The 65,670-nt window shown below is 35.5% G+C and overlaps 8 protein-coding genes, 1 non-coding gene and 3 pseudogenes across 11 annotated transcripts; 4 read left to right on the top strand and 8 right to left on the bottom strand.

Annotated features, from left to right (window-relative positions):
- Positions 1 to 10,651: 10,651 nt before the first annotated feature.
- Positions 10,652 to 14,021, bottom strand: LOC132167740 (delta-latroinsectotoxin-Lt1a protein). Its single transcript, XM_059578765.2, has 3 exons — positions 13,445 to 14,021; positions 11,509 to 11,694; positions 10,652 to 11,023 (listed from the first exon to the last, which is right to left on the bottom strand). Exons 1-3 carry the CDS (start codon positions 14,003 to 14,005, stop codon positions 10,736 to 10,738), a joined length of 1,035 nt encoding a protein of 344 aa, XP_059434748.2. The 5' UTR covers positions 14,006 to 14,021; the 3' UTR covers positions 10,652 to 10,735.
- Positions 14,022 to 16,719: 2,698 nt separating this feature from the next.
- Positions 16,720 to 16,801, top strand: TRNAS-GCU (transfer RNA serine (anticodon GCU)). The gene has a single exon. It is a non-coding gene; the product is annotated as a tRNA-Ser (tRNA).
- Positions 16,802 to 18,288: 1,487 nt separating this feature from the next.
- MYB83 (myb domain protein 83) lies at positions 18,289 to 21,237 on the bottom strand. The gene is made up of 2 exons (XM_059571802.2): positions 20,954 to 21,237; positions 18,289 to 19,637 (listed from the first exon to the last, which is right to left on the bottom strand). Exons 1-2 carry the CDS (start codon positions 21,235 to 21,237, stop codon positions 18,947 to 18,949), a joined length of 975 nt encoding a protein of 324 aa, XP_059427785.2. The 3' UTR covers positions 18,289 to 18,946.
- A 3,773-nt stretch (positions 21,238 to 25,010) lies between these two features.
- On the bottom strand, positions 25,011 to 29,331 carry ATP5 (delta subunit of Mt ATP synthase). The gene is made up of 6 exons (XM_059571811.2): positions 29,108 to 29,331; positions 27,707 to 27,757; positions 26,668 to 26,911; positions 26,414 to 26,526; positions 25,472 to 25,558; positions 25,011 to 25,374 (listed from the first exon to the last, which is right to left on the bottom strand). Exons 1-6 carry the CDS (start codon positions 29,213 to 29,215, stop codon positions 25,246 to 25,248), a joined length of 732 nt encoding a protein of 243 aa, XP_059427794.2. The 5' UTR covers positions 29,216 to 29,331; the 3' UTR covers positions 25,011 to 25,245.
- Positions 29,332 to 30,787: 1,456 nt separating this feature from the next.
- Positions 30,788 to 33,210, bottom strand: LOC148587223 (subtilisin-like protease SBT3 pseudogene; annotated as a pseudogene).
- A 1,834-nt stretch (positions 33,211 to 35,044) lies between these two features.
- LOC148587222 (subtilisin-like protease SBT3 pseudogene) lies at positions 35,045 to 36,403 on the bottom strand (annotated as a pseudogene).
- Positions 36,404 to 38,840: 2,437 nt separating this feature from the next.
- On the bottom strand, positions 38,841 to 47,661 carry LOC132178050 (zinc finger (CCCH-type/C3HC4-type RING finger) family protein). Of its 3 annotated transcripts, XM_059590523.2 has the most exons (8): positions 47,451 to 47,660; positions 45,780 to 45,867; positions 44,892 to 45,685; positions 44,416 to 44,485; positions 40,441 to 40,529; positions 40,280 to 40,340; positions 39,649 to 39,736; positions 38,841 to 39,342 (listed from the first exon to the last, which is right to left on the bottom strand). In XM_059590523.2, the coding sequence occupies exons 1-6, from the start codon at positions 47,459 to 47,461 to the stop codon at positions 40,304 to 40,306; spliced, it is 1,089 nt and encodes a 362-aa protein (XP_059446506.1). In that variant the 5' UTR covers positions 47,462 to 47,660; the 3' UTR covers positions 38,841 to 39,342; positions 39,649 to 39,736; positions 40,280 to 40,303. The 3 variants fall into 3 exon arrangements, with proteins under 3 accessions (XP_059446506.1, XP_059446502.1, XP_059446499.1); XM_059590519.2 differs by having other exon boundaries at positions 40,280 to 40,529; positions 47,451 to 47,661; XM_059590516.2 differs by lacking the exons at positions 38,841 to 39,342; positions 39,649 to 39,736; positions 40,280 to 40,340; positions 40,441 to 40,529 and adding an exon at positions 41,193 to 41,666.
- A 1,865-nt stretch (positions 47,662 to 49,526) lies between these two features.
- On the top strand, positions 49,527 to 50,573 carry LOC132178063 (thylakoid lumenal protein (Mog1/PsbP/DUF1795-like photosystem II reaction center PsbP family protein)). The gene is made up of 2 exons (XM_059590526.2): positions 49,527 to 50,012; positions 50,096 to 50,573. The coding sequence occupies exons 1-2, from the start codon at positions 49,606 to 49,608 to the stop codon at positions 50,427 to 50,429; spliced, it is 741 nt and encodes a 246-aa protein (XP_059446509.1). The 5' UTR covers positions 49,527 to 49,605; the 3' UTR covers positions 50,430 to 50,573.
- A 1,519-nt stretch (positions 50,574 to 52,092) lies between these two features.
- On the bottom strand, positions 52,093 to 53,644 carry LOC132167291 (uncharacterized). Its single transcript, XM_059578211.2, has 2 exons — positions 53,380 to 53,644; positions 52,093 to 52,694 (listed from the first exon to the last, which is right to left on the bottom strand). Exons 1-2 carry the CDS (start codon positions 53,591 to 53,593, stop codon positions 52,465 to 52,467), a joined length of 444 nt encoding a protein of 147 aa, XP_059434194.1. The 5' UTR covers positions 53,594 to 53,644; the 3' UTR covers positions 52,093 to 52,464.
- Positions 53,645 to 54,804: 1,160 nt separating this feature from the next.
- On the top strand, positions 54,805 to 55,344 carry LOC132173647 (pectinesterase inhibitor-like). The gene has a single exon (XM_059585208.2). It carries the CDS (start codon positions 54,805 to 54,807, stop codon positions 55,342 to 55,344), a length of 540 nt encoding a protein of 179 aa, XP_059441191.2.
- A 5,280-nt stretch (positions 55,345 to 60,624) lies between these two features.
- On the top strand, positions 60,625 to 61,182 carry LOC132168123 (pectinesterase inhibitor pseudogene; annotated as a pseudogene).
- A 1,009-nt stretch (positions 61,183 to 62,191) lies between these two features.
- Positions 62,192 to 65,467, bottom strand: LOC132190392 (zinc finger protein WIP2). Its single transcript, XM_059605370.2, has 2 exons — positions 64,556 to 65,467; positions 62,192 to 62,916 (listed from the first exon to the last, which is right to left on the bottom strand). Exons 1-2 carry the CDS (start codon positions 65,078 to 65,080, stop codon positions 62,476 to 62,478), a joined length of 966 nt encoding a protein of 321 aa, XP_059461353.2. The 5' UTR covers positions 65,081 to 65,467; the 3' UTR covers positions 62,192 to 62,475.
- Between the last annotated feature and the right edge of the window lie 203 nt (positions 65,468 to 65,670).

Genomic DNA, 65,670 nt, shown 5'->3' with positions numbered 1-65,670 from the left:
TCTCAGTGTGCGGGCAAAGCCTCACGTCATGCTAAAGAGTAAGTTACCTTGGGAATTAGAGTACTGTTAAATTACCACTTATTCCACACTTGGAATATTTAATTAAAATGTGAAGTGAATTAACGGAGTCAGAGTTTGAATTCAAGACCTCTGTTATGATACTATGTAAATTACCACTTGTCCCAAAAACTTATAGAAAGAGGTAAATTTAGTCATTTAATATATATTCTAAGTGGATTTAAGATTGTGCTTAACATCTACTCTTTTCTTTCTTCAAAATTTATAGCCAAAATTGGTGAAACACAATCATTCAACACTATTTGATTTACAACCGAAGTTGACACAAGAATTTTAATCTTGTCAAAATCACAAAGAATGTGATCGTCAACTGTCACTTCCTAATTAACCATAATTTTTAATTTTGTGATCGGTTTAGTTATTTGGCCTGTCGCATTTATTGATAAGAACACTCAAACCAATTAGGTCATTTCTTTGTGTGTCTCTCAGAGAGAGCCAGAGTTAGTCTGATCAAATTGTAGGTAATAAAATTGAAAAAAGCAAGTCAATTATCAGTAAAAAACAAACTTTAAATATATTTTTTAATTTTGTCTCAACTTTTTATAGCTTACTTAACATAATGACAAAGTAACTTTCCATATTATCAGAAAGAAAGAGTACAATTGAAAATGGAGGGACCAATGCTTGCGTTGATTGTGAATGATAAGTTATTTAATAGGGGCACCATTACTGTAGATATGGCCAGATTTCTTCTGGTTTTCAAGGGTATTAAACCTTGGAAATCTATGGTGCATGCATTATTTTGCATGACCTCCCCCTAAAAAAATAATAATAAAAAAAGGATGGAATCTTCAATGTATAATTGTAAAGAGCAATTAATTGGGTACGTCATGTTCTTAGATTTAAAGAGTTTCATCAAAGATATGTAAACTTTAAGAAGGAAAGGATCAAAGGAAGGCAACTTTCGTGTGGAGAAAGTTGATTAATTAATTATGAAGATTTGGTCCTTTTCTCCATATTATTATTATTTTTCTCATGCACTATTAGCAATCCATGAGGTATAGAATTGTAAGCTCGAGATTAACATCTAAGATCAAGTTCTTTCTTTATTGGAGAAAGCCTTCGAAGATTAATTTATAATATACTTGAAAAAACATTAGCAAGAACCAAACGAAAAATTTTTCATTTGAAGGCGCCAAAATATGAATGAGGAGTCAGTCAAGTTTAATTTTGATAGAAGCAAGCTTAATTTTTAAGCCTAAAAATACATATATGTTTAATTTAATAATAATTTTTTAAAATAAAATTTGAAAACCGAAGGAGGCCATGGCTCCCCTTGATCATAATGTACGTAGTTATGTCACTGGACCCCTTCATGTCGTCTTTTGATGACTGAAATTCACCAAAAACTGAAGAAAGACCCCCGAGCTTGCTAAGTCAATTGATGCATATTTTATCATTATGGTCACGATTTAATATTGTTGTATCTAATAGTGTAGATAATGTCACATGATATATAAATCTGTTGGCACAACATTCAAAAAATTTAAATGATATGGTATCATTTACATCGTTAAATGTAAGAATGGTAGGGATCATTTTACAGAGGGCCCAAGCGCACTTAGGCCAAGATGGGCCAATAAGGGGAAAGCGCCCAAAGCTGATAATCAATCCAAACATGTATCTGAGCCCAGTGACCCTTGGAAGACATACAATAGGCATATGGAGTAGCATAGTGTTGAGAAATAGTTCTACATTGCCTGTGAACAAGATCTTAGACATGTTTATAAGGAATGGGCAACCCTCTCTTATTGAATCGGTTTTATGAGATGAGTTAGGCTCACAAATTTTTTTATGGTATCAGAGCCTACTATAAGACAAGATGAATGGGGCCCACACTACTTACCCCTTGACAAGGACCAGAAAAAATATTTGGCCTGCACATTAGGGAGGGTGTTGATGAATAATCCTACATTGCTTGTGGACAAAACCTTTGACGATTTTATGAGATGAATTAGATTTACGAATTTCTTCACATAGTAGAGAATATATTTACCCCCACCATGTCATCATACCTACTTGCTAATGGACAAGGCTACCGGTCACCCTCAAAACAGAAAGTTAATTTGTTTCTTGCCCACTACCCAAGTGCGAGAGAATTTCGTGCATGTTAGGGCACCCCTTTACCGGGGAGTGCTATGTAGCAGTAGTTACACGACAAGATAATCTCTTAGGCAGCACAATAATGACAGCAACCACCTTAGCAGGTATAATCACAATTCTTCTTCATCGCTTTTATTGCTTGCTTTTGATCTCTTTCCTATTCAATTCAGAACCATTTACTGACTTAGGCATTAGTGAAGTCCCCTGTCGGCACACTTTGCAAGATTCTTTGTTAGTTTTTGTCAATTTTGTGCGCATCCTTGGCTTTCTTGCCCACTACCCACACCCATGTACGCCGAGAGAATTTCATGCATGTTAGGGCACTCCCTAATTAACCAGAGAGTGCCATGTAGCCAGGCAGTTACATGACAACAAAATCTCTTAATTATCTCTATAACGAGAGCAACCACTGTAGTAGGTATAATCACAAATATTCTTCTTCATCACTTGTATGCATTGCGTTCTCTTTCCTATTCAATTCAAAATTATTTACTGACTTAGGCATCAGATAAGTCCCCCGTTGACACACACTTAGCAAGACTCTTTGCTTACTTTTTGTCAATTTTGTTGACCTATCGGTGTACAGTAAATTGCGCGCACTCAAATAATATTACATTAGATTTTCTGTTATGTAACTCTTTTACAATGTTACAATACTCACCAAATATTAAACTAATTTATGATTAGTTTACAATATAATTATTGAAACGATCAAATTCCATTTTTAAAAAAAATTATTTTTTAGAGATCTACTAAGCAAATAGGTTTTTGATTGAATAGTCAATGACGTCATATTAAGATGAAATTTAGCATATGGAAGACATTTAATCTAACAAGCAATTGACAAAATACAAAATTTTGATAGAAAAATATTGAATAATATTATAATATCACAAGGAAGTATATAAGATTCATTCTCATTAGAGCTTCTCACAACAAAAGTGAACAATTAATATTGTTGATAATATATAATACATTTTTCTATGTGTTTGGTTGAATATTAGCATGAGAGAGAGAGAGAGAGAGAGAGAGAGAGTCTTTGGATGGTATATTGGCCAGCTTTGTCCAACCCATTAATGTTTGTACTTTTCTTTGTACTGCCGGGACACAAAGCAAACGAAAATGGAGGGCCCATGATAGTCACCTTGCATCAATAATTTATAAGATATTCAGCTAGTATTCATCCAAATGGCATATTTCCTTTCCTTGCAACTTTATTTAACCTTTTTCTTTTTAAATTGTGAATTGTCAAAAAGAGGGGGGGAAAAAAGAAGAAGACATCTTACAAGTGGGATCTTTGTACGTAGAGAAACAACAAAAAAACCAATTTAAACACAAAATAAGAACAAAATTAGGGTCATCAACTTTATAGATATGGGTTTAATTAGAAAAAGCAACCTTCTAAGTTAAAGAATTAAGAAATTTCAAAGATGATGATGGAGCTGATCGCTTTCATGTGGAGGCCACGGTCTCCTAATGCCGTGTCATATTTGAATAAGAAGATCAAATGCACTTTTGTGTGGAAGCCACGTTTCGGATCATACCTTCATATATACCTACTTGCATGAATTATTATCTTAGCAATTTAAAGAAGAAGATGGATTCCACGGCGGCACTAAGGCCACTATAATATTGCCACCCCATATACTTTGAAAAGACGGGCTTCTAGTAGGTCATCCACCGATGTTGCTAAAAGACCTTGTAGGCCATAGTTGAAGGGCCATGGAAGTCAGTGGCCCATCAAGGGACCAGGAAGGCTCAATGGCCTGCAAGTAAAGACAAATAGAGTGCTCACGCCATGCGCTCTCCCCGCCCCCCAAAAAAATAAATAAAATTTGAGGAATGAATCTCCACGTCAATAATAAATTACTGGTGAGGATTCCCGAAACCCTAGAAGGAAGGAGGAGGGGCGGGGGGAGTGGGAGGGGGGAAGTCGGCCTATAATTAAATAGAACATGGGGCCTTTCAATTAGGTATGCTTAGTTAACCTTACTATCACTTCACTTTGTCAAATTTTCTTCCTACATTCACTAAACTGACTTGAGCATTAGCGTGGTCTCGTCAAATCCACCAGCAGCAAACCCTCTAACTTCCTTGTTCTCTTGCAAACCCTCCCCTTAGCTAGTGAGCGGCGCGTGGTCATTGTACTAACATGGACAAAAACTTTCTCCAAATTAAGTTGGAGGAATTTTATCCTACCCAAACTATTAAATTAATGACATTTGTCCTCTATCAGAACATATGTCAATTTAATTCTTCTAGCTAACTCAAATTAGATGAAAAATTTATTCTTCCTAAATTGGCAAAAAATTTTGTCTTGAATAATTCAAATGAGTAATGATACTTTTAGCATTCTTTCATCATACCCATTTTGTATCGGTTGACGTTGTGTATTTTAAATGGTTTTCCATGTCAGATACTTACAAAAAAGAAGAAAAAACCATTTAAAATACGTTATGTCAACCAATATAATATTAATGTGATAAATAAATGTGAAGAATAACATTTCTCAATTCAAATGCATCCAATTATGTGGACTGCTATTTTTTTCCTTAATTATTGTACCAAGATTATCAAGTATTCAATGGAACTATATACATTATCTTTGGGATCCATGACACCATGTGGCTTTACCCCCAGTCAGCATCGATCACCGGCCAGCCAGCTTAAATATTCAAATATGATGATGAAGAACAAATGGTGCTTGGAAAGCTTTACATGCTTAACGTGTATATATCATGGGATGCAAGGCAGGCCCATCTAGCTAGAAGCTAGAGCAGTGGAAATGAGATGAACTGATGTTTAACAAGAAAAGTTTGATTAAATCCTGGAAGAAACACAACAAAGTAGTAGCTAGTGCTCCTTCCATGATGTACAAGTACATTATTCTAATACTTTAATTGGCATTTTCATGGAAAATTAGTCATAAATTGACAGATAAAGTTATTCACTTTTTAACATGACTTTCTAGTAAAATTCGTCAGCTACACTATTCTTCCCAAAAGATTAGGGCAAGGCCATTTGGAAATATATGAGAATTGGATGGAAAGCAATCACTTTTTTTGTTTGAAATGTGTTTTAGAATATTAATTAAATAATTAAATATATTGTTTTTTTTTATCAATTTAAATTTTTGGGACAATTTGTAAATTAACATAGCATTAGATAAAAGTGTCGACTTTAAGTTTTTAGGGCAATCGATAATTTAAGAGAGAGTAATACTAAACCATACTTGTGTCTCATCATTACGCCACCCTGTTGATGCGGCAATACTGCCAATCAATTATTGATTTTTTCTTTTTTAATAAAAGTTACTTCAGTAGTATAAAATAATAATGAAATAACATTAATCAGAGAGATCAAAGGTATTCAAATATTCAATTCCAGATATCATTTTTCCAATATCTAGAAAGTGATATTCCTTTAATGCTATTTTTAATAGCCAGCCACACTAATCATTTTTTAAGGATGTATAAGATGGTTGGTAATTGTTGGATGAGAAATGATAAAGGCACAACTTTAGCTCAATTTTTCCTTTATGTGGTCATTTTTAAAAAAAAGTAAAATAAAATAAAATAAAATTTCTTAAGCAATTATAGCATCCTATGCGATCTTTTTTTATTTGGTATTTTTTTTTAATAAAAATGGTCTTTTTCTTTTTAATAATGACCATTTTTTTAAAAAAAATACCAAATAAAAAAAGGACCACATAGGATGTTATTGCTTCATATTTTTTATTTTATTATTATTATTATTTTATTTTTTATTTTTTAAAAAAAGAAGGTTGAATCAAAGTTGTGCCAAAAAATTGTGCCTTTATCATGTCTCTGTTATATTAATCCAATTGAATAAGAAATCTCATTCAACCAACTCAAAAAGTATGAATGGTTCATTACCATTATCATTATTATCTGGGGTGGCCGACCATTCCAATGCTAGCCCTTTTTTTTCTTTTCATTTTTATTTTTTATAATTTTTTGAGGGTAAATTTATCATTTCATAATAACCATGTCAGAAAAATATTACGGAAAAATTTATTTGTTACATAAGCATATCCCAGAGTTATTTGTCACTTTTAAAAGTACCCCAATAAGTTATTTTGTCACAACCTCAAATCACGATCAACTTAACAATATTTTTGTTAAAAAAAAAAAAAGTTAATGGGAGATTTCGGTGATGCATCAGCATATATATTCCCCACGATCATGGTTGTATTTATTAAATTATGAGCAGAAGCTGCATGTGATGCTTCAATAATTAAAACTTTAATTAATGTGTATATATAAAGAACGCAAGCCACAACCGTATATCGGGGAAAAAGGATGTCAATGAATTGTTGTGATCATCTGAGTGACATGATACGATAAGTGCATGCTTAGATCAATGCCACGTTTCATGACAAACAACAAGGCTTATATATATATATATATATATATATATATATATATATGAATAATGTTAGGTACCATCTTTTTATCCTCCTAAAATCTTCCTAAAGTTAATGTGATTTTCAAAATCACTATTGGATCAAAATTTAAGTACGATTCATTTAACATTAAATTATGATTTTAAAAGCCATATCAACTTTAAGAGGATAAAAAGATAGTACCTAGCATTACTATATATATATATATATATATATATATAGTCTACTCATCACAGACTCCTAACCCTAATAGGGTTATATGCTTACATAATTTCTATCGTATCCTACTCAGCTAAGGTGTATAAAGCTTAATAATTCAGTGATTACTCAATAACATTTTGGACCTATCATTCTAAGTTGTGTCCAATCCGTTTAGCAAAACAAAACCCACAATCAATTGAAGCCTAATTAAGAAAATATTATACACACTCCAAGCTTGTGCATTCTGTTGTTATTGCTCTCTCCATGTTCCTGATGATAACATAACTTTTACTTTTTGAGATGGAGATAAAGACTCCATTCAAACAAGCCCACTACGTTGCAAATAATCATACGGCTATTGCACAGCTACAAGCCCACTAAGTGGTAAAGAATCATTCAACACATGTTAGAAACTATCTCTCGAAAGTCTTACGTACATAAAAAGGATCGCTGTCTTTAAAAACAAATAATGACTTATTTCACCCTAAACTCTCTTTATACTTGACCAATTTAAGCATCATAGGCTACCCGTCTTTCCGGAGACCTTCTCCTAATTGTTTTGTACGAACCCAACGACTAATTGAAGTGGACAAAAATCTTCATAATCAACTTTACTTTCCATTTTAAAAGTAGAGTAAATTTATGCGTATATAATTCTTACATTCTATAAGAATCTACTTCTTAGATATTTATCACTTTGTAAGTTTGCGCGATTGGTGATTGACAATAATTAATATCTTCATTCATTTCATGATCGAGACGTGATATATGTATATATTCAATGAATTCTATGATTTTTCAGAGTTCAAATGGATCGATCGTACCATTATTTTCAAAAGAAAAACATGCACTTTCTTTTACGGACGATCGTACAATGAGTATATTGGAATTTGGATATCTTAGTGCCTTTTAGAAAGTGATCCTCATAATTCCCTTTTTGTTGTCCGCCATGAAAGATATACATTCTTCTATTGTTTTTTTTTTAACCTACAATTTGGTGATGAATCTAGATGGTATTGGAGCCCAAGAATTCTCTTTTCAAACACAATTAACGGATTTATACTTACAATACGACGATCTAGCCGTGGTCCTATATAGGGCCATGCAAATCAACGAATCATGAGTGTTGTATATATAAATTTGATCGTGCTAGTAATAGATGAAGGCTCTTGTGTTATGATTTTGTTAGGACTTTGTCTCCCTAGCTTTCATTCTTTACTAGCTTGTTTTATCGATGGGGGGGGGGGGGGGGGGGGGGGGGGGGGGGGGGGGCGCTATTATTCTTTGATGGATTCAATCAGGAAATCCATCGAAATTCCATCAAACACCTAGTGGGAATGCAGTACGTGAAGCTAGCACGCCATTTATGGTTTTGGTGGTGTAGTGGGCCTGTTGGCATGGAGATGATCCTGAATGTGCGAGACATTGCGTCCATACAATTGGGTAATATATGTAAAAGGAAAAAAAATAGTATAGTGGTGAATGATTAATTAATTGATTTTCGAACTATAGATATGTTCAAGGGAGTTAAGTTGAGTTGAGATGAGCCCATTGAAAATCAACTTGATATGAAACCCTAAGCATTAATTTGCAGCATAAAGTTTTCGAGTTTTTTAAAACTCGAGGTTGAGTTTTGTCAAAGAAGAAGGAGAAAACGATGAGGATGAAAAATAAATAACCGAGTCTTTTAGTTTTATCTAGGTATTTAATTTTATATTTTAAGATAAAATCGTAACCCTAATTGGGGTCTTTGAATTGTGTGACTCTATCCCTTCCTATATTTTTCCCTTTTCTCCGTTTTTCTTCTCCTTAATTCCTTTGCCCTACATCAACTTGCCTCATGTGATTAAAGAACGAGAGATTCTTGTGGTTAGTTTAAATAGACCGTGAAGATTGCAAGAAGAATTATAACATTTATTGAGTTCTTTCCATTTTTATAATCTTCACAGTCGATTTGAACCACAATAACAGATCTCCGAGCAATAAACTTGTTGATTTCATCTCAACAATTTGAATGTGACTATTCCTGTTTGTTTCATGATAAGATAACTAGCGACGGCTTCGTACTCTCTTGGCTTTCTATTTTTATTATCTTTAATTTTTAATTCAAAGAAAAGTAATGCTATATATATACTATACTTTCATCTTACTGAGCTAATGTGACAATGCTTATTCGTCCTTATTTATTTATTTTTTCTTTTTCTTTTTTTAACAATGATTAATCCAATGGCCGGTTGATAAAAATGTGCAGTTTATAGCATTTCTCTTAAAAAAAACAAAAAAAAAAACAAAACAAAACAAAAAAAGGTGTTGATCATAAGCTTGTACGTACAACCACCATATCTTCTAGATCGAATAAGCTTTTGTGTAACCCTAATTCAAAGAAAGGTGTTGAAAGATACGTAGCAATCTCTTCTAGACTCACTCGACAAGAGCTTGAATGATTTAACAGGATTCAGTAAAGAGAGTTGGGGTGTAATAATTGAAATAAGAAAATGGAGTCCACTTTCGTTTAGAATGCACGATTTCATCATTCCAATTTCGATAAAGAAAATAAATATATTGGACTCCACGTTCGTGTACTTGAGGAGTACACGTACGATGTAGCCATATGAAAAGATGGGAATCCCCTCAAATGTCTCCTTTCTTAAGCATTAATGCAAAATAATGTTGTCCCTAATTTGAAACATTTGGATCACATTAATTATTCGATTTTGAAAATTTTGGGTTTCATTTAATTTGTTCTCTATAGCGTTTTCAGTATTTTCTCGTGTTTAGCTGCATTTAGAAAATTTGGTCAACTGTTCCCGAAGGGTATCTCAATCCGCTGTGAATCACGCTTAATGAAGTGGACTTTTAAATATTTTATTTTAAAAACGCACTTTTGATTTAAGATAACCCCCAACAAAATTAAATAAGCCGTGACGTACAATATTGTTGGAATATAAGCAATAATATATGATACGATAAGTGCATGCTTAATGAGATGTAGTGCTTATAACAATAGATTAGTTGGATAATTAATTAATAATTAATGATATATATTATATAGGCGTGCGCATTGCCCACTCACCAATTGGTCCCTCCATGCTAAACACAAGACAAGTTGATTATTACTTTAACTTCTATATATTTTCATGCAAGTGTGAATATATTTATACATTTACTCGTGACTAATTAAAACGCACCAAATAACAATACAAACAAAAAACCTCCTGCATTGTTTCGACAATGTGAGATTACTATATTAATTTCTTTGTGTTTTCTTTCCTCTCTCTCTCTAGTGAAATTGTTTGGACACCATTCTTCACGTACAAGAAGTTAGAGAATCACTCTTTTTTAGATCCCCACCCCCAACCCCAAAGTTGTATTTGAAAAGAGGCTAGCTAGCTGGATACTTCTTCTTTTAAGGATTACCATATAAATAACACAAGATATCATGTTGCCTCTTTGTGAAAGTGATCTTTACTAATTCCTACTAATTGCTGGCCAAGAGATTTTTAATTATGTTGTGCTTGACAGGAGGGACAGAGGATATTCTTTTGGCCTTTGTGAATTCCATTGTTCGGACGGATTTGTTCTTGTCTTTGTTTTCAGCACATACCGCTATCATGGCAGCCCTCTCCTCGGCCTTTTGGTCATAAAATTATGGGACTGGAACTTTTAGATCCATGTCTTATTTTTTGCACTATTATGGGATCCCCTGCCCCCTTCTATTGTAGCGGTTAAAAAAAAAAACCATGATACCTTCAAGACCTAAGAAAATTTTGGATACATCATTAAATTTTCAATATTGAGATCTTGCAAAGGCATTAGTACTATCAGATTGTCTTCTTATACATGAAGTAGCTAGCTTTGTGCTTTCCCCATTGTTGTACTCTCCCTCCCCTTTCAAAAAATGCACAACCAGGATGAAGGATATATTGATTAAGAAGTAATTGTGCAGCTGCTATTATATGCTTGGGTTCTATGTTTCTTATCATATGCCCTATGAAGGACCAATAGGCATTCAGCTTGATGATGAAATTTGGGCCTGACAAGGTTCCAAACAACTCGGAAGCTTGAGCTCATGCTCATGCGAATCACTAGTGGCAATCCCCTTCCAGACTCTAACATGTCCTGCATGCTTCTTCCCCCACCATACATGGGCTTATTCCTTGTCCCGACAGAGAGTCTGTACAATGTTGAGCCCCTCTCAGCAAATAGCTTTGGACTCTACATATAATCCAATTATAAAATATTTGATCAGCCACATTAATATCAACAACAACAACAATATATGACCCTATACTACTTATATATATTAATTATTGGTGGGTATTTGTTAGAGAAATACACAACAACAATTAGAACAAACAAAGTTTTCTTATAAATTGGGTTGGAGAAAGTTCTTCTAACCCAGTCTATTAAATTGACATTTGTTTTTAAAGCACATGATTCTCACATGTTCTGTTAATTTTATTAAAAAAGTATGTGAATATCACATATTCTAAGGATATGTGTTAGTTTAATAGACTGAGTTACAAGAAATTCCCTTGACCTAATTTGGAGGAAAAATTTGTTCATTAAAATATGTTATATACTACTTGGTATACCCCAATCAAATTGGGCTGATGTGGTAACTTATATGCTTAAAAATAATAATAATAATAATAAAATAAATAAATAAAAAGGCTATCATTTTTACATGAATTACTTACATATGACATTGCAAAGGGGAGGCGACCAAATGACATTTCGAGTATTAGAGGGTGAATGTGAAGGCCAAAGAGCTTGGACTTGTTCTCTGTCACCAAATTGATGGAACAATTGCAGGTGAGTATCTTTGTTGAAACACCTGAGGCATCTACTCCTTCCCCTAGCACGAATTGCCCAATGCCAGCGATCTGCATAGAGCAAATATATAGTAAATTCATCATAAGGAAGCGATGAATAGAAGGATTTGGCTTGGGTCCAGTTTCGATTCATGAGAATTGGTATATATGTCCCACAAGACATAAAAAAACACGTGTGTCAATTTCAACAAATCTAATTTCAATTGAAACGAGACCCGAGTTGAATTGGTTTGGGGTTGCCAAGCTTAGGGCCTTAGACATTTCCTCTTTTGATCATTACAACCAAAAGGATTTCAATCATGGGGCTTGGGTTTTCGGCCTTTCCTTTTAATGGTCATTTGGGTCTCTTGTCAACTTATCACAATTGGATGATAGCATTTAGGCCTAGTTGAGCCACAAAGCACAAGGCTTACTCATGCAGCCTAAAGTTTGGGTCCCTAGAGTGTCTACTTTGGAGGTGGTGTGCTGCAATATAATCTCAATTTAGGCCCATAGTTAGGAACGGGCTGATCCTTGCTCTACAACCGAGAAAAGGGGAAAAGGCATGTTTGGTCTATAACTTTTTGAATTCAAATCTCCAGTTGTAGAGTTTCTTATTTGATTGGGCAGGTAGGGTCTTTATTAACTCTTTTATATTTGTTGTCTGAATTATTAGTAATTTAAACAACAAAATTTTTGAAATCTCTATCCTAACTTCTTACACAGAGAAAGGGAGCTAAATCTCTAATAATTTTCTACTGAATTGCTAGTAAGAGAGCCCCTATAGATTTCAGTTATCTGAGTTAGTAGATAAACTGTCCGAGACCTGTTCGAAACATGTAGTTCTCATAAGAGTTTTATCACATGTTCAATAAAGCAAAACTATTGAGATCTCTAAGAGAGAGCTTAAATATATAACCTTGTGTTCTTTTCCCTTCTTTTTACTTATATATATATGTTTACTTAACCCCACTCCCCACCACCACGCCACCACATTAAAAGTAAATATTTATAAATCCGAGGTAGATTCCGATGCTTTTTATAAGAACGCTTTATAATCTTCAAGGTGGGGAAAAAGCACATGAAACTATTATTAATTGCACTTCCTAAAACAAGTGTATCAAACGTTCCTAACAATGAAACTTCAATAAATTAAGTAAAAGAATTTATTGAGAGCATGCCAAGCAAAGTATCAAAGCTCATAACAACTAGTAATGACTTTATCATATATATTATTAGAGAAATGTTAGCGGTTAATAAGTTCTCTATATTTGACCCATATTATCTTACAAATTTAATAGATTAACCATTAAATTTGTAAGGTTCACCATTGATTTATGTGGGTCAGAGTCTACATAAGTTCACAAATTTAATAGTTGATTTATAAAATGAGATGGATCAAATATGAATAAAATATTGACCCCTAACATATATCATATATTATTAATCAAAAAGAAAAAACGTGGCAAGAAAAGTGTAAGCGTACATGTGGTAGTGCTAATTAGTCATTAGATTAATTGGCACTGCCACATCAACCATGTGTGATAGTACTAGTAAGATAAAAAGAGTAATGATATTTAGTAGCCTAATATACTATATACAACTTGATGACATAGTAGTAAAAATCAGATATTAAATTAACAATTATAAAAATAAAAATAAAAAAAACTAATTTTTATTATCACTTCATCTCAACTATATATATCACAATAGTTTCTAGGAAGTCTTACTAGTGTATCAATTTACCAACTCATATAAATACAAAGAATTATAATCTTAAAAAGGTCTCATCTTTGAAAGAGAGAGAGAGAGAAATATATACCTTAACAGAGACATTGGGTGGTGGGGGCTTTGTAACAAGGTAAAAGACGATCAATGCAACTCCCAAGCTCACCAATGCTCTCCAACATATTTGCAAGCAAATCCACACACACGAATCAGAATTACGATAAGTACAGTACCTTCTCCAACACCCTCTTTTTCTCCCATAATATTCCTTGTCATCATCATCATCTTCCTCATCATCACCACCAAGCAGGACTCCGCCATCAACCACTATCAAAGGGTTCTCGCCATTCTCCGTCCCCGTTCCATGGCTCCGAGCATCGTAGGGAACCTTCTTTTCATGCAGGAAGGAGTTGTTGGATCCGCGAGAGGAGTAGCGGGAGAGAGTGAAGCGTGAGGCTTCGACGTGGTTGGGGTTCGGAGGGGCGCCGTTGGCGAGGAAGGTTTCCGAGCGGGGAGGGGACTCATTGTTGATGTTTCGGATATCGGCGCTGTTGGCGTGGGAGATAGTGGAAGGGCTTTGGACGTAGTATGCGCAAGGGTAGGAATGAAATCCACCTTCTTGCTCTTCAACGTCATCCATTCTATGGTTCAACATTTTGATTGAGAGAGAGAGAGAGAGAGAGAGAGTTCTCTGACGACATGGGAAAGGAACTTGGTAGGGTTTTTAAACTGGAAAAGAGAGGTTGCTTTTTTGAGACGAGGAAGCTGGCTTGCCTCCATGACTATACTTTTAGCCATTGAGAGCCAAAGCTTTGATGCACTATTAGTCTATAAATACACTCTCTATTAGGGACCATATTAATTAATTAAGTGTATTAATTAAGTTGCTTTTTTTATTGCTAGTACTAATAAATAGATCGAGAAATGCTACAAACACTTTGATTCTGTATTTTTTGACGAGGCAGTTAAATCTAATAGTGATTTTTAATATACGTTAGGCGGAGTGGCAGAGGGAGTGGGAGTGAGAGTGTGTATAACATTTCTCAAATAGTTTTTATTACAAATAGTGTTGTTATGACACTACATCTTTCATTATAAATTAATTACAAACTGACATGATAGTGATCACATTTATTACATCAGTCACTATGAATAATTAAATTTACCCGCAGTCAAATAAGTGGGTTAGGGTTGATGGGTCTGATCTATTTAATTAAATGGTTCGAGTTAAGATTGACTAAATATTGACACAATCTGAACCCAACACGCGACATAATCTATCTAATTAAAAATTTCCTTATTTATTTCTTTTGACAGCACAAAATTCCCACCTCCCATGTCACTTAGGAGTTTGTTTGTGCAAGCCGAGCCGGGTTGGAATATACTACATTAAATCTTAATCCGATATTTACGGAAGAGCCTCTCATCCCTAGAGACCAGCACATGCTTTACACCGAATTGTCTCTCTTTTTACATCCGAGGAATGATAACGAACTAAGCACGCTTTAGCAATTCCTTTTCCCTCTTTTGATTTCTTTTCAATTCAAAAGACTCATATCTAAGCCCAAAAGGTACTTTAATGTTGATTTGGTTTTGTGTTTACCCTTCTTATTATTCTCTTGGTCTCAGTAATTAACCCTTAAAATTGTCTTAAAGGAATGGTTCAACTTTAGTTTTTAAATGCTAATTAATGGGCCGGTTTTAACTCGCCTAGAGAAGTATAGATTGAAATGGAGAAGAGTTATTTCATGGTCAAGACCATGTCATGTAAAATATTCATCTCCACAGATCTATTAATGGTGGCGATGAGTATATTATCTTGCTATATTATTTAAGAATTTTAAATGATTCGATTAGATTTACGCACTAGATCTTATTTGGGCCTTTGTTTGGCTGTATATTGATCAGTAATGTGTGACAAACAAGATTAAAATACTTGATGCTCATAGATCCAGAGAGAGAGAGAGTTAATTATAATGAGCGATAGAGATGCAATTTGATATGAATATTGCTTGCTTTTGAAGAAGGTGATAGATTGAAATACAAGGGTGAGCATAGATGGTCATGATTAAAGGAAACAATGTGAACCATTGGGAAATAATGTAAGGGGAATATATATATAGCTTTCGCTTTTATGCAAAGAGACATTATGAACTGCACTTCTCACAATAGCATCATCACCAATTACGTTTCCTTTATTGCTCTCAACTGGGTCTTGCACAGGGGCCATTTCCAATTTGTTTTCTATATATTCCTTAGCATGGGTCCTTGAGACTAAGCACTAAGTAACGCATGCATAAAACAGCTCAACACCTTTCATTAGAAAGTGACTTCTAAACTTCAAGACTCATCACCAATTTAAGTAATGTTTCCTATTTCAACTTTTCAAACGGCGTAAAATAAGATTATGAGTCTGCTTCCTTCGATATTACTTAAACCTGATATGCGAACACAAATTATCACCTCTACAAAACATTTCTAAACATTAAGTAGGTTTGTGCTAAAATAGACTAAGTCTTAATCCCGACGGTCCATCTCTAAGATTATCACTGCTTTAATAGTTTAATGGTAAATATGAGACTAATTCATTATTCAACCCAAAATGTTTTATTTTTTTTAAAAGAAAAAGACCAAGAAAGACTGAAGAAAAGATTGTACCATTTTGCTATCATTTGTGATCTTGGATTCTGTAATTTGTATGAGAAAGGAGAAAGGACAAGAAATTTGTCAACCTCTTAAAGGAATGACGAGGATGGAGAGCAGCCTACTATATATAACGGTAAAGCAGCACAACCAAAAGGGGAATGGGAAAGTAGAGAGAATTTATGGGAGTGGAGTGAGCCGTAAAATGGATTTGACTACACCTTCTCCACAAATCCTGCCCGGCTGCCCCCCTCTTGGCCTGCATTTTCAGTGCTTCCTCGCTCATAGTTTTTTTTTAAAGCCTTTGTGGATATCATTCTTGAAAAAGAACTATATTTATTTCTCTACCAAGCCACTTTATTTGCAATATTATTTTGTCAATGTTTGTGATATACTCTCCAATCTACCAATGAGATTGCAATATCTCACTGTTAAATTTTTTTGTTAAATCCAAAATCATAACGAAGAAACTATCACGTGTAATAATTTTTCATTCCGCCGATCCTCCTTTCCTCTCCTCTCTTCGATCTCCTTCCTCTTGATTTTTCGTTGTTGTTGATTTTCTGTTTAGTGCATTTCAGAAAGATTAAAAAGTTTTTGTTTCATAAAATACATGTTATTTGTGTACTTTTTATCTATTAAGAAATTATGTAAGGGATGGAAATGAATTAGATATAAGTCATATAACTATTAAATTGTACTAACAACGAGAACCTGTTACACAGCGTCGCTTTGGCCGAGTGGTTAAGGCGTGTGCCTGCTAAGTACATGGGGTTTCCCCGCGAGAGTTCGAATCTCTCAGGCGACGCATTCAAAGTCTTTTTTTTTTTTTTTTTTGTTTTTTTTCACTAGTTTTTGCAACAGATAAAATTAAAAAACTTCGAAGCACATCCAATCCAATATAACTTTTAGCAAATCATTACACACTTCTTGATCAAGAAGTTGTGAACATGATGTTTTCTGACAAGGAAATGAAGAGAGAATTAATGTGTAAATGAGTACTGTTTGTTCTTTCATGCAAATGATAGGTAATAAGTTATTAAAGTATTTATTAAGTACTAAATTTATCATTTTTTTATAATAATTTTAACTTTTGAAATAAGTCATAATTTAAAATCGTTTCAACGTAAATACTATTATTTTTTGTCGGCTTGAGTTTTTTAAAAAAGTAATAAACTTCAAGTCACCATTACCAACATACATATTACTTTTGAAGCCAATATATATATATATATATATATATATATATGAATGAAGATGTTATAGATTAGTCATTAAGTCAACAGCTAATTAAAGGCATAATTAGTTAGAGACCGTTTGCTGGGGATTTTGCTGCCAAAAGACGCAACAAGAAGTGATAGACATTGATTTCTTGTTGCACCAAACGGATAGGCCGGCCGGAGGCAAATTAATTTATTGTAACCTCAAAATACACGTTAAATCATCAAATTATGCATGGCCTCTTTCATATTCCAATTATATTATATATTCTAATTAATATAATTATTTTCCTCCACAATTAATTCCTATTGTAGGAAAAAAGATATCAACCATGAGCTTAATTATGAGCTAAAGTTATCAGAAGATCTCGAGAAACCACTATTTTCCTGAAAGGAAAGGAATCCATGCAACGATATATATACAAACATGAGCTTTAGAGGTTCTGCTCTGTAGAAGACGAACCAGTTCTCTCTCAATAAATTCTGTAGTTATATATTTTCTGTAACTTTCGTTGTATTCCCTGTTAATGGCCATCACTATTTACCATTAATATTCCTGATTGCCAAGTAGCAGAGGTTTTCCTCCCAACTCAAAGCAAGCACTGGAATATTGAATCGTTTGTATAGAAAGAGCCAAATGAAGAAAGACAAATTAAAGGAGATATTCAAAAGGACTAGTCCTCTTTCCCACATCGAATGAGAGCCCAGCTTTCTAAAGAAATCCATGGTGGGAAGTCTATCCCAAGTAGCCAATGAAAAGATTAAGAGAAATATTATATGCCACATTTTTATTACACAATTATTTCATAATGTTGATGTGCTTGTTTTAACCAACTCTTAAATTATTCATTATTAAAAAAAAAAATTAAGAGTTAATTGGGCTGCTAAGTGGGATAAAAATTATAGATCTCCTAAATGCCAAACAAGATTGTCGAAACACATGCATGCAGTTGGGCCATGTTGTCTTGATATATACTAGTTTAATTAACAAAACATGTACATATACATGTGTATAAAAACAATAGAAGTTTCTATTTTGCTTCTTATTAACATGAGTACTTCACATAATTGGTGTTACATGATATTTCTTCCACTAAACTATATATAATAACACTTGATGTAGCTCCAAATTATTTCTCTTTTGTACACAAAAAACTACAATATTATTCTACCATCTAATTATTAATCTTTATTTTCCTCTCGACTGCTATATGTCTATTCACATTTCTCTTCACTAATAATACATGGGACGATGATTATTGCACCAATCTGTTCCCGCAAATCGACCAAAGTGCCTCACAAGGAAATTGAAATACCAAGGACCATTGGTGGATACGTTTTTCTCGAAGGCTAAAAGAAACAGCAAGGTATATTGGTGGAACAAAAAGAAAAAATTAAGCAAGATAAAGGACTTATGTGTATGAGTTGATGGTTTTGAAAGAAATAATATTTTCCCCAAAAATTTCCTAGGGTTTGGCTTGTTGGGTGGTTTTGTGAGAGAGGGAGGGAGGGAGGGAGGGTAGTCAAGGGTGGATCCGGATCCCAGCAATTTACTGTCCGAATTGTTAGCAATTTTGACAACAAAAATGAAAGAGTTTCTATTGGGCCTACCTGTCCCAACAAGTCTCGGGTAAGTAGGCTCTATAGAAACTCTCTTACATTTGCTGTCCGAATTGCTAACAATTTAAGCAGCAAAATTGTTAGGAATCTCTGTCGGTCAAGAGTGGTGGGTTTTATTCAATTTGGAAATCAAGAAAAGGGAAGGAGGATAAATCTTGCATTAAACCCTCAAAGTCCCATTCTCCCATCTTTAAGCTTTCTCCTTGTGCATGATTTCCAAACCCAAACATGTTTTCTACTTTAACGCTCTGATCAGTATTGTTGAAGCAACCATTATTGAAGTGGTTGTTAATATTGCTTTTCAAATCCACCGGCCGAGCATTAATATTCTCTTCAATATGGCTTCTACTCTCTAGTGGAGGCAGTGAAAGGTCCCTTTCTAATCCCATATTATTATCCTCTAAGATCCCATATTGTCCATAAAATCCAATCTCCCCCGTACCAACTTGTGCCTGCATGTTGAATAACCCGGCTGCGGCTGCGGCTGCACCACTCATGTCATAGCGATTGTCAAGCATGGGAAAGGGATCAAACTGGCTGCAGCCTCCTCCTGCGACAAAATTCTGCATGGTCGAGGTCGATGATGAGGAAAATGTTTCCATGCACATATTCATTATGTCCAGTTCATGCATGGGCATCACACCTCCTCCTGTGACATGATCTCTGGGCTCTGAACCATCACTGTCGTTTGGTGAGGGTGTGGAATTGTTGTTTTTTTTGAACCTTTTCTTCAGTGTGGAATTCCAGAAGTTCTTAATCTCGTTGTCTGTCCGTCCTGGAAGACGTGCAGCAATCTGAGACCACCTGAATTATATGGAAAAGAGAGAAAAAAGTTGAGAAAATAATAATTAACTATATACATATAAGCTGTAAGCTATGCTTAGTAATTCAGACAGTAAAAGTAAAAGAGTCCTTATATATGGAAACCACCTGCTCAAATAAGTGGACAGATGGTCTAATACCTACTCAGGCAAGTGAGTCCCAATAGGAGTTCTCTTACCTTTATGACCCGAATTGCTAACAATCCGAGTAGCAAATGTGAGAGAGTCCTATGAAACCCATTTGTCCAAATAAGTGGGCAAATTGCCCAAGATGTGCTTGAGCAAGTATGTCCTACGAGAGCTCTCTCACATTTACTACCAAAATATTTCTAGGCATCTCGTATGTATGTAACCTCTACAATGTTGAGTTTGATCGGCATAGCTCCACTAAAAAAAATTACTAGAGATTTCTTGTGCAAAATTAATGGTGAAATTTGCAAGATTGGAAGAGAACTCTAGTTATTTTTTTAATAAAAATTTCTTGCTTGAGGTAAGCCAAACTAAAAAATGCTTAGTTTTCCAACATGGATGGTTAATTGCTTAAGGTTTACAGCTAACAGGAACATGCATGCCAAGCAAAACAAACTACAAAGAAAGATATTGTAATTAATTAAGTAGAAGATTGTCGACAAGGTCTAAGCTGGCATTCAATTATTACTTTCTGGACTAAATTATTAAACGAGGTGGGTTCTGGGCAAAGAAAATTTGCTCCATAATTCAAAACCTTTTTTCCTGATAATCTAAAATTAACTTTATTTGGTTCACATCCTATTCATGGAAAACGTCTTGATCAAAGATGCCCCCTAGACCAGCTAGATGGTCAAGCCTCAACAGCATACGTGGCAGTATAGAGAAAACACCAACAAAAAAAAAAAAAAAAAAAAAGAAGAAGAAAGAAAGGAAAATCCACACTATCATGATATATCATAAAAAATGTTTGCTAAATGATCTGACCCTAGAGAGGGAGAGAGGGAGATTTCGATCAAAGTTTGGCTATAGATTTGTGATTCTCTCATGTTTAAGAAAGTATATCAAGCAATAATTAATCAAGTAACAGCCTGATCACTAGTAGCAAGCTTAGGAAAGTCAAATTCAAAGATCCCTTCTCTCTAGTTTCACAGTTTAAATAAAAATTGTTGAATAAGTTCAAGATTTGATCCATTCATTTATGCAAATTATGCAGTGAACATTATGTGTTAAGTAGGTAGCTAGATAATTAATAAAACTACATTCCTCAGGAGAAAAAAAAAATGAAAGAAAGAAAGAAAGAAAGAAAAGAGAGAGGGAGAGGGAGAGGACCTGTTGCCAAGAATAGAATGCAAATGGATGATAAGCTCTTCCTCTTGGGGAGAGAAAGCACCACGTTTGAGGTCGGGTCTGAGGTAATTGATCCAACGAAGACGACAACTTTTGCCACACCTTTGGAGACCAGCATTTCGAGCAATATCACTCCAACATCCTTGTCCATTGGTTAACATGTACCTCATTAGCTTCTCATCTTCCTCGGGAGACCACAACCCCTTCCTAAGCTTGCTCTTGTTATTGTTTACTCTATCTTTTATCATCAGATCCGGCTTCCTCATTCTTGCTTAATTTCTTCTCTAAAGTGGGTTGATGAAGATACAAGAGAAAGGTATATATATGTGTGGATATGATGTTTGTATGAACATCGATCGGAGAAGGCTTTATGGGGTGGAAATGGTGATGATGATGGCGATGGTTGTGGGGTTTGCTTAGAATATGAATATGAATATGAATATGAAGTATGAGAGAGAGAGAGAGAGAGAGAGAGAGAGAGAGAAGGATTATGTTTGTTGGTTAATGGGTGGAGTGGAAAACGGATTGGAGGGGGACCTCCTTGGGAGAAAAACAAAGCAGAGAGAGGGATGGTTGGTCTTCTTGTCTTTGACTCTATTCTGGTCTTTTTCGATGCATTTTTCTTCACTCACAAGGTAATCATCATCTTTGTCTATGAGAAAGCTACATTTTTGCTTCCACTTCACATAATAATCTCTCTCTCTCTCTCTCTCTCTCTCTCTCTCTGCCTACACGTGAATTTGAAGTATAAACCTACAGCATTTAAAACACTAGAAGGAGATCGAGAGAGAGAGAGAGAGAGAGAGAGAGAGAGAGAAGTACAAAAATGTAGCTTTTGTACTTATTTTTGAGTAATAAAGAATTGCACGTTTGAAATATGTGGATCAATTTTTTTAATGTATTTGGATTGTTTAGTTCTTGCATGACCCATAATGGCTAACAACCAAAGATGCTTTCACAAGCGAATGAAAAGGGTTGAGCATTTTGACAAATATATGTTATCCAATATTTTTTTACTTGTTTTGGATTCTTTGCATGACCCCTGGCCTTAACTGTGCTAACAACCAAACATGCTTTACAAGCCAAATACGTGCACCTTTAACTGTATGAATTTGCATTTCAGAAACCCTTACCTCCTTTCTCCTCCGGCTCTCTCGAAGCTACTTGCCCAAAAATTGCGTATGTAAAACAATACTGGAAAAACGTTAGCTACATCTGTCTCTCATTTTTTAATTCACGACCTCCTAGTCGGAGCCACGTTATATAGTGCCTAATTACACTCTGATACCACTTGTAACGATTTAAGAAAAGCGCTAGTTATATATGCAGTATCACCCCAAAATGACTAATTAAGTTGGAGATTTCTTAGAATCAATTATATATGAAGCTCAGTCTCATCTAGTAAGAAATTAACTAATATGAGACTTAATACCCATATGTATCTTTATAAATCATTCACCCTATATAGACTACTCATCTACTCAATATGAGATTGAGGTGTTATAACACAAGATAATGAACAAAATGGGTAAAATTTATTAGGCAAAATATGCTGGAACCCTCGTGCATTTTACTTGATTTTGACTTTTAGATCATAGATTTTAATTTTATAAATTCAAGACCGAAGTTCACAATTATTTTAAGTCCGAGACATTTGTCCATTTTTCCATCAAATTAATATATAAAAAAAAAAAAAAAAAATTATATGAAAATACAATTATGTATGTCCCTTTTATTAGAAACTGTGCATTACCCAGCCACCCATTACTAGCTATGTATGTTGGCCGGCCATGACCCATCCTCCATTTTTTTCCTTTCCTTTTTCTTCTTCTTATTATTATTTATTTTTATAAGAGGGCATAATTATATATATTTTCATATCATTTTTGATATTTTTTGATGATTGAAAATGATCGTAAACTCAAATGTTAAATTTGCAAATTAAAAATAAAAATTAGATTGTTTGCAAAGACCCCACCCAATCATATGAGAATAATTTCTATGTTCTTTTGTTGCTAAATGTGCAAGGGATCATATTAACATCTAAATCAATCAAACGACACAATAATAATATTTATAGTTAATTGTACAGCATGAAATTAAGGGGTACATATGATGTTTACCTAATTATGTTTCTTTTACTTTCATCTCTGATGACAAGGATCTCCACTTCATTACTTGTTATATATTAAGGAATTTACGTGTCTATCCATCCATCATTCTGATTGAATGCTTTGGATCTAAAATTAACATTCATTGATTCATTTATTCCATCTCCATATTAGATCTTAAAGTTTCTTCATATCTAATTAACGTTGCCAGCAGTTTGCTTCGTTTCTTCTTGGATGCACTAATTACTTTCAACAACTTCAGCAATGCCTGATTTCTAAGTGATCATCTTGTCCAGATCATTTTCCCACATTTTCCCAAGTAACATTCCTGGATCCCAAACAGTTTATTAGCATTTACAAGAGTCGTTAATTCCACAAACATTTTGCCCCCACAACTTAATTTCCCTATCCTATGCGCTGTCATGCTAATCTTCTTGAAGAATGAATCTCTCCTTTTCTTTACCTAATCCTCTCCCTACTACATATGTAAAACCTCAGATATATCATTTAATTATTAACAACCTCAGATATGTCGGCAATCCTCAGTCGTTGTCGAAGAGAAAACACATTTTCAAGGGAGTCTGCTGCACTGATCGATGGAGTCAATTTACTGAGATTTATTTTAGTTATTCAAATCTTTGTTTCTGTGCACCAATAGGGACAGCCGCAGTTTTGTAGGAAAAAGTGAGTAGGAAACTGTGAAGCTACTCAAATGTTTCAAAAGCATCGTTGTGTCTATCTACAAGTGTCCTAGAAAGATCTGTTACATGCTAAAGAGGCTGTTCCAAGCAACATGCTACTTGGTTACGAAGACAAGAAAAAACCAACTCATCACCCAGCTAGCCACCTATACCTTGTACTAGAAAATTAATGTGAATGTTGTTTCATTGAGAATCTGTTTCAAAATTTATAGGTTTCCAAACCAAAAGCAAATGTAAGAGCACAACTTTGTGAGATTTTATTTTTGATTCCCTAAGAAGTTACTTTTATATTGGGAGGATGAATTATTCACGTTGAGTATGTGTATTATAAACATATTCATGAGTGCTATGTAAGTCCCACATTGATTATTTATTGAGTGAGACTGAGTATTATTAGTGCTTTTGGTGAGTTTCAATTGAAACTTGGACCAAGTCTTACATTAATTTCTTATTCGATGAGACGATGGCATCTAGTCAGTTGCATGGTTTTGAAATTTACCACTAACGAACAGATTCCACATGTTAGCATTTTTATTCTTCAATTTCTTTGGCAGATCTACTTGATCTTTAAAATAGATTCTAAGTACTACTATTAAGAGTGATGGTTCAGTAGCCTCTTCATGTAATTAGGTTAGGTAAATACTAGTTTATGAGTTCAACTCTCACAATAAGAATCCTTATGCCTAATTAATATAAACCAACTTAGATCCTACGGATGTCCTCATAAGATTGAGTCAAGACCTTAGCTAACAGATGTGTTATGATGTTTCACAGTTCTAATACCTATTGTCCCTATACTCAACTGTAAGAGAACCACTAGAGAGAGGAAAAAAAACAAAAAACTGCAAGAGACCCCACTTTTGTCTCTTCTAACTTTATTTTTATCTCCTTTTATTAAATCCCATGTAGATTGCAATATTCATACTACATATTTTGCCATTATCTGCCCTACATTCCGTTATTACTATATGAATTCTTCTTTGATTAGCAGGCACCAACATGCTGAGAAGTAGACTTTCAAGCTACTCAACTATCATGTGCCCTCGAGTCAAGATGTATCCCATGATTACTATGCTCTGAAGAGCAGCAAGGTTCCTTTTATTTTTTGTTTTTGTTTTTATTTTTATTTTTTGCAGCAGGGTTCTTTGTAGGAGACATTTAAAACCATCAAACCAATGTACAACTTGCTCTATAAATGTGAATGTCATTAAAAGCTTGAACAGCATGTGAAAAGAACTTGGATGTTAGAATAACATTAAGTGATCAAAATACTCATCCATACAAAAGAAAAGAATTCAACCATCGATTGCTCTGGTAAGTGTGAAGACAAAAGTAGCTTCTTTATTCGCAAATGGGTGGCATTCCACCATATATAGGCGAGAGTTTACAAGCACCAAAATCAAACAGGAAAAAAAAAACCTTTGCCTTCTTTAAGCATCTGCAGGAATTGATGTAACACCTTTTACAGGGCACCAATGTTTATTGGCTCCCTCAAGAACCTTTCCATCTGACGTGCCCTGGTCTTGATGGACATATCGAAGACCTTTAGCTCAAATTCAACCACCAGCCCACCAAGTATAGTTGGATCAATCTGACATATTCATGAAAAAGAATTATTTTTGCTTCAATTGTGAAACAAAACTAGTACATGAAAGATACTTAGAAATCATGGATCATATTCTACATACCTTTTGTTCGAGCTTAACCTTCTTCCCCTTTCCAATTATATCTTGAAGTGTTTCTTTCAGTTCTTTCTCCTCTTCTGCTGGAAGGGGCTGGTAGAAAAATAACAACAATTAGAATATACATAGAATACACAATTCCTATAACAAAAAGTTGCATATATGACTACCAAATAGACCAATATAAGTTCTCTGCAACCCATGTATGTCTGATGACTAGTAAAGTAGATTTGCACTAACACCAACTGAAGGGTCCGGATTTGGTGTAACACCTACTAAATGGTACTTTATATGTTAATTTGCATCCAACTTTTATGGGCCATTTGGATGAACAAACACTTGCTATTGGCTTTTGGGTTGAAGTTCCATCAAAGGGATTTTGGGATTTGGATTTTGGCTTATTTCCTATATCCTCCCATATTCTAGGCTCAATAAATTCATTTTCCAAAACCTAAAATGACAATTAGTTAAACAAGAGTATATACACTCCAGCTAATCTAAAGTCATATAACAGGATATGACTAAGCAAGACTACAGGAAATGTAGGAAACCATTCATATCTCCAAATAGGAAAGCATCATCATTGCAACCAACAAATAAAGGTTTCCGCACCAAGCAGTGAACATGAACTCACATAGCCCAGAAATCCGGAAGCGGGAGAAAATGTAACTTAAAATCTCATGCATTTAAGTATGTAACCTGGCCTGAGCAACACTATTCATCGAGTTAAAATGAACACAGTTATGTTCCAAACATGTTACAATACCAGCCCCAGAAACTACATAATACAAGTGCATTACGATAAAATTCACATAGACTTCCCTTTTCTTTTAGTGAGGGAGAGAATGAAAGGGATAAGTACCCAATTGTAATTACGTCTGTTAACAAACAGTTTTATATGCATGCACTTAGCAATAGAAATTTCACTATCCAAAAAGAGGAACTTACAATGACAGTCGTCACAACAGCTTTCACTTCTCCCTTATGAGCCATGGTCAACTCCACAAATCTCTTAGTGATGTTATCTATATGTGTCAGCCTCCCATTCTCAGCCAACAAAGCTACAAGAATTACAGAGGATTGCATACATCGTAGTATGTCTAAGTCAGATTCTTGCAAGAATATGCATTTAAATTATGAATCAGCATAATGCATAGAATCAGTAAAATCGTGAGTCAACCACAAAGTACAACTCTTCTTACCCAAGAAATTCTTTGTCAGATCAGAAAATTTAGCTTCAGCAGAGATTTCCTGGAGGGCCTTCACTCTTGTATCTGCTGGGACTGAGAGATCCTTTGCAAACTGAGCAAAGGTCGGACTTTTCTTAGAAGCCTCTACAAGGTCAAGAAGCTCAGACTCAACCTTTTCCAGAGCATTTCCTTTTACTGCCGCTATGTATAATGCAGATGCATAGTTACCAGATCCCCCAAACATGGCTAGAGGCACCTGTAATTTCAAGGAGAATCAACAAAGCAAGATAAAACAAAATCCATGTGATGGGATCTGACACGAAATACGAAAACAATAAACAGATCATAACAGAGAGTAAACTGAATTTCATTGTGTGCTACATGTGTGAAGTTACACATCTATGTAAGATCTGTTGAGTATTGACAGTTTTTTTTAAAACCAAACAATAATGGCAGGTTACCTAATGGGGTAGCCTTCACCCTCCCCAATCGCTACAAGGGTTAGTGGTTAGACCTTACATTTGCTTCTGAACATGCATAAGTTTAATAGCTAAATTAATACTAAAAAAAAAAAAAAATTAATTTAACATAGGCCAAGAGAAAGAAAAAAAAAAAAAAAAAAAAGTGAAATTTTGGTCAGTATTACGTGCCAGCTATCATTCCCCAAATCAGAATATATGTTTGAGCTTCAACATTAATAAATATGTGAATAATCTCACTTTCAACTGCAATTCTTTAATCATATCACTATGTTCCACTTAAATCAACATAAATGTTTGATGCAGGGCAAATTTGTAAGACTGATACATGTATCTCCCAAACAACTAGAACAAAGCACACAATGAGGAAATATAGAGCAAAAAATTATCATATATTTTTTAACGTATATTTGGTCCTTCAAAACAATTCTTTTCTTCGAAGTCTACCATATGGTATGAAACTCAAGATAACACAAACACATGCATATATGTATAATGTATGAAAAGAAAATATTTGCTTAGAATATTGGAAAGTACCCCAGAACGTGTTGAAGGCTAACAAGTTCAATTACCTTAACCTTCTCTTCCTTTTGCCCAGTGGCAGTGGCATAATTCCTTGAGAACTGCATGCAAGAATGGCCACTAATTAGACAGCACACAAACAACACAATGAACAATTAAGCAAACAAATGCATAGACTTGATTAACTGGAACTTGTAATTTAATTTTATCAAGCAAAGCACTCTTTGAAAACCTCAGAACAGAAAATGCTTTAACATATTAACACCTGCAGACTGATTTATCCACAGATACTTCCTCACAACATCAAAGAGAAATAACTGCTTTAGCACATAACTGTGATTAAAGTCTACAAAATGGGCCGTCAATGAATGATTAACATTTCATATAAATTTAGGAGAAGAAATAGCATTAATAAAAGATTATAGCTTATTGACCTTGCTGATTTTGAAAAAGCAACAAAGATTAAATATATCACTAATTCTCACCCTGCAGTGGTAATGCAAATTGACATGTTTTCAAATACATTAATTGACACATTTTGCACAGAAAAGCCGAGAAGCCAACTTAATAACTGAGAATATGTCAGAGGATAGAAGGATTCAACTTCTTCAATCACAAATTTCTTTGCTAAGGAACTAAGGATTTCTCTTTTTGGTTGAAACAAGAAATCAACTTGGCACCCTTTTTCCTTTTGATGAATAACTTGGCACCCATTTCTAATACAATTATTTGGTTGGTCAATAAACATCTCCTCGTTCGGAACAAGGAACATCAACCACTTTCTCAGAAACCAAACAGAGAGTAACCCAAACTGCATTGCAAACTCTTGACAAAATAAAGTCACTAATCTAACCCTAAACCACATCAGAAACAAACACATCAAATAAAAACCAAAATAATAATAATAATAATAATAATAAATAAAACAACCAGGTTGTCTGTTAATGAACCATTAATCCTTTAATCAATAACAAATTTTCCATCTTTCAGAACCAGAAACATCAAACACCAAAATACCCAAATAACATTTATCTTTCCCTCCACTTTCTCGGCAATCAAACCGAGGGTAAACTGAAACCGCACTACCAAAAAATCGAAAGAATACAGTCACTAATCCAACCCCAAATTCGCAATGGATACAAACACATCAAACAAAACCCAAAAATTAACTCATCAATAAACCAAAAAAAATTCAGTACAAGTTTGGTAGAGCGGCTACCCTTCATTTCAGTATTCAAATATCCCCCCCCCCCCCCCCCCCAAAAAAAAAGAAACAAACAAACAAACACACCCATCATTTCTCTAATTACTTCTAAATTTTCGTCCGATTTCTCGGCAACCAAACAGAGGCGTAACCAAGTCAACCTAATCCGATTGAATCATAACAAAGCAGATCAGACACAGAGAGAACAACGAACAAAAGGATACCGTTAATGGTTTTGGATTATTACCTCAGAGTTGGTGAGAGTAAGCGCAGATCTGTGAGCAGAGAGGGGATCGGAGAGGAGAGCCTTGGTGAGGAGAGGCAGGCCCGATTTGATGCGCCCAGCCAATGCCATTTCCCTTCGAAACCCTAATTTCTCTGATTCTTCTCCTTCTTCTTCTTGTTGTTCTAAGAGAGCGAGAGAGATTATTGCAAAGAAAGAGTGGCTCTGCCTGTACTAATGTGTCTTCGCGCGCGTGATACGAGTAAAGAAGTCGACTTATTAAACACATTTTCCAAATAATCAAAACAAATTTTTTAAAATACAAAACACGTTTTTTTAAAAAAATAAATAAAGGGTAATGTATACAAAACTTCTTCAAACTACTACTCAATTCGCAATGAGAAATGATACGGTTTTTGGGTTAAGTTAGGCCCAAGACTCATTTATAATATAATATCAAAGTCAGGTTTAATTGGCTGTGGCCCACCATCTCTCCCGTTGTTGCACGTGTTGGCTTGGATGTCCTCTCGCCACACGTGCCTAGCCCAATTGGCTGTGGTCCACCGTCACCTATTGTCACACGTGTTGGCTTGGATATCCTCCTGCCACGCGTAAGGAGGCATGTTGGAAGTCCCACATTACTTGGGTATTAAGAAGATGAGCCATTTATAAGGTAAGGGAAAACTCCAACTCTTGAGCTAGCTTTTGAGTTGAGTTAGGCTCAAAACCCATTTCTAATCGTGGTGTTCTCCTAATTTTACATAGATATTGTTTTCTAAAAAAAAATATGAAAGACCAGTGAAATAAGTTTTATTTTTTTATTTTTTTAAGATTACAATATCCATGTAGGATTAGGAGAATACCCAGAAGAACCGTAGCATTCCTCGTTTGAAATATCTTTATAAACTATCAAAAATTTACAAAGTATCCCTCTTGTCCCGTTAAAAAAAATGACGATAAATTTTCAATAGACAAAATATCCCTATTAAAAAAAAAAATTAAAAAAAAAAAAAAAAGGCCTAACAATTTAGGCTCTGGGCTTTGAAATTGTTTTTTTGTTTTTTTTTTTTTTTTTTTGTTTTTTTAAGCTGGTAACCTTGGTTTGTTAACCAGGACACCTCAGCAACGTGTGGATGGTTTGCTGATACATTGCTTCTCCACAGCATAAGCATTACTCCCTTAAAATTGCTATCTTCATCCACATTTGCAGATATTAATTTTTGATATCCACATCCACATCCGCATATGTGGATAGCAAATTATGAATAAGTATAGATAGTAGATGCGGGCGGTTATTATCCGCCCGCATTTTCACCTCTAATGCGTACTGTTCAAGCGTCATCTTCCAAAAAGTGACATTTAGCCCTAAGAGTCACCTTGTAATGACGTTTTCACTATACAAACGTCACCACTATTGAATCAAGTCATTATGTTTAGAGTCTTTTGCCAAGAGTCACTATGCAAACGTCACTACATCAATAGTGGTGTTTTTTTGGGATTAAAACATCATCTTCCAAGGATCACTCTATGTGGTTTTTGTTGTAATGGCTTTCCATCATGCTGAAACATCTTACTCAAGAGTCAAATAGAGATAACTTTGCCATATTCTTGATCTTAGACATGTTTTATTTAAATTTTCCATTAGCACAGAAGTCCTTTAACAACAATTCTTAGAAAACACGGTACAAACTCAAAAGATACCTTCTACTTAGGATACAACACAATAGGACTCCTCACCTTGTATTTTCTATTGTTATTAATCCAAATTAGCTCACCAAATGAAAATTCCTGATCCCTAAGCTTTCCTTTATAAGTAATAGTGACATTATATGATTGTTGCTCATATTTTTTTTGGAACACCAATGTCATGGGTGAGACTTCAACTTTAGTACCCACAGGTGGAACCATCATTGCTTTGTAAGTTGTAGCACCTTCACCAACATTGGTCACAGTCCTCTGAAATTTATGAACAAATAATGTTTTAGGTTCACTATAAAATGAGAGGAATGATGGGTAATTAAAATCAAGAGATGGGTTGAAGCAATATCGCTTAGTAATGTTGAAGACTAGCTCCTTACTGAACTTCGAACACAATAGATTCACAAAATCTTGGGGGGTTGCATCGTAAATCAAACCTGGATCAAGTGCTTGGTTAGGATTAATATGGCCCGCTCCCATGTCAAAAGGGGAAGCATATTGAAAATTATCGACATAGGCTCGAATTGGATGATTACTGTTATCCAATTTATTTGCAGATGTAATTATGGCAGAACTAATGGCAACTGTACTCCAATTTGGATGTGCAGCTTTTAGAAGCGCTACCACGCCAGCAACGTGAGGGCAAGCAAGGGATGTTCCAGAGTCTATGATGTAGCTGCTATATAAATTTGTTCTAGACCCTGTATAGGTCACTGGTATGTTTGGAACCCAAGCAGCCAAGACCCATGACCCAGGTGCCATTATATCTGGCTTCAAGATATCTGGGAAGCTTGATGATGGACCTCTGGAAGCGTAATAAGCCAAAATCGGTGCAGGCTTTGTCTCCGTAAAGGTTTGTTTGAAGTTCATGGTGACTTTCAGTAGAGCACTATTCTTCATATAAGACATTACAACTGCAGCCTCTTCTGAGCTAATCACAACACAAGGACAAGGAAAACGTCTTACATCTCGACATTCTCGTAAAAGAGCATGATCAGAGACAATTATGGCTCCCGATGCATTTGATTTAGCTATAGAATCCGTTTGATCAGAGAAATTCCCAGGATCACACATGATAATCTTATCCTTGACGTCGTATAGTTCAAGTGAAGTACATGATGATAGAGTCTTTCTGTACACTAATGGTAGGTTTTGTATTAAGGTATCACCTGGAAACATAGACCATCCAAAAATTGTTTCACCATTTCCAAAAATCAAAGATCCAGCAAGCCATCGATCAATGGTGCTCGAAGTAACAGTTAAACCCCATGGGATCCCATTGGTTATACGTTTCAACGGTCCTTGATTTCCTGCTGCAACTACAACTACTATGCCCTTCTCCATGGCTGCAAATGTTGCCTTTGCAACAATATCCTCGTACAATGGCAATAGGACAAAATCTAAGGAAATGTTTATCACATCCACGCCATCAGCGACGGCTTGATCTAGACCTGCAACAAGATCAATTATTGTACCTCCCTCTTTCCACAAGACTTTGTAAATTGCCAACATTGCATGTGGTGCAACACCAACGGCTGTTCCTTTAGCATACCCAAAATAAGACACTTCATCAACGAAGTTACCTGCAAGGACAAATTTGGAGTGCACAGAGTAAGTCAAGACCAAATAGATGTAGAATTAAAAATGCATGTGAGAAAACTTGCTTTAAAAGCATGCGCCAATTTAATAGATTAGTTCCTACCTGCAGCTATGGAAGCAACTTGGGTCCCATGCCCTACATCATCCCTAGCAGAGTCTTTGCTAAGAATTTTGCTAAGATTAGTATTTGCTTTCAAACCTTCATTAAAGTACCTAGCTCCTATAATCTTGGAATTACACATGGAGTAATTAAAATCTTCTCCTCCTTCACATGTTCCATTCCACTTTGACGGAACTCTAGTAGACATACCCTTGTCATTGAAGCTTGGGCTTTCTGGCCACACACCACTATCGAGAATGCCCATTATAATACCTTTGTCATAGTTTGAGACATTCCACAGGCCATTAGGGACATTAAGGGAGAGAAAGCTAGGAGTACGAGTGGTTGCAAGTGTGACAGTTGTGTCAATATAAGCTGAAATGAACCCATGGCACTTTTTTAAAGCTTCCAGTTCATCTAGAGTCAAAACAGCACTAAAACCATGAAGAACATTATTATAGGTGTATAGAAGAGATGGAATGGATCGATGGTTATCCAATAAAGTAGGGCTCGCAAATTGCAAGGAATTAATAGTGGATACGTACCAATTGTGATGAGTCGTAAAAGCCTTGGGCATGTGAGACTCTTCCATATGAATAATATATGAAGACCTCTTCATTGACATTGATTTAACATAAAGAGTTAACAAAAACCACATAAGGAAGAATAAGAACCGGAGTGGAACCCTTTTAACATGATACTCCATATTCTCCTTAAGGATGAAAGCCATTGCTTTGATACGAATGTTATATATACTACCAAACATATGTAACAAGGTCTAGAAAGCATTACAAATGATAAAGAAAAATCAAACCCTTTTGAACATATTGGTCAAATGGTCGTTAGGAATGAATGATAGAGACTAAAAAATTAGAAAACAAAGAGATAGAGACTCGTTTAAAAAACCAAAATTAATTAAAAAAGATGGTTTGTATCCTTTTGAGAACATGATGCAGCGAAAATCAATTAGCCTCATTTTTATAGAAGTGCTAGGGAGCCAAACAAATTAACCTAGAAAAAATTTCAAACTAACGTGGCAAGGTTTTTTTAAGTAAAAAAATGCAATTCTCTCTCATTTGTCTGCCACTTACGGTCTGCCACATCAGTTTAAAAAAATTTCTGAATTCATTTATTTGGCTTCCTAGCACTTCCCTTTTTATAGAGGCTAAATCGAGTATGAAATTCCATAAAATTATTCTATTCTAGAAGTAATATGGGCCTGTCATAAATATTATTTTCTACCAATTATCATTCTTGGGAAGTTTATTTGATTCTATTCCTTAAGACATAAACGGTGATAAGTAAATTGTAGTGAATGACAAAATGTTACATTTGGGGATCTTTGATGATATAATTAAGCTAGCAAATATCCTATTTTAAGAACCGAAGTCCATTATGATCAATATATGATTCCAAATGTAAATTATATGATTCCATGTGCAAAGGACAATATGGCATTTTAACTCTTAAATTAAATGAGTTGAGCCCATTTGAAGTAGTACTTTTTAATTAGCAATCTAGATTCTCCATTGTAATCTTGGATCCACGAATGTAGTGCCAATATGTTTTGATTTAATTGTGAATATGACTAAAATATGTCTAGAATGTAAACTCTCATACTTTGTTAATTTATTTCTAAAAATTCTATTGGAATATTTTAGTTTTATGAGGAATAGTAGCTCTAAAAGCTCTCATCCAACACATGAGAGAACACAATGAAGTTAATGACTTTCTATGATAATAATGTGTTAATTATAAGTAGACATTATTAACTCTACCTTCTTATGAACCCATAAAGATTTCTTTGTGCAGCCTACTTAATTGATCAGACTGTTTAAGAGTATAACATGTTTCATTACCCAAAGTCTTGCTTTAAAATATTCATAAAGTTTCTTTATTTTTTACACCAAACTAAGATGTTTTCTTGCACAAGAAAAAGTTGATGGGCATGTGAAATAATAGACAAATTTGACCCAAGGGGTAATTGAAAACATTTTGATCATTTCTGGATCTCAAAATTAGTGAGTTGTAATTTATGGGTATAAGTGAAATTGAGGTGGTGGCTTATGGGGAGTAAAGTGTAATTCACCAATTTGATAATTATAATAAAAGAAATTGTATATAGTTATTAATTAAAAATTGATCCAATATTATCTGATTGGTTGGTCGTCATAAAAGACTTCCATATCGAGTGAAGATTAATTGTCTTGTGTCCTAAATTCATTAATCAATTTCAAATGCAACAAAAAATCTACTCTCTTAAGTCCATCAATTCTTATTGGGTATTTCTCCTATTATATATTATATAAGATTATTTGATTGATTGGTCGTCATACAAGTCATATATGCTTGTATGGCCACAAGTTTTGTAAGAATGTCTTTGAAACTGAGTTTGTAAGATAGCCATTTTGATGAGTGTGGAGTAAAAAAAAAATAATGGAAAAGGTTTTCAACATAAGCTTTCCATCATGCAACTTTGTCATCTACTTGAGCTTAGGCATGTTTTAAATTTACAACAAAAACAAAAGTTCTTAAAAACCATCCTTAAAGAACTTCATACAAGCTCAAAAGATACCTTCAACCCTAGGAGACACTACAATAGGACTCTTCACTTTGTATTTCCTATTGTTATCGACCCAAAGCAACTCACCATATGAAACTAGCCTATCCTTATTTCCTTTATATGTAATAGTGACATTATAAGATCGTTGTTCATACTTCTTTTGAAACACCAAAGTCATGGGTGAGACATCAACTGTAGTACCCCGAGGTGAAACCATCATCGCTTTGTAAGTTGCAGCACCTTGACCAACATTGGTCACAATCCTCTGAAATTTATGAACAATCAATGTTGTATCATCACTGTAAAAAGAAATGAATAATGGGTAATTAAGATCAGGAGATGGGTTGGAGCAATTTTTCTTAGTAATGATGAAGACTTGCTCCTCAGTCAAGTTTGAATAACACAATAGATTCACAAAATCTTGGGGGCTTGCATCGTAAACCAAACCCGGGTCAAGTGCTTGGTTAGGATTAATATGACCCGCTCCCATGTCAAAAGGGTAAGCCAATCGAGAATGATGGTCTTGAATTGGATCAAAAGAATTATCCAATACATTTGCAGTGGTAATTATGGCAGAATTAATGGCGGCAGTACTCCAGTTTGGATGTGCAGCTTTTAGAAGCGCTACCACGCCAACAACGTGAGGGCAAGCAAGGGATGTTCCAGAGCCTATGATGTAGCTACTATATAAATTTTGTCCTAACCCTCTTTCAGTCACTGGTATGTTTGGAACCCAAGCAGCCAAGACCAATGACCCCGGTGCCATTATATCTGGCTTCAAGATATTTGGAAAACTCAATGATGGACCTCTAGCAGAGTAATTAGCCACAGTCGGTGCAGGCTTTATCCCAATAAATGTATGTTGAAAGTTCATGGTGACTGTTGGCGAATCATTATTCTCCATATAAGACTTTACAACTTTAGCGTCTTTGATGCTAATCACGGTGCAAGGACAAGGAAAATTTGTTAATTCTAGTAGTCTGGGATCATCAGAGACAAGTATTGCTCCTGATGCATGGGATTTAACAATAGAATTGATTTGATCATAGAAATCCCCAGGATCGCACATGATAACCCCATACTGGATATCATATAGTTCAAGTGAAGTACATGACGATATAGTCTTTTTGTACACTAATGGTACGTTTTGCAATAAAGTATCATCTGGAAACATAGACCATCCCAAAATGGTTTCACCATTTCCAAAACTCAAAGTTCCAGCAAACCATCGATCAATGGTGCTCGCAGAAACAGTTAAACCCCATGGGATCCCATTGGTTGTAGTTTCCAATCCCGATTCTTTATTTCCTGCTGCAGCTACAACCACTATGCCCTTCTCCATTGCTGAAAATGTTGCCATTACACAAGGATCTTCATACAATGGCAATATGTCAAAAGTTAAGGAGATGTTTATCACATCCACGCCATCAGCAACGGCTTGATCTACACCGGAAATGAGATCAATTATTGTACTTTCCTCTTGCCACGAGACTTTGTAATATCTTAGTAATCAAATCTTTTTCTTGTCCATTAAACGTATTATAGATTAACCATAATATATTTTTAAACGATATTGGCTAGAATTAAATGAATATTATTTTCTACCTAAGCATCTTTTTCTGGTGGAAAATGAGCTACTTCAAATAGGTTCATTGCTCTGGCCCAGAATATGAACAATTCTTAGGAGGTTTATAATAATCCGCTTTTGGGGAAATGTAGCTTTGATGATTTTTTATTTTCAACAAACTTTGCATTCGAGAACAAACCAAGGAGCAAATTACAAAAGAGAGGGAGGTAGATCTTTACAGCTACAAATAGGATGGAAGAGGGGGGGGGGGGAGAGAGAAGAAAGTGGGAATGCAGTCTAAGTAAACTCTTGTTGTGGCCCAATATGCCACATAATGAGCACAAAAATTTACACTTCTGTTAACTTTTCTAGCCTCCCAAGAGGGAAGATCTGGAACTAAAAGAAAAGAAATCAGAGATAACTTTCTTAATTTACCAATCCTGGGTGATAGAGAGAAACTACAGAGCTGAGATTGATTTTATTCCTCAGAGTCAATGACTCGTCCAAAATTTGAGGGATCATATGTGGTGAAATGAATGACTTTTTTGAAAATGATTTATGAGTTATTCCTTAAAATCAATGACTCACCCAACATTTGAGGGATAATGTATAGTGAAGTTAATGACTTTTTCGGAAATGAATTATGAGTAGTTATGAAGTCAATGACTCATCCAACATTGAAGGATCATAGCGAAGTTGATGAACAATTGGATGCATGCATCACCAGATTCACTGGTTTTAAATAAACATAAACATTAAGAAATGCAAAGAAAACTAAATCCAGTGAGTATTAATTTTGGTTGTCTGAGGCTTTTTTAACTTATTAACTTTCATTATCAAGGACTTACGGTCGTAATCTCTATTTTACGATAGGTAAGTTTTACTCTGATTTTTCACTAATTAGGTTAAATGAGGCACTACCCTTTTGACGTTGCTTGAGGTAAATATCATTTTACTCTCATTGACTAAAACCTGACTGCCATGTTTGATAAATGACTTATGGTCGTAATCTCTATTATCGAGGATCTTATGCCGAATTATTGAGTTATTACTCTAGAAGTTTTAATTTCCATCATCAAGGAATTTTTATTTTTATTTTTTTATTTTTAATAATCTTAGCTATTGAAAATTTTTAGGCTGCAATTTCTATTGTCAAGAACCTTTGGGCTCTAATTTTTTTTTGGTCAAGAATTTTTGGTCAAATTATGGAGTTACTTGGTGAAGATTATCATAGAAGCATTAATATTGAGGATTTTTTTGTCTGATTATGGATTCATTCTATGTTAGGCATTTAATTATTGGAAAAGTCATTCGTTCCTTGATACTGAGCATGCAGTTTAAGCTTTGAGGTGCTAAGCCAGACTAGGGACACAAAAGAAGTGGCTTTGCCCATACACCTAAAGTCACAAAGACCTCATCTCGGGCATTATCGAATGAGGTATAAAGACCTTGCATCGAGCATGACCCGACAAAGAATACTAACTCGACAAGAACCAAGCTACAAGCTCGGGGGGCTAAGACCTACATCATGTGTTGGCCACCCAAAACTTTCTGGTCCCAGCTAGGCACCTAATGGCCGACGCCTTGCCCTCAATATTGAAGGCTAAAGGCAACTCTTATTATGAGTAAACACAAAATTCCCAACACCCAACCAAATTTGTCTATTACGACATACAATGACGACCTACACCATATCGAGTATGAAATTTTATAAAACTATTCTATTCTAGAAGTAGTCTTAGTAATCAAATTTGTCTTATTCCACTAAACATCTCACAAATTAACCATAGTATATCAATAAGAGATGTTGGCTTGAATTAAATGCTATGACCCTGTTATGTATGTTATTTTCTACCTATCATCGTTCTTGGGAGGGTTATAATATAATTTTGAGGAAGTGTAGGTACAATGATTCTATTCCTCTAGTGTATAATACAAGTAAATGGCTCTTCCAATATTTGAGGGGTCATAGTGAAGTTAATGACTTTTTGTGGCAATAATCAATGAGGATAAGTAACAATTCAAGCCTATTATGCACCATTAGCTGGTCTCTTCAAGGATTAGACGGATTGCATAGAGTGGGAGATAAATTACTTGTAAGGGTTATGTGCATGCTGTGTTAACATGATTATAAATCATGGTATATTTTGGTTTTGCCGCTGGATCCTACACATTTCAATAATGTAAAAGCATGTACACCGTTAGATGCACCAATTTTAAATCATGATCATGAAATAAATAACATCCATCTCAAGATCCTTTTCCCATTGACATAGTGGCATTTACGAGCATAACTCCAAAAAAGTCAAGTAATCACTTTGAATAAAACAAGTAAAATACAAAATAGAAGCTAAGTTTTACGGAGCTCTTGCCACCATTTATTTCCTGCCTGAAAACGCCGCCGGTAGCAAAATCCAGATAAGAATACAAAAGAAGCTCAAAGACAATGTTTCCTGGAACATGTCATCATAGCTCGACATTGACAACAACAGAAACAAAAACCCATTACGTAAAACAGTTTCTCACTGGTGACAAGGGAAACATAGTAACAGCTCGGCTATTTGAGCGTCCATTACTTAAATTCATTTTCCAGAGCTGAGGAGAACTATCAAACACATCCATCCAATGAATGGCGTACCTATGATTTTATTGATTTGATAGAAAATGCAGTCTAATAAAATACGGCAGCATGCCCCGGCCTTCCTTGCTCTGGTCCGCTCCAGCAAGCAAATCTGCAGGAGAGCGAGAGAGAGAGAGAGAGAGGGGGTGATTCAAGAGAATGGTAAGCCATCAAGAAATCACAGACAGTAAGTCACCCACAACAGGTAAAACCCAACACCTCACCATTGAAAGGTGGATAAATACCACTAGGCTACAAAGGCTTGTAATGGAACGAAAATATTCAAGGAAAAAATGCTTTGAATATCATTTCTGTGTCCACCTGAGCTACTACCAATTTACATAAAACATAGAAAAGCATATAAAAATTCCATTGCAGAATAAACTATAATATTAGCCCATAACGTATAATCTCATACCTCACAACAAACTGGAGTGTCACACTGGCAATTGAAGAGAACTCTGCAATTGAAGTGGCACATGGTTTCTCCATAAAAATTAGATATCCTGCAACATGAATATTGGTTCAAGTAATTAGGAAACTCTTTGCAATCGATTAGGCCAATACCTCACTGGTGCATGGTGCACAGTAAAAAAAAATTTGATAAGTAATCGAAATATCATTAAAAGCACAACCCAGGTACACATGAAGTATATAAGAAAAATGCCTATCTAGGAGCATGGTGCATTGTAAAAATGACCTCCAGTTTTTAGGCAATAACACAGCTAGGGTGTATTACAAGATCAAGGAAACCCTTTAGACTGGGTGCATATGAAAACATTCCGTCATTGTGAACTTCTCTGATGGCCTCCAATGCCATATCTAGAGTTCATCTTCTCCTCTCCATGTTGCCCAGTCTTTCTTAGCACCAGGGAGGTACGCAGTACACTTTACATAATACAAAATTGCTTTTATTTATTAGTTTGAGGTCTAGTTGGACATAGAATTATCTAGTAGTAAGGAACATCAACAATTTGACCCACGGGTCAAGCCCTAGTGGACCAATACATATATGGAAAGCAGAAGCCAAGTCCTGAGTTGTTTCTTACTCTATAGTATATATCAGCAACCCTTCACCTTAAATGCAAGTTAGCAAGGAAATCTGACAGCCTGTCAAAAACCAAAACTCAGTGAGGACAACAGAATTAACTAAAAAGAAAGAGGAAGAAAAATGGAAAACTGGAATGAAAATAAGAGGCACAGAGAAAACCTAATATCTTTAGCTATCACAGTGTGCCCATCTTCAGCCCCAAGATGTCGTATAACAACCTCCTCCAGACTGCCATCTCGATATCCATGCTGCAAAAAGAACATCAATGCAGAAGAACCTAATAAGACTCTGATCTTATTATGCAGCATGCGACAACAAATATGACAGAAGAAATAAAAAGCGGCTGCATATCATTACTTTCAAGATGAAAAGGCACACAAACCTGTAAAAAAAGGAAAAATCATGCAGCACAGATAATGAGTTCATATGTTGTTAACATGCTATTCACAAACATGACAAAGATGAGCCCCCCTTTAACGGCCAATACTCTCAACTAAAGCACTTCATAAATCCCAGTCCAATGAACCCTTTACTGAGATTTGAGTTCTAAAGAAGTTCAACAAGCTTTGTAACCCCTCTTCCACTAATGGAAAAGAAATATAACAAATAGAAAGAATATATGTCATGGTGGGACTCCCTTCACCAGCAAGGGACGTTACATGTGTTTAAATATCAAGCTTCAAGGAGCAAAAACTCGCCAAAAAGAGGTGTAAATGTAAAACCTTAGAAAACACAGTGACCCGTCAAGCTACAACATTCTTTGCTGACAACGTCTCCAAGGAAACTATGCACTATTACCCACAAACATGAATTTTTAGGCTCTCTCCGCAATAGAAAATCTACCAAAGAATCTACAGCATCCAGGCTTGTTAACATCAATATGAGATCATGCTAGTGATTATCCAAAGAGAAACAGTCTAACCCTGATGGGGAACCTAGATATCAAATATAAATAATAGAATCTTGACATAACACAAACTACAGTCAAAAGAGTTCAAAAACTATAAGCAATCTTTTCGCAGATGCAACAAATAGTACACTGACAAAACAACAACACGGCAATCATTACAAAAAAAAAACCCCCCCACAGAAGATCAACAGGATTACAACTGGCTAAATCTAGTAGCTCATGGGCTATATAAATCTTCCTCATCACTTGATGAATCACATGTATCAAAACCCATATCCATCAATAAAAGAGCCATCTCCAAGGATGTTAATTCTTCGTTAAATAAATCTTCAGCATTAAAATCCTCCAATCCTTCTAAGGGCTCGAACACATCAAACGAGTCATCCATAGCCACAAAATTGGTTCTGTGTGGACGTGGCCTTCGTGGAGGGGGCCTGAAATGTCTCCATGTGTACGAGCCTGGCTTGACCGTATGCTGGAAACACAACAAAATTCTATCCATTAAAGGAGTCAAAAAGCTAACCCTCTCCTAGATGAAAGTAAATGACAAACAAAAGGTGTATAACTCTGAAAACAGCATTCACAAGATGCCATTCTGACAGAAACTGTAGGAACATGACTCCCTGATAAAGAAGGAACAGCACAGTTGTGCCAGAACAGAAAGAGAAAAAAAAAAAACTACGGAAACTGTGAAGAACCAAACACAAAAAACAAAACAAAACAAACAAAAAAAAAAGAGGGAAACAAAGGGGAGGGGAGGAGAGAGAGCATGAATAATAAACATAATACTGTCACATTGTTTTAATACACATTTTAATTTGATATACTAGAAACAAGGGAATCAATCTTTTTGTTCCACTTCTCTGCACAGAAATGTGACATTTGAAAGACCAAATGAAGTCATACAAGATATTCAGGCATTTGAGAAGACACTTTGTGCTGGGAGGTGAGGAGAGAAGTTTTTTTTTTTTTTTTTTTTAATTGGGATATTGCCTCATACCTCCCTGAGTTCTGGTCCTATGAGAATTGAGTTTCTAATTTTGGTAATTAAGGATCTGAGTTTTGACCATGTGACAAATTGAAAAATTAAAAACAAAAACACACTGTCTGCCAGAGTGGAGGGAGGTGGAGGCACTCCTCCACCCCCACAGGGGAGGGGGGCTGACCACACCCCGGGCCGCATTGTGCGCGGGGTGGGTACTCGCGTGGCCACCCCAAGCAGTAAGGGTGGAGCCACCCCATCCACCCCCACATGGGGGTACCGCCCCGCCACTAGGGTGGAAGGTGGCGCCGTCCCATTTTTTTTATGTTTTATTTTTATTTTTATTTAGAGGCCTATGTGGATGATGACTTGGCTTTTTAATACACGTGACACAATTTCATTGGTCTTACGTGGAAAAGATGCCAGTTGGCACTTCTACCATTAAAAAATAGACTAAATGATCTATTTGTCACATGATCAAAACTCAAATCCTTAATTGTCAAAATTTAAAACCCACGTCCTTATCTGACATAAGGCCAAAACTCAAGGGGTATGGGGCAATTTCCCTTTTTAATTCTTTAAATGTTTGCACAAAGCAAAAAAAAGAAGCATGTTCAAAAAACCAACATGGAAGACTTTCGTAAAAAGCAAAAAGGAAGGTACTACCATTGACACCACTAATGGAGTAGGGGCACACTGGTCCTTCAAGGGATGATCAGGCGAAAAGAAGAATAAAGATTGCTGAATCACAGGCAGGAATGGCACAAGAGGTGTGTGCTGGCAGTAGTAGGAATTTGCTCAGATTTCTGAGAGCAGCAATGGAGGTGATTGTGGAGTTCAATAGGAGTAAGTCATGGAGACAATCGAGGTGATTTTCACATCAGTGTGGTCAGGGTGGTGATAGAGATTGAATCACCATGTGTCCTTTTTTCTTTTCTTCCTTTTTTTTTGGGGGGGGGGGGGGAAGTAATCAGGAGAAAACCTCCACATCCTAACAGTAGATATTACTAAGTCCCCTTGCAAGACCAGTAGTGTCAACATGCTGCATGAGTAGGGCATGCAATTCTACACGTCCTTCCTGTAACGTATTTATACCATTTAATAATTATACTGCTACGATGCTCCTCTTTGCTATGTTGCATGTATGCTTACAAGCATATAAACCAAATAGACGTACCAACATAGAAAACTAGTCAAATCACAGGCAATAAACAAATTTGCAAACTAAAGCATAGTCACAAAGTTATGAAGAAATGAATCTCCTATGGGTCATCCAAGCTATGGTTCTGTTGAGTTTGCTTTCTTCTATCAGTTGGCTAAAATTATCCCCTGTTCTTCATGTTACCACTGAGCAAGCTCAGTCCTATTCTTACCTAACTAATCGGACTACAGGCTTTATTGTGTTATCGAAATGTGACCCCAAACAATAATAATAATAAAGCACCACCAAAGATTATGATGTAGTACTAATTCCCAAAGCCAGGTTGATCAATTAAAAATGACTTCTGTCAATTATCTAGGATGCATACTAAGTTACCCAAGAGACAGGGAATTATAATACATGAAACAAAGACAAAAACGCAGTATGCCACATATCCTTGAATGTGGAATGATTGGTGCAGGCTTGTGTATATTTACATAAATGGTTTCATTAAGAGTTAGAAAGTTAAAAGATTTTGATATTAATCATTGTGTTTCTTTTTCAAACAGGGAAGAGAAGGTAAGGAATGGAAATAAAATTTTCAACGCTTGTGAATCTGAAAGCATATTGTGGTGACTTGACTTACATTCTAGAGTTTTTTTTTTATTATATATATATATATATATATATATATATATATATATATATAAAATATAAAAAAAAAATAAAAAAAAAAAATAAGGACAACCAAATCGTTCAAATACAAAACCGAGCTTGCTTTCTACTACACTATTAGACGGTTGTAATAATATCCTGAATTCTCAAATAATGACACAAAACGGAGATGAAAAGAATACCAAAAAAAAAAAAAATCAACTAACAATGCAAATACGAAAATGACAGAAAACGTCCACTTCTTCGCTGTCAAACCTCCGGAAGATAAGGAAAAAGATACTCTTATCAATGAGATGGTCTTTACCAACACACAGGATATAAAAATATCCAGGTACTATAAGAAGCTCAAAATAAAGCGTTGCATTAAACAAACAAGAAACCTTTTAAATTGAAAATTGCAATAACTTTCATTAACACTCATATTACCTTGTAAAAGCAACTAGTCCCAAATGGGCAGTTTCCATTCCCAAAGTCAAAATGCTTGCAATCAATTGACCTGAAAGAAGAAAATAATTAGTTACAAAACCAACAGCAATAACTTATAAAAACAAAAACCAACAGCAATAAACATTCAAGAAACTTATATTCTTAGTTATCTAACTTGTTTATCAATTTCTTGAACTCACGAGCAACAGCCCTTTAAGGAAACTTGACTAGGCAGTTTCTGAAAATTGCAAGTTTTCAAAGAATTTCTGATAGATTTTCCCAACTAAAAAAAACATTAGCAGCATATGGCACCATCCTGATAGAATAGTATGGAATTTACAACTCTAATATTTAAAAATAAATGCAGTAACTAATTTTCATGTATTGCTTTGAGGGAAAAAAATGAATATGGAAATGAAAAACCAGCAATTGGATCACAAGAAACATAGAGACCTAGACAATAGTTAAGAAATTACTTGAGCTTAGTCTTGTAGCTGTCAACAATTTCCTGCTTCTCTTCCTTTGTAGTATACCAAATGACACTAGGAATAACAAAGTACGATAACTTGCGACAAATTGGGCAGGCCCTCAAAGCACTATTAACATCCATCCCAGAGGTTGGAGAACTACTACGCCAATTCCTGATACAGGATATACAGAATGGATGATCACATTCGGACAGCAACCCAAACTTCCGTTCTGCTGTTGTGGGCTTTGAGAGAACTCGTTCCAGGCAAACACTGCATTCTATTTCTTGACTATGTTTTAACGCCTCCAGGTGCTTTTGCTTTTTCTCACACATCTTCAAGTGTTCCTGTCTTTCCTCAGGTCTGAAAGGATTCAAGCAGTGCTTTCCACAAGTGGGACATAAGTCACCGTGAATATGAGGACATTTTTCTCCGCGGGGACAATTACCAGCAGCAGCAAATGAACAGATAGAATGGTCAGCTGGTCTATTACCGCTAGGCTCCCCAATATCCCCATCATCTAGAGGATCATGGTGCCCAAACTCTTGATTCCAGGCAGGTTTAGCAGCAGGAATTAAAGGTCTACTTGAAGCATATAACTCCCTGGGAGTACCTAGGACTGGAGTAACCCCAACCAATTGAGTTCTAGCACTACAAGCTTGAGGAACAGGATCTGAAATCAGAGACTGCTGTGCATTTGTTGATGAAGATGAAGCAGAAGAATGGCCTCGAGAAGCTTTAACATGTTCGTATCTGCAACGACTACCATATGTACAAAGTCCTTTCTGGTAATAGGTGCAAACCTGCGATGAAAAGCCATGATGGGGCAAACAAAAAATATCAATGAGTGAAAATTAACGGGCAGATATGAAAGCACATTGAGCTTAAAAATTTTACATTATTTGGAGAGGCTTTCCAATCATGTGAAAACTCACAATGCTCCCCTTTCAGACATGCCCCATGAGAAAAGAACTTACAAAGAACCCTGGAGGAGTGAGAAAATACAAGATTACAAAAAGTCCAAATCATCTTTAACCAAGAAAAAAAAAAAAAAAAAGGAAAGGAAGCCTTATGTAATATGGTCACTTTCAAGTTAAGTTTTAACATATACCCATAGGACTAAGTTAATAAATTTGTAATTGCATGAAGTGAATTTCTTTTTGAAAAATAAAAAGCAAAAAGGAAAATCCAGTTCAATTCAAGGAAGCCTTATGTAATATGATCGCTGTCATGTGAAGTGCCACCATATGTCTGTAGAACTAATTCTTAAATTCATAATTGAGTGAAGCAATTTTCTTTTTGAAAGATAGAAACCCATAAAACAAATTCAGTCTTAACTCAATCCCAAGTAACCACTTCAAGTACTAGACACATTAAGAACAAACAGCAAAATCATAACCACAATCTCAGCAGCCAGGCAATGTCTCCAAATTTATCACATTTTCTGCACAAATACATATATGTTACCATCCTACTTATAAAAATAATTATTATTATTATGTCTCCATCTGTTGGATTTTCACGTGATGAAATCCACATCAAGTGACAGCAGCAAAAGTGAGGGATTAATATAACATTATTGGGCCCAAAATCATACGTGTTATCTCAAGGCCTCACTTAGAGACTTTCTAGGTTAATTATGTCACCAATTATTATAGTTTCACATGTAAAAGAATTCACATCAAGTAATAGCAACAATAGTGTGTCATTAATATAACATTGTTGGGCTCAAAACCATAGGCCTGTTATATCAAGCCTCACTTAGAGACAAACTCCCCAGGTATTTATCTCCCCAACACCAGCTAATTGTTGAAGCATGTAATCATCATATCAATCGATATTATGTCAATGCTACTAACCATACAGATTTTATAGATGTAGACAATTCTGTATCGATATATACCAGAGAATATCAACTCCTACTCGACATGGGGGTCAAAAAAGAATCATTGTTACCAAAAGGAAATCCTTTTCAGCACCTATTTTTTCTTTGCAACCGAACAATAACTCACAAAATCTTTAAACCCGCCATCTGCCTCTTCAAACCCATTAATAATTCCTTACTAAAGGTAACCAGTAACCACTTAAACACTAAACAAACAAAAAAATAGTAATATTAACAAAAGTTTCATTGGCAAACAATCAATTTGATATTCATGCACGATTATTCTACAAAATACCACAGAAATTTAAAAACTTTTTGTGAAAATCAACTCCTACTCAACATAGGAGTCCCAAAGCCAAAAAAAAATTTTCAGCGCCTACTTTTTGTTTGCAACCAAACAATAACTCACAAATTTTCATACCCATAACCTGCCATTAATAATTACTCACAAAAGGTAGCCACTTCAACATTTAAACAAAAAAACACAAAGACACAGTAATATCTCCAACAAAATTTACTAGCAAACATTTAATTCGATATTCATGCACGATTATTCTACAAAATGGCACAGAAATGTTCAAAAAAAAAAAAAAAACGTTGGGAAAATCAAGGTCAAACGTAGAATGATAGCAAATTAAATCGGCAAAAAAAATGAAATTTTAACTAGATTAAAGATAGATTACCTCTTGGACATGGCGATTATATAATAAAGTGCGAGATGAAGGAGCGATTTTATGAGAAACGAAAACCGAAACCCTAAACCTCGAGATCGATTCTTTTAATGAGGAGCCGAAGAAGGAGAAGACGCAGCGAAAATCTAGGGGTACTCTCTGCGTGCCTTGCGGTGTAAGATGGGTATGGGTACTGGGATGAAATTACGGGAATGTCCGCCTGCGGGAAAACTGTGACTTGGACGTGTTTGTTAAGAGTGGGGCAATCGTGAAATTATAGCAAAGTGCAGGGTCAAAGGAGTTTCACTTTTCTTTTTCAAAAAAAGTACACGTACGTACCCTCAAACTACCGCAATTTCTAAAGCAATATTTTCCCAAATTACCATAAAATTACAATATATCTCTCCTATGCTAAAATGACAAAAATACTCTTATAATAAATTTTTAAAAATAAAATAATACAAAAAAATTTTAAAAAAAATGAAATAATACAAAAAGATTATAAAATTTAAAAAAAAAAAAAAGTGGTGACCCACCCACAGTAGCGGCTATGGGTGGCCAGACCCAATGCCCCGTGGATTTTTTATTTTCGGTTTTTCTCTTTCTCGAATTTATAAGAATTTTTTTTTTTTTTTAATCTTTTTGATCATTTCATGGGTAATTTTATCTTTTTGTATGACAAAATAGGTATTAAGAGTAAAAAAGCGGTTAGAGTTAGCGGTTACTGACTAAAACCGTTGACTGTAACCGCCTAGGCGGTTAATAAAATTTTTAATTTACTAACCGCCTAGACTGTTAACGGTTAACCATTTTTTAAAGGAAAAAAAAAATTAAAAAATTTGTGTTCGGTTCGACTCGCCATTCTCCCTGGCTAGCCGAGTACTCGAAGCTTGGCTCTGGGCTCACCCAACTTAAGTCCTTGACTAAGGCAATATTTAGAGAATTAGGGAAGGATATGTGCTTTATATATATAAGTGAAGGTGGGAGTGGTAGATTTTTTTTTCGATGTGAGACAAACAAAAAGCAATTGAAAACACTTATAGTTGTCCGTGTGAGAGTCTGAGACAAGGCCAAGAGGCAAATTGAAAACCTCACTCTCTTTGCGTCAGTGTTCTTGGCTTCATGCCCAACTCATCTTTTAAAAAACTTTACATTATATAACATACAAACAATTTATTTTTATTGTATATTAAATAAATTATATACAATTAATACATATTCACTAATATTACTTAATAAGAAATATATAAAAAAAAAAAAAAAAAAAAAAAAAAAAGCAGTTAGCAGGCAGTTATTAACCACCCACATTTTCACCCCTAATTAGGTACATTGCAATTTTTTAGTGATTTACGAACATTGTTTCAATTAAAAGTTTGAAAATGATATGTATAATTTTTTATTTATTTTTTCTATTTTTTATTGAAAGAAGACGAGAGTTTCGTTTGAATATATAAGGGGATGGGATCCTCTACAATTCTATGCTTCTAAGGGATAAAGAATAATGTTATTTTTCATACTAATTTAACACATTCATTATATATCCATCAACATAACGTGTTTTAAATGACTTTTCGTGCCAATCGCTTAAAAAAACAGAAGCGTTAACCACTTAAAACAATGCAAGTCAACTAGTACATAGTGAGTAAGAAAAATAGCATAAACTCAATGAGAGACTAACTTGGGAGCAACATTTTACAAGGACAATTGAACTGAGATAATCCTCAAGAGGTAGCTCAATCGGTTGGGACCGCGCCTAATGAAGTGAAAGTCACTAGTTCGAATCTCTTTCTTCCTCTTGTGCTTGTGCAGATATGTTAAAAAAAAAAAAAAAAATTGAACTGAGATCCCTTATATTTGGAATACATAATATTACCCATATTTCCTCTGTTTTGAATGGCTCTATCTCACATCTCCCCTTTAATTTATCCTTCCTTCCCTTTTAAACGTGAAATCTGTGTCCAGAAAAATTTCCTATGTATCATGACATGGCACACAGTCAAGGCCCACCTGTATTGACTACCCTCTATGGCCCCACATGATTGCCAAGTAATCACAATCGTTTGGATCCTAACACAAACTCTCTTCCACAGTATTGGATAAGGAAAATCTTCCAAGCCTCGGTAGAGATAACAGAAAAAAACACAACCACACCTACTTTTCCATCTCCATGGCCACCATATTCTCACCCTCAGCCCTCCTCCCCTCCTCCTCCTCCACCACCACCACAAAACCACCACAAACTCCACCCTTGAGCAAACCCCACCTACCTATCCCACCCACCAAACCTCCCCTAACTGCCTTATTAACTACCACTCTAACTGCCACAGCCCTTGCCACCACACTCCTCACCACTCCTCCTCCTTCCCTAGCTGACTCTCCACCCACAGCCTATCGCCTCTACTACGGCACTGCCGCTAGCGCAGCCAACTACGGCGGCTACGGCGGCAACTCCGACAAGAAAGCCTCTGCCGAGTACATCTACGACATACCGGACGGTTGGAAAGAGCGGTTGGTCTCAAAGGTTGAGAAGGGAACGAATGGCACCGACAGCGAATTCTACAACCCAAAGAAAAGGTCGTTTTTCACGTAACATCGTTTCAATTATATGACAGTCATATAACGGAACTGAATTTAGTTGTTTATCAACATTGTAACAGGTCAGAGCGAGAGTACCTCACTTTCCTTGCTGGGTTTCGTCAGCTGGCGCCTAAGGATGCGGTGTTGAACAACTTGGCACTGTCGGACGTGGATTTGCAGGATCTGATAGCGAGCGCCGACAGGGTGACATCCGAGGAGAGGAAGGACGAGAGTGGACAGGTTTATTATGTGTACGAGGTTGATGGGGTTGCTGCACATAGTTTGATCTCCGTCACTTGTGCTAATAATAAGCTCTATGCGCATTTTGTCAACGCGCCTACGCCGGAGTGGAACAAGGACCGGGACATGTTGAGGCATGTTCATGAGTCTTTTAAGACTGTTGGGTCGTTTTAATGTGTACTTTGTTTGTGGGGGGATTGTTGATAGAGCAAAGAGAGGCAGGTTTTAATACTACAATTATAGATTTTGTTGATGTTAATCCTTGTTCTTCTAAAGTTTTCTAAGTTCAATTTAATGTCATGAAGAGTTGATGTTTTATCTCTGCAATCTGAAATTAGTCCTTATTAAGTCAATCATCACACACTAATCCTATATATCTGTGTGGTTGTCCCAACAACTTTAAGAAACTAATTCTATTTGTGAAGAAGATTTTGTGCTAAACTTTCAATTAGCTTGCAGTTTTGGTTTATGTTAGTTCACGGTGAGTTTCCCTTTGAACTTCTCTGTTAATTCAACTGAAGAAGGGTCTGCTATTAAGACAGGAAAAGGTCCAGAATAGTTTGAGTTCAGGGTGTCAGAAAATAGTTTGAATTGAGCTGAATAATTGAAGATGGATCCTTTGTAGTTTGGTCACATTGAATTAAATAGTGATTTTGGGTGATTGAAAGAAAATATCAATCTATAAGCATATATGCAGGAAGTAACCACTATTTCCCTTAATGTTCTTCCTGTAAAATCCAACTTTTGATTAGAAAATGGTCGGATCCATTGGAAGTATGGAAGTGATAAAACTGTTTGACTAGAAACCTGAAAGAAGAAATCTTGCTGTGTGAGTTAAGGTTCACCATCTTGAGGCCTAATGTCTAGAATTCACTTTGAAAATTGGTTTGTTAAAGGATGGTGCCTAAGAGTTTATATACATATAGTTGAAATTGCACTTAAGCTATGTGAGACATTTAGAATCGTAATATTTGACATTCATGGCAGCACAGTCTATCCCATACGTCACTCATTTCGTGACTCGAACTTGTGATATGAAACCAAATTCTAATACCAAATGATACAAATCTCAAATAGAAATTCCACTTTAAGTCATGTGGGACTCAAGATCATAACATGTCGATTATGATATACATTAATTTCAAGTTGTCTGCTCTTCTTTTGTCCTTCAACATATTGGATGTTATGGCTCCTTCTAAATCTGGGATAGTATGCGAACCTTTTGCTCGGATAAACATAGGAGAAGAAATGCAGGCAAACATGCTTGCTTAGCAACTTTATGTTTTATTTTGCACAAATATGGGGATTGCTTGGTTGCAGTAGGGTAGCAATAAAATCTTACAAATGCAGTATTGAATAGAGGGGCTTTTAAAATTGTTTGAATCATAAGGCCAAATTAGGCTGAATAAAGGCTATTGCATCTTCTCCTCGGCGCCATGTTTGATTGCCAAGTGAAACCTTAATTCTTTCATTTCAGTGTAACAGTGGTATATAACCTAGGGAGCACAAGAGCACAATTTGTTGATGTATTGAACTGGCTTATGGAGTGAGCTTTCATCTCAGCCTCAGGTGAATACAGCAATCTGAACTATTGGCAAAATGTGAAATGCTAATTCTTCCACCATCAACCAAAATTATTCTACTTAAAAATTTGCTTGAATTATTGAACTGAAGAACTGCTAGATCAATCACAGAAGCAAAGGGAGCACAATGCTTTTAAGTACTCTTAAATGTCATTCTAATTTGGCAAACTTACAAGGGGCTCTCACAGATCGCTTGGTTACCTCAGACATCCAAATTAAGGCCAAATGAATTCATCAGTGCAAGAAACATCATGTAAATTCTAACCAGAAAACATTACAAAATGAAGGCCAAAAATTCAGCTTATAACCTATACCACAAATTATAAGACTTGCCATTTCTCTTTTCCAAAGCATCAAAAGCTGATTTCTATCTGGACCAGATGCATAACATATATCATGGTATTAATAAGCAGTCAGCACCACTTCTTGTGCTAATCTTGTAATACATTTAAGCCAAATGTGGCAAAAGGTGAACCCATCATCATAAAAAAAAAAAAAAATCAGCTTATCGCCTATACAACAAATGATAAGACCCTCCATTTTTCTTCTCTAAAGAACCTAAAAAATCTAAAAAATCTAAAGCAGATCGATATCTGGATCAGATGCATAAATATATCATGAAATTACTAGTACAAAGTGAACCCATCATCATAGGAAACATGCCACCCTTGTCGACAAGGTGGGGCATTTTCATCATACTCAGCACAACAGCTCCATCTTTTCTTCCAATTGGCACTTCCAGTGCTTGGTCTATTATTCTTTTCATTCCATTTGTAAACAATTACTCCAGATCCGTCACTCCACTCTCCATCAATTCCTTGGTGAGGTGGAGCCAGTGCAAACAGCCCCTTCTCTCCTACAAACATTAAAAGCATATGACCAACATCAAGAACAAAAATAATTTTGGAAGACTATGCTCCACATATTGCATCTATAGAAACCCAACTGCATTAAAGAATGAAAAATATATAGATAGACGAACGTCAAGCATATACCATGTTTGTCAAAGTTTTGTTTGCTGTCTTCTGTTTTCTCTTCTCAAGATAACAAACAATTCAAAACACAAAACACTCATAAAAATAAATAAACAACTTTCAAACCAAAAACTAAATAAAATACACCCCCAAAACTCTTACAAATGGTAAGATACGTGAAAACAACATAAAAAGGTAACATATTTACAAATGGTGATGGCTTTGTGATACAGGATGTTCTCTATAGACATTTTTCCAAAAGAACTTCAAAGAAGTCGTTCTATCTGAAGTTCAAACTTTTCTTTACCCTCTTAAATATATCATATTGTTTGCCTCTCCAGCTCCAACATGTATCTTGAAGCCTTTTACGTTCTCCTAGTAACCAAATTCCAACTGGGTGTGACATTTTTCTTACTTGGTGAAATGGGTTCACGTTTGATTAGCTCTATTTTAAAGCCTCGACTTTGTTCATAAAAAACAAATCTTGGAAAATAATGTCATCTATAAACGAAGATACACATACATACATAAACATGTGGATGAGAAAAGAGATTATCAGTTACATACCGGTGGTGTGGCCATGGAAGGAGCAAGCGGTTGGGGAATTGTCTTTGTCTAAATAAAGGGTCTTGCACCTCAGGCATCGCTTCTTTGTCTGAATTTGGGCTGTGCTTGGTCTGCTCTGGTTGGTGTTCAAGCAAGACTTGATCTTTATCCCATGATTTGATGGCTTGCAATTGCTGAGGAGGCTCTGAGAAAGATGGTAAAAAGCTGAAGACATGTCATCAATGTTCCAATTGTGAGGAAGGAGGATAGGTGGGGCTGTCAGTGAGTGTGAGATATTGTCGAAGTGGAGATAGCCAAGTAGCCCATGATGAGTTTTGGGCTTGGAAGGCCGTAAGAGAGAGAAAACGATTTATATCACATTTTTATTTTTATTTTTATTTCATATGTAACATGTTAAGTAGCTATTGGATTAACATTGTTAAAAATAAATAATTCAAAGGCCAATTAATTGTTTCACGTCTCAATAAAGTGGGATAAAAACGCACACATTAACACTGACAGGTAATTGTGAGATAAAAATCTGATTTCTAGTATTACTTTTACATTTTTTGATTTAAACCCTTAAAAGCTTCCCACTTGAATTTTTTGATTTATGGTTGAGTATTTGCGTTCTAGATCTCATGACTCCACCTGTAGGCAATGATATTGCCACCTTAGAAGACTTGATCTTCTCTTATTCACTTATGCCGGTAGCAAAAAGGTTGGAGGAAATTTGTTTGAGGATTTTCATCCAAAAAAGATCCCTAAGAACATGTGAGAATTACATGTTTTAAAGAAATTCCATATGCCACATCATTATATGATGAAGTGGCCGTGTCAATTTACCATTAATATTTTTTAAAAAATTTAACAATAGTTAAACTGTGATTTTAAATGTCAAAATATAATTTTACTAAATATTTCACTGCAATTTTAAAATTCACAAATTTTAAAACTTCAAATCCAAACGGACTCTTCTTCTTCTTCTTAGTGCTTGATTGGCTTTAATTTCTTGATCCCGAGGGAAAGTCTTTTTAAGGAGACAAAAAAAAAAAACTAAAATCTTATCATAAATTTACGCTCTTTCTTTATTTCCCACGCAACATGCTCTTATATATATATATATATATATATATATATATACTTTAATGCATTGAATAACCTGCATTGTTATAAGAGTAATGCTACTTATTTTATACTTGTGGTTTGGATCAAAATCAAATAGCCACTTAATTATAAAATAATCTTATGAGATTATTATGATTTGATTAATTTCTTGTCAAGGTAAGCAACTAATGTGTAATTAATATATAAATAAACGATGAATCTACAAATCTATCACAATAAATGTCTTATTCTTTCTTGAATCATTATATATATGTGATCTAATTGCATCATATACCACACACTCCGAAGAGATCAACCCCCACACCCAAGTTGAAAGAAATGGCACCTTCTTCCTTGTTCATTTGTCTTTTACTAGCAATATTGCTTTGCATTTGCCCCACAAATGCAAGGCCTTTGAAGATATCTGAGAGCATGCTCAATTTCATATGCTCCAAAACAGAGGACCCTGCCTTCTGCAAGCAGGCTTTGAAATCTGATCCTCGAACAGCCACAACCGACCTTCAAGGCCTTTCCCAAGTCGCAGTAGACTTGGCCAATGCCACTGCTGCAGGGACTTATCCATTGATTCAGACGCAGCTAAACCAGACAAAGGATCCTGCGCTCAAACAGCAGTACACAGTGTGCTTAGACTCCTATAAAGAAGCCATTGATAACATTGAATATGCGAGGGAGAAGTTGAGCTCCAAAGACTACATTGCCGCGAACCAGGCTGCATCGGCTTGCATGACTGATGCTACCAAATGCCAAGATGCAACTACAAAAACTGAGGCGTTTTCTCTCCCACAAGAAACTAAGAAACTCTTCCAGCTTTGTAAGATAACTTTTCTTATCTCTGTACGTCTATCTGCGATCAACTAAGGGAAATTTGAGGTCTTTTTTTTTTTTTTTTTTTAATTTTTAATTTTTTTATTAGATATAGGGTGTCCTTCTTTTGCATGATTTTGTCGTCACAATAAATGTTAGAATATATGAAAAATATATAATATTTTTCATATATTTCTAATTATGCTGATATCAAATATTCTTTATTTATGGGTTGATTGTAATCAAATCAAAGAAATTTGATTACTATACTTGTATTTATACATTGCTCTATAAATAAAGACCTTTTTATTATAGACAAATGAAATGCATAAGCACAATATAGCTCTTAGGAGTATTCCGAGTGCTGGAATAACTTTGGGAAGTGGAAGAAATATGCCAATATTGTTCGACTTGAATAAGATTGATTTAGCGTATGTTTGGAGGTGCGTTTGAGAGATTTAAAAGTGCATTTAACATTAAAAATGTCCGTTTGAAGAAAAAAAATACACGTTTGGTAAAAGAAATTGATAACGCTTTAAGGGTCCAAAAAGTCTAAAAATTGGTAAAACACACTTTTGGTAAAAGCAAAGCATTTTTTTACTTAAAAATTCTATTTCTCAAACGCAATCTCAAACATGTTCTTAACATGATGAAGTAACCTTTGGATCAGACCTTATTAAATAAAAAATGAGTGATGTTAAAAACTATAGTGCTATCCCACAATGTTAACATAGTAGTTTCAACCAATCCTTATATATGTTATTGTTAAAAAAATTAAATCCAATAGTTGATTGGGATTATCGTGTTCATGTTACGAGATATTTATAAGATAAAAATATAATCTTTAGCTTTACTAACTCTTAATACAAGCATAGTAAGATAAAAGTAGGATAAAGACGTGACGTATACCATTACTTGTAGACTGTAGTATATATTCTGGCAGTTGCTAACACAAAAGTTGCACTTCTTTCCTATTCCTTCGAAAAATGAGTGAATTTACACTCTTAGGGCAACAGTATTGGGAAGAAGGTGGCTAGAAATGAAACAAGGCATAAAAGCAACTTTAATTTATCATATACATTGAGCTAGACATAACGAAGTGGAGCTCATTATCAGATCAAGTGATGAGAGAATTCACCTAGAGAGAACTCATATCAATTTCATTCATCTCATGACATTGAGGAATCACCATCAACTTCAATGTCGGATGCAGGCTCATGATCCTCTTCCCGGAAGCAATATAATCAAGACCAAAAGCTTCTGAAACTCAAAACTATATGCTACTTTTTATAAAATCTTGATTTTTTGTAGGATTAATTCTTGGTCACGAAGCTATCGGGTTAGTGTTACATTCTTGTCTGTTTGTTTTTTGTTTTGTTTTTCCATGACGTAGGACAAAAGACCCACCCACTCTTCATGAATTTTGTTAAGTCTTACCAGTTGTTTTAAGGGTATTTTATCATTATTTGTAATAATTAGGAATTTCTTTTCTGTAATGTATTTATTTGGTGGGTGGATGATAGAGATATGGACTGTACGAGTGATTTGGTAGCTAGGTAGATGGATAATGGAGGAATGGAAGAGATGAAACGTAAGAGGTTGATTATAAAAGGACTGGACAATTCGAGAGGCCCAGATGATTTTCTGTCTACTTCTTTTTTATCTGAAACAGAATGTGGGCCTGGGTTATATACAACCCAATTCCTAGCCCAATAACTCAAGAACTCAATCAAAGAGCAAGATGAAAACATATAAAACGCAACCCACCTAATATACCCCCTTACATTATCCTTATTTAATTTTTATTAGGATTTATAGCAATCTTAGAATGTGGATTCATATCCATGTTATCGGCTTGTTACATGCAGATAAATGATCCAATTTGTTTTTGAGTTTGACTTGCTTCTTGTGAAAAAATCACTGGAGCTATAAAAAAAGAGAAATGCTAATTTTAAAATCTTAGCAGTTAGTTTTTTAACTGAAGACACTCTTAATCGTTTATTTTTTCATAAGAATATCGGTATGATCTTAATCCAAGGCAAACAATTTATCATTCATATTAGATTTCACAATATCTAATGGTGTATATATTGTCTGTGTTGCCATGACATTTAAAAAATTTTAAATAGTGTAACAGTACACCGTTAAATACAGGAAAATCTAATATAAACCATAAAATAAGATTCTTTGATGAAGTTGAAACTTTATTAAATCTCTACTACCAAGCCATTAAGTGTCTAATTAATATAAAGTTCTGCCTAGTGATAACCATCATTTTGGTTTGCTCAAACCATAATGACTACTCGTTTTGGTTGAAGACCTTGAGAGCTATGTTGACCATCAACCATGCTGAATAAAGCCCTAGTGACTGATTTTCAAAGCCACTTGTGAGTAAATCAAAGCAAAATTCATGGGGAAATTGGAGCCTAGCTAGTTAGCTTCAAAGTTCAAACTTATATTCTGATCGAGGTCAAGAATTGGTTTTCCCAAATCAGCAGGATTTCAATACCCGAGAAACTAAATGCATCTCAACTTCTTGGATTTCATTTCCAAGTGCATAATGAAGTGGAAAGTTCATTGAAAATAAATCATAATCCCCTGCAAAAGAAGTATTTTTTTATAAACCATATCTGTTGTTAGAGGACAATCTCATGCCTATGCAAAGTCTATTAAGATAATACTTTGGGTAAAGTACACTTAACCCCTTCAAACTACCACTTCAATGACAATTTACCCTTCAACTATCCATTGCGAAAATTTACTTTTCAAACAATGACAATGTGCCTCATAATGCTAGCAAAATGACGAAATTAGCCCTATAAAATTTTCAATAAGACAAAAATATCGCTAATTTTTTTTAAAAAAATTAAATATATTTAAAATTAAAAATTAAAAAAGAAAAAAAGTTGAAAAAAAAAAACAGGGTGGTTCTTTTGAACCACCTAGAGGTGGCAGGGGGCAGTAGAGCCGCCCCAAGTGCATGGGGTGGCCAATCCACCCTTAGGGATGGCTCGGCCACCTCTGAAAAGTGTTAGGAACATCTTGGGGGTGGTCGGCCACCCCCGAAAACAGCTTGGGGGTGGCTCACATAAACATATTGGCCGAGGTGGCTCGGCCACCCCCTAAAACATCTTGGGGGTGGCCGATCCACCCCCTAGTGGGTGGTTGAACCATCCCCAGTTACCTAGGGGTGGTCCAGCCACCATACAGGGGTGGTCCAGCACCCATGTTTTGCTTTTTATATATATTTTTAGTTTTTTTATTCTTTTTTATTTTTTATAAATTTTAGTTTTTTTATTTTTTTTTTTATTTTAGTAGGAGTAATTTTATAATTTTGTTAATATTGGGGGTACATGTCATTGTTTTAGTAATTTTGGGGTAAATTGTCGCAATTAATAGTTTAGGGAATAGATGGGTGAAAAAAAAAAAAAAAACACCCTTTCCAAATAAAAGCTCTCTTCTCTCTTGTCTCTAGCACAACCACCGCAGCTTGAGGAGGAGGGCAAACCTTCTGGTTTCCCTCCTTCGATCCCCTTTTCATAGTTTCCCCCCCTTTTTGAGCTTCTTTTCTTTGTGAGAGAACTCACTTCTCTCTAGAGTTTTCTCTAGATCTATTCATCGTCTTTGACAATTTATCCATGACTCTCAAGAAACAGTAGTCACAATTGATCGTGTTAGTTCTTGTGTTGGCTTAATTCAGTTTCAAAATGCAGAGGTTACTGTTCACGGACTCAAACACTGATATAGAATCCTCAGAATCCAATCTCCACCGTTCATAATGTAGATTTATGTGTTATGAACGTCCTTGCAAAATTTCAGCTCAATTGGACCACAAAGACCCATTGATCGGAGCTATTGATCAAGATTGGACAGCATTTTCAGAATGCTGTTTCACCCATGTCCGGACATGTCTTCCCCGGGTCCGGACCTCATTTCCAGAAATTCAAATTTTGCTCCGCAAAGCTGTGTCCGGACAGCCCATTAACATGTCCGGACACCCCGTAAGTTTTAGGCCCAAAAACGTGATTTTAAGTGGGTTAGGTCTAGGGTTTTGTCGGGGGTATATATACATCATTATAGAAGAGAGAAGCACAAATTTTCACCCTCAGAGAGTTTGTGTGAGGCTGTGCTTGAGTGATTATTTTGTTGTGAGCCAAATTGATTCCTCTTAGAGGATTTTTGTTAGTATTGATTGTGTGCTTAATTGAAGTCTATCGGAAGGGTCCGATAAAGGAGAATCACGTTGAGGAAGATTGTGAGCGAGGAGACAAGTTGGAGGCTTGTCGATCTTACAGAGTCAAGGTCTTGCAAAGGGTTGTAAATGTTCCTAGTGTCTGTAATCTCTGAATAATCTTTTTATAGTGATTTCCTGAGTTTGGCTGCCCCGGAGAGGTTTTACTTTTCAAACGTTTTCTAAAAGGTTTCCTCTTCGTCACCAAAATCTTTGTGTGTGATTGTTCATACTTTGGTAATTGTTTGCTTTGATAAATATCCGTTAATTCCGCATAAAATTGTGATATTTATCTGTTTAGAGTTTTTCAAATCGTCTTCTCCTGCTTCCCCCCAACCATAGATCGCCTCCTTCATTGCTTCACTAGTCGGATCTGTGTAGGCTTGAAGATTGGCTTTTCCAAAGTTAGATCTACTTCTCTCTATTAGCCTCAGCCAGAAACGTGCCTCTCCTCCATCTTCACCGAAGTTCCAGCTTTCCGACGATGCTCTCTGCGGCCCCTTTCGACCGCCACGCACCGGAGCGTGGACCACATGCTCCTGCGTGTGGATCTAACGCACTGACGCGTGTGTCTCACGCGCCGTGTAGTTTCTGCCGAAACTTCCCTCCGTCGCAGCTGCAGTGTTTTGAGTTTTTTTTTTTTTTTTTCATGTTATTTTGTATAACTTTCTTATTTTTCTGTGGCTTTGTTGCTTAATTTTTAACCCGATCCGATTAGGCGTTAGACTCTTCGTAAGTGAAGTGGACCTTTTTTTTCTTTTCTTTTGGAAACCTTTTTTCCACTGTTACTTTTCATCTAAATCTCCATAGTTTCTTAGGAAGTTTGTTTATATATTTGATAGGGGTATTCGTACTCCTGATGGTAGTATTCATCAGATTGCGCCGCGACAAGGGTTTTCTCGAGCTGCATTCGCAAATGACTTCCACCTTCACCTGCTTTGAGGAGTTTGTGGTCCATCTGGATTGGGTTAATCTATAAGCAACTAATGTGTAATTAATATATAAATAAATGATGAATCTGCAAATCTGTCACAATAAATGTCCTTTTCTTTCTTGAATCATTATATATTTGTGATCTTATTGCATCCTACCACACACCCAACATGAAAGAGACGGCATCTTCTTCCTTGATCATTTCTCATTTACTAGCAATAATATTGCTCTGCATTTGCCCCACAAATGCCAGGCCAGTTGTGAAGATATCTGAGAGCATGCTCAATTTCATATGCTCCAAGACAGAGGACCCTGCCTTCTGCATGCAGGCTTTGAAATCTGATCCTCGAACAGCCACAGCCGACCTTCAAGGCCTTGCCCAAGTCTCAATAGACTTGGCCAATGCCACTGCTGCAGGGGCTTATCCATTGATTCAGACTCAGCTACACCAGACAAAGGACCCTGCGCTCAAACAGCAGTACACAGAGTGCTTAGACTCCTATGAAGAAGCCATTGATGACATTGAGTTTGCGAGGGAGAAGTGGAGCTCCAAAGACTACATTGCCTTGAACCAGGCTGCATCGGCTTGCATGACTGATGCTACCGAATGCCAAGATGCAATAACAACTGATGATCAGGCGTTTTCTCTCCCAGAAGAAACTAAGAAACTCTTCCAGCTTTGTAAAATAACGTTGCTTATCTCTGGAAGTCTGATGCAAACCAACTAATAACAAAATATAGAAAATGATAAATTGGCTAATTTGAGAGAGCCGTGATCTCCGATGGCTACTTCGAGGGAGCTTTGACCTCCAAAACACAGCAAATTGTATTTTCAAATAATAATAAACTTATACTTTGTTATTGATAGTTCTCAATTAAATAGATAAACAAATTAAATACTATTGATTACATAATAGACCAATTAGGTCTTGAATTAAATGACTCTAATAAATAAAGAATCTAACTATTTATTGTACTATAAAATTTATACTCCTAATCGGACTCTAACACGACTTGGACAATATCAAATAATATCAAATCACATCAACATCTATATACGATGAACTAATATATATTCTTGTACACCTTTTGACCAAGCAATTGGAAATTTGAGGTCCATTTTTCTCTTTGGATAGAATTTTCCTCCAAACTGTGTTGGAGGAACTTCCTTCATCTCTGTCTATAAAAATGACATGTATCTCTTTTTTTAATAACATGTGAGATGCATATGAGTTTTTAAAATTATTTATTCAGACTATGTTTTCACTATTAAAAAAACATGTGCATCTCACATGTTCAAATGACACATGTCATTTTTATAGACTGAGTTGGAGGAAGTTCCTCCAACTCAGTTTGAAGGAAAACTTTGTCCTATTTGTTTTATATATATTGCGTCCTTCTTTTGCATGATTTTGTCGTCACAATAACTTTGGGAAGCAGAAAAAATATGCCATTGTTTGACTTTAATAAGATTGATTTAACATGGTAAAGTGTAGTAGCCTTTGGATCAAACCTTATTAAATAAAAAAAGAGTAATTTTAAAAACTACATTGCTATCCTGTAATGTTGATATGACAGTTTCAACTAATCCTTATATATGTTATTGTTAAAAAAAAGAAAAAAAAACAAATCCAATAGTTGATTGGGATTGCCACATTCGCATTACGAGATAATTGTGGGATAAAAATATAATCTTTAGTATCACCAACTCTTTGTACAAGTGTAGTAAGATAAAAGTAGGATAAATGTGTGACGTATACCATTACTTGTAGTATATTTTCTGGCAATCGTTGCTGACACAAAAGTTGCACTTTTTTCCTATTCCTTTGAAAATTAAATGGGTGAATTTACACTCTTAATTAAGGAAACAATATTGGGAGCAGAAGGTGGCTAGAAATGAAACAAGGCATAAAGCAACTTTAATTTATCATATATATTGAGCTAGACATAACAAAGTGAAGGTCATTATCAGATCAAGTGATGAGAGAATTCACCTAGAGAGAACTCAATTTTCATTCATCTCATGACATTTGAGGATTTTCATCAACTTCAATGTCGGATGCAGGTTCATCCTCTTCCCGAAAGCAATCAATACCAAAAGCTCCATGGCCGATGCCAAAAGCCTTAATGTGGTCTTTCAAAGACCTCTTGTGCTTGAAATCAGACCCACAAATGCAATACCAAATCTTCCCACAGTTCTTCTCATGGGTTCTCCAATCACCTTTAACTGCAAATGGCTTCCCACATTTCCTACACATGAAGGGCTTTGTCCCATGCTTTCTCTTGTAATGTGTTTGGAGGGTTCTAAAATCTTTGAGAGGCCTTGCTCTTGGGTGCTCTATGTTGTGCTTGCATCCTTGTGCACAGCAATAGCATGGGAGTTTTAGCATGGCTGTTGGTTGAGTTCCCTTTAGAGAGTGTGGTCCTTTTCTGTACTGAGATCCATGACCCCACATATGCATCTGCAGAGCCAGCCAAAAAGCATACTTAGAGAGAGAGAGAGAGAGAGAGAGAGAGATCATGCATATAGAAAAAAGAGACGAGCAATATTAAAAGAAAAAAAAAATACCATAGACTTGGATTAATATCCAAACTCCCTTACACTCTAATTAGGATAATTGTATGGTTTTGCAAAATTGAGATCCTACACCTATGCAAAACACCAATAAATTAATCGGCATTACTCGCAAAACGCCAATAAATGTTTCACATTTCCGACACACTAATTTAACGACGTTAGTTTACATGATTTATAGGCGGCGGCCAAGAAAAGTGCCTGCAAAAACCATTTATCTCGGCGTTTATTGTGGCCACCAAAAAATTATGCGCAGGTAAAAGCTTTATTTTTAAATTCATACATACAATATGAATTTAGTACTCATGCTGTTCCCAAGTTGATGGGATTAATTGTTTTGTCTTTGGGTTGTATAAAAATTTGAATCATATATATATTTTCAAATGTAAATCCATTTTTCTTAGTCCAAGGATGTTTAATAATATTTATTTTCTTTCCGTAGAAAGATATATACCAGTTACAAACTTCCATTTACCAATGCCAATCTGAACATACTTCCAGTTCCAGCCTGTAAAGGACCACGGAATAGTGTAAGTAACAAAGACATCTCTCATCTCTCAATTTCTAGTACAAAGAACCTTTTTGTTTTTTTTCTGATAATAACTATTTTTCTTCCCAGTGGGCACATTAACATGTTCTGAGACTTGGATGCAGACATTTACTATTCTTGTGTTTGAATGAAACGTTATGATTCACTGGAATTTCCAGCTGCAAATTTTTAGACATGTCTTGTCAATTTTGTCAACTACATTAAATCCCTCCTATCTATCCTAGTGTAAGAACATCTGAATCCCATCTATATATGCCTTTAATAGACACGAGAGATGTCTTAGAAAAACAAAATTCTTTAAGTTAGTACATTGACACACTGGAGGGCTCAGATTATGAGCTCAGGAGCTTGATGAAGATCACCAGAACTTCTGAGGCACTGCAGATCTTATCAGAATTATCTTAACACGTACGCTTGCAACTGGTTGCAGCAGTACAGCACAATGTTCAAAGTAACAAAAGCACAAGGAACATTTTCATGAATGCCCTCAAATAAAACAAGGAAAAGTACTGATCAGCTGAGTCTCAGTTAAGTCAGATTGCCATGTTCAACCAAAAGCCATGCAGCCAATATATTTTACTTGGATAATGGAGAGATGTTATAATATAAATTAAATTATTAAATTCATCGCTTCCTATTAATTTTAAGTTTTCGGAATAAGTAGTGATTTAACGTTAGATCATAACAAAGGTTTCGAGTTCGAATTTTGTATCCATCATTCACCTCTCATTTCTACATATTGGGCCTTCTTCACCTAGTAAGAAAGATGTTGAGCTGATTCATAATTAAATGATTAATTTCATTCATTTTTATAAACTTAAGTTTTTTGGATAAACGGTGATTTAACCTTAGATATATTTATATATATTCAACAAAGAAAGATAAGTTTCGAATATAGGGAAAATTTTAATTTAGCTCAAAGAAGAAGAGCAGGAAATGAAGAGAAAAGAAGAAAGAGGAACTAGCTAGGGCATACCTGGAGATTATTGTATCTGTTAAAGCTTTTGGAGCAAACGGGACATGAGAATTGAGTAGGACCTATTAGAATCTGAGAAGGGCTTGGAATCCAATACTGACCCTTGTTGAATCTTTCCAAAGGGTACCCTGAAACCACACTAATTCCTTCCTTATTTGTCAGTAGATCATCTGCCGGAGGAGAGATCATCCTACAGCCCTGCAGATCTGTACTAGGGCTAGGGAGGCCTATGTGTAGGGCTACAGTAACAGTTTCATCACCATTATCTTTGTTCCAGCAGGTTTTATCCTCTTCCTCTTCCACTGCACTACTTGAGGAGTTCTGATCATGTTCTTCTTGTCTTGTTGGGCTCAAGTTATTTATTAGAGGAAGAGCTTCTTTGAGAGGAGGTGAAGAAGGTTGGCATTCAATGAAAGATTTGTTGTTACTGATGTTGTTTGAGAAGGAGTGATGAGGAGGATAAGAATTCAAAAGAGGCATGAAGTTGAACCATCCTGTAAAGAAATTGGAGTAGGGGTCTGCCATGGTGAAAGATATTGGATGGGAAGAACAAAGTGGTGAATGGTTTGGAGCTTAGCAACAAGATTGATATATATATATATATATATATATATATATAGAGAGAGAGAGAGAGAGAGAGAGAGAGAGAGAGAGAGAGAGAGAGAGAGAGAGAGAGAGGGTGTGATGAGGCCTAGTGCAGAAACTAAGGTAAAAAATTCATAGTAAAAGAGAAAAGCTCAAAGTGAGTGCAGAAAGTCAAGAAATTACCCCCCCCTGCAGACCAAGAAGACAAATAACAGGGTGAGAAGATGATAAAAGGAGAAAGGAAAAGGCCAAAGCTGAAGTCAGAGATTAGACTTGCAGGTTGTCTCCCAAGAGAGAGAGAGAGAGAAACCGGGGGAACATTCTGTAGTTTCACAACTACTCTCACTTCTCTCTCTCTCTCTCTCTCTCTCTTTTATTTAATTTTCAGGCACCGCCCGGCATTTGCTTTGGTGAGAGTGTTTAGTGTTTCTTATTACATGCAAGGAAGCCCTCTTTTGAGCTGCAACAGTCAAACGTATTCATCAAAGCAGTAATTAGGATGTGAACTTTTATACAGAGTAAATGATCAT

This window comes from Corylus avellana, chromosome 2 (assembly GCF_965113065.1).
Source record: "Corylus avellana chromosome 2, dhCorAvel1.hap1.2, whole genome shotgun sequence".
Lineage (NCBI taxonomy): Eukaryota > Viridiplantae > Streptophyta > Magnoliopsida > Fagales > Betulaceae > Corylus > Corylus avellana.
The sequence above is the reverse complement of the archived record's forward strand: the minus strand, read 5'-3'. Positions and strand labels throughout refer to the sequence as shown.

What these genes read in the sequence shown, in the direction of transcription:
- LOC132178050 (XM_059590516.2), bottom strand. An exon ending in GGAAAGCCTCTCCAAATAAT is followed by an intron (nt 45,686 to 45,779) that starts GTAAAATTTTTA and finishes TTTTCATCGCAG; the next exon opens with GTTTGCACCTATTACCAGAA. An exon ending in GGACTAGTTGCTTTTACAAG is followed by an intron (nt 41,667 to 44,415) that starts GTAATATGAGTG and finishes TTGTGTTTCCAG; the next exon opens with CATACGGTCAAGCCAGGCTC.
- LOC132173647 (XM_059585208.2), top strand. Translation starts at nt 54,805, where the DNA reads ATGGCACCTTCTTCCTTGTTCATTTGTCTTTTACTAGCAATATTGCTT.
- ATP5 (XM_059571811.2), bottom strand. Translation starts at nt 29,215, where the DNA reads ATGGCATTGGCTGGGCGCATCAAATCGGGCCTGCCTCTCCTCACCAAG. An exon ending in TCTGACAAAGAATTTCTTGG is followed by an intron (nt 26,527 to 26,667) that starts GTAAGAAGAGTT and finishes TAATTCTTGTAG; the next exon opens with CTTTGTTGGCTGAGAATGGG. An exon ending in AGGTTAAGCTCGAACAAAAG is followed by an intron (nt 25,375 to 25,471) that starts GTATGTAGAATA and finishes TGAATATGTCAG; the next exon opens with ATTGATCCAACTATACTTGG.
- LOC132178063 (XM_059590526.2), top strand. Translation starts at nt 49,606, where the DNA reads ATGGCCACCATATTCTCACCCTCAGCCCTCCTCCCCTCCTCCTCCTCC. An exon ending in TTCTACAACCCAAAGAAAAG is followed by an intron (nt 50,013 to 50,095) that starts GTCGTTTTTCAC and finishes ACATTGTAACAG; the next exon opens with GTCAGAGCGAGAGTACCTCA.
- MYB83 (XM_059571802.2), bottom strand. Translation starts at nt 21,237, where the DNA reads ATGAGGAAGCCGGATCTGATGATAAAAGATAGAGTAAACAATAACAAG. An exon ending in CATTCTATTCTTGGCAACAG is followed by an intron (nt 19,638 to 20,953) that starts GTCCTCTCCCTC and finishes CATATAATTCAG; the next exon opens with GTGGTCTCAGATTGCTGCAC.
- LOC132190392 (XM_059605370.2), bottom strand. Translation starts at nt 65,080, where the DNA reads ATGGCAGACCCCTACTCCAATTTCTTTACAGGATGGTTCAACTTCATG. An exon ending in ACAGATACAATAATCTCCAG is followed by an intron (nt 62,917 to 64,555) that starts GTATGCCCTAGC and finishes CTGGCTCTGCAG; the next exon opens with ATGCATATGTGGGGTCATGG.
- LOC132167740 (XM_059578765.2), bottom strand. Translation starts at nt 14,005, where the DNA reads ATGTTGAACCATAGAATGGATGACGTTGAAGAGCAAGAAGGTGGATTT. An exon ending in CACCCAATGTCTCTGTTAAG is followed by an intron (nt 11,695 to 13,444) that starts GTATATATTTCT and finishes TGCTCTATGCAG; the next exon opens with ATCGCTGGCATTGGGCAATT. An exon ending in TCCCCTTTGCAATGTCATAT is followed by an intron (nt 11,024 to 11,508) that starts GTAAGTAATTCA and finishes GATTATATGTAG; the next exon opens with AGTCCAAAGCTATTTGCTGA.
- LOC132167291 (XM_059578211.2), bottom strand. Translation starts at nt 53,593, where the DNA reads ATGTCTTCAGCTTTTTACCATCTTTCTCAGAGCCTCCTCAGCAATTGC. An exon ending in CTTCCATGGCCACACCACCG is followed by an intron (nt 52,695 to 53,379) that starts GTATGTAACTGA and finishes TAATGTTTGTAG; the next exon opens with GAGAGAAGGGGCTGTTTGCA.